The sequence below is a fragment of the Haplochromis burtoni genome, unplaced genomic scaffold, assembly GCF_018398535.1.
Source record: "Haplochromis burtoni strain Fernald_Lab_line unplaced genomic scaffold, NCSU_Asbu1 Contig_314, whole genome shotgun sequence".
In the NCBI taxonomy this organism is placed as follows: domain Eukaryota; kingdom Metazoa; phylum Chordata; class Actinopteri; order Cichliformes; family Cichlidae; genus Haplochromis; species Haplochromis burtoni.
The window spans coordinates 178,817-250,905 of record NW_024582675.1 but is presented as its reverse complement, the minus strand read 5'-3'; the positions used below and the strand labels follow the sequence as shown (position 1 = coordinate 250,905).

Genomic DNA, 72,089 nt, shown 5'->3' with positions numbered 1-72,089 from the left:
TTTCTTTCTTTTCACAAATTTTCCTCTATTGTATGTGCCAAACACATGCAGCACAGTGCAAAAGTCTTCAACCACCCCTAGTTTCTTTATGTTTTCTTTACAATGAGCCAGACTGTCTTGTATTTTTTAATGGTCCTGAGCAATATGTTTTCTAAAAGTCGTTCATAGTTTATCTTTGGACATTGCATGTTTTTTCATGTTATTTTCAGTCCAGTTCTTGTACCTGCCCATTCTTAGAGGAATATTCTTTCTTTTTTCTTGACTGGCTGAAAACCAGTGGCAACAAGCCTTATGGGGTGATTGAAATTATTATCAGCATGCATGGAGGAGATCATGAGAGATGTACAAGAATGAGTGTCTAAAGCCATCTGTAAATACAACATGGTTTGGGGCTGTATTTTAACCAGTCATGTTGGACATCTTGTCAAAGTTGATGGAAATATGAGTGCAGAAAGGTAACTTCAGGTTTTGCTCCAACATGCAGTATCATCTGGAAAGAATCTCATCAGCTTCATTTTTTAGCATGACAGTGATCCCAAACACATTGCCAGTGCAGTAAAAGCACACAATGAAACACCATCAGTCATGGATTGGCCTCCCCAGAACCTGGATCGCAGCATTACTGAAGCAGTGTGAAATTATGTTGACAGAGAACAGAACAAAAGTCAGCCAAGATCCAAAGAAGAGCTTTGAATGTCCTTCAAGAATCCCGAATAACTATTCCTGAAACTGCTCAAGAGAGTTCAGGTTGTGTTCAAGAATAAAAGTGGTCATACCAAATAGTGACTTTCAAACTTGTTGGAACTATACAAATTCAGTTTTTGCCTTATGTACTGTATTTTCATGCATGCTTGCATGTTTGAATAATTCACCGCACCTACGTTCCCCTTTTCCAAGCAAAATATAAAGGAATGAGGGGTGACCCAGGACTTTTGCACAATATTGCAAGAAATAAGACTATGATCATACTCGTTAGTGATAAAGTAGCTAATTATTTTACCATTACGAAGATTACTTTATTGATCCTTTGAGAGTACGTAACTCTTAATCCAGCCACATGCACTTCAAAATGAATCCATGTCAGACCAGATCTCTCCATGTGGACTTGTCATCCAGTTTTTCTTCTGTCCAGCTTTTGTGTACTGTCGAGTAAGGGTTTCAATCACGGCAAGAGTGTGGCATTTAGTTTTCCTTCTGAATTATATTCTGGCAGGTTCGCCAAATCAGGTTTCCTGAATGTTTTTGTCCTGCTTGTGAGTGACAGGTGACATTGTTATTTCTCAAAGGCAACATGTCGGTCAATGTAAGCGAGCTGGCATGGCTGATACACAGTGGATTTCCACCCAGCTGTCATCGTGTGATTGGAATGTAAACATTAAGGATGTTCTGCTGCTCGGATCTGACAAACACCATTACAGTGAAGCTATTGATCATAGTGGACTTGAAAAGACACAGGTTGTCATAACAATCAGAAAATGGATGGTGGATTTTTTTTTTTTTATAGCTTTAGATAGTTTGACATTCATGAAAAGGGTTTGGGAAAGGGTCCAGCATCGTGTTAATATACAGTGTCCTTCAAATTGTGCACTTGCTGATTTGCATGACTCTTCAAATGTTTAAAAAAACAGACGCACACAGACAGACACAGAGACATTTGTTGCAACATGAAAAGTACTCTCTAGCTGCTTTGAGAGAGTGAGCCAGCATCAGACGTATTGTGCCCAGCAGACGCAGTTTTTCTGTTTGTTTCAAACACAGTGTCCCCAGTGCCGTCTTTGCTATCTCAGCTATGGGTATCAGGGGAGACATTCTGCTCAGGGCTTGGATTCTTATGGGTTTCCTAAGTGAAAAGACAGGCCACGCCAGGATTACTCCTCCGCTTTACCACAATGGCTTTTCCAGTGACTGGACACTTACACAGTGTTTGGGGGAGGAGGGGCACCTGGGGCTGTATCTCTACTGTCAGCACTTTTTTTTTGGACAATGCCTCCACAAAAGCTCAAGTTCAACGATCTGTCTGCTTCCTAGATCTCTCGAATCTGGCAGAGAGCAATGAGACATATTTCACGTAGCTCGCTCTCAGCTGGGACCACAGTATAATGCTTCACTGCTTCACTGGTTGCATGTGTCTGGAGTCTCGGGGCAGTGCTTTGCCTTATATACCAAATCAGCAAAAAATAATCACCCTTATCATTTTACCTACATCAACACTCAGCCAGTGAAATATTATCAAGTAAAACACACAGGTGCTGAATATGACTGATCAAATCCGACGAGTCCAGTTTCATAACCTGTGAGGAAGACATACGGCTGGCATCAGACTCTTTGGCAAATGATCACCCCTCCTCCATTTCTTGCTTGATATTCAGTTTTATATAGCTCACTCTCTTGGTGTCTCATTAACACGTACTCCTATCCATCACTTCTCCCCTTTTCACCTTTACCATTTCTCATCTTCTCCCTCCCTCCGCTTTGCTCTTTTTTTTAATCATCGCTCTTCTTTGCCAGTACCATTGCATCTGCTATGTTGCTGTCTGGCTCCTCCCAATCCTGCTGTGTGTGTATTATACGGCGTCTCCTAGTTTAAGCGTGAAAAAAGAAAAAATGCTTATTTCACATTTAAGCCAAAGAGTATATATTACCACAGGACCCCACAGGCACGGCAGAATAGTGATAAATTGGTATTTAGTTGAACGAGGTCCTGTTATGAACATCTATTTGGAGTTGTTAATGAAGTCTGGGGACAAAGACTTTGCTCTGGAAATTTTCATGCATCAGTTGAAGTGATTCCCGAGACAAATAATGGACTTTTTCAACTTCATTTGGCGATAATAATGTGATTTATTCCCGCTTTCTTTAATCAGCACTCTCTAACTTCCTGTCATGAGAGTCATGAGAATACCAGAGAATTACTGTAGACAAATCCGAGGAACGTACAACTCTCCCCATCTTGTATTTCCTTGGAACGCTATAAGAAAGAAGAAGCGAAGAAAGAGGGAGTGAAAAACAGTTTGGCAGCTGTGATTGTGAACTTTTCCCCAGTTCCACCTGGCTGCAGCGGAGCGCTTTTCAGCCACGACAGGCCCCCGGGATCTGGCGCTCAGTGGAGCGGACCATGCATATGGGCTGTGATCCCATTTATATGTGTGTCTGGAGAGACAGCTGTCCAGCTCATCTTCCCCTGTTGCGGGCCTGCCTCATTTATAATTAACCCAGATGACCAGGTGGCTATGTCCTTCTGTCCCTGCCAAGGCATGCTTCATTCTGACCTCTGAACTTCTATCAGACATTCTTTGGATCATGTTTATCGCCCATATACTGTTTGAAACAGAGCACTGTGCATACATAGAGTGAGATTTTTAGTTTGCTTTAACTGAGGTATTTGACTGTTATCTTAATTCATTATCCTGGGCTTAAAACATTTAGTTAAGCCACATCACTTGTGGGTTTTGGATTTAAAGGCATTTAAAGATGAGAATTAAGGGGAAGATAAAGGGAAGTGATTGTGGTTAACAGAAAGACTGCAACAAGGAATGGTAAAAAGTTTTACTAAGTCACACTGGGCTCTGAACCTTCCTGAAGTCCTTGGCTTACTCAAGGCCAGGTCAAGGCAATAGGAAGTTTTATCGCCACCTGCTACTCTCATTCCTAGTGTCTCTTGCTGAGTACCAGGCTAGTCATTTACAAGCAGAGAGCACTGTAGTTGCACTACCGTTTGGCTGTTGTGTTGTTGGCTTCCATTTCATGCTAGCATTAAAGAGTTTCCCAGATGTGTCCAGGAAATTTAGCTGCTTTTGGGAAATCTCCACAAACCTCCATGTAACCAATTATCCACCAAATGTTGCCCTTGTAGCCGAAGAAGCTGCCCATCAGTGTTCGGTCCAGAATAGATTAAAGCTCACACTTTTTTCTGTGCCCTTCTTTCGTCGCCCTCATAATAGTGCGAAAGGGGCTGAGGGCAGGACAGAGACCCAAGGTTAGCGAACAAGGCGTATCCAGTTTCTGTTGTGTAACAGCTATACCTCCAAGTTTCCTGTGCACATGTTCTGTGTAATGCTCATGTCCTGGTGATTGGGTGGGCCATTAGAGGACATGAGGCAAGTGAAACTCTACCTGATTCATACTTCCTCCCGCTGCTGCCGCTGCAAGTTGGAGCTGGACTTCAAAGTTGTCCTACAAGTGCGAGCAGATGAAGAGTTGATTGCCGTTCAAACACTACCTCTTTGTTTGGCCGGGGAAATGAAAGCTGGCTTCGACATTTCTCATTTTGCCTTGTGTTATTTTCAAGCTGAACTCTGCCCGCCCCCCCTTGAAAACACACGGGGCATGATGCGGCAGAATGTGACCCTTTGTCCTGTCACCCCTCTTTATCACTGGTCACACCTCTCTAAAGGGCAGGCCCATGGCACACTAATCTCCCCATACCCACTTTACTGCCCCACCCTGACCCCACCTTGCCTACCCGTGTTTGCTTTGGCACTCTCCAGAACATCCGTCACAGCACCTGCCACTGTGGCCTGCAGCCTGCCTTCACACCCCACCCCTCACCGCCTCAAGCATGCTAAAGGGTGAGTCACATGTACCCAGCACCTTCTAAACGGGTGACAATACCGCTGTCTGGATTAAGCACCAATGTAATCAAATGGCTGCTTCAAGTGGAGGGTAGTGCTGGAGAAGTAGTTTACAACAGGTGTGCCTTTTGTTGTTGTTGTTGTTGTTTTTATTTTCTTAGCTGTCTCCTGTGGGCTCTGTCCCAACAAAGCAGCACTGGGGAGGGGAGGCTGGTTATAGTAAAGCTACTTTCAGCTGCTCCGTTGTTCTCAAAGGGTTGCCACAGCGGGTAGCTCTGCTTATTTGATTTGGCAGATTCTTCTTATGCCAAATAGCCTTCCTGACAGAACCCAAAAGGGATTTGTGTCTTCTCCCAGGATCGAACCAAGGATCTCTTGTTTGTTTGGAGGCTTACAGTCAATGCTGAAATAAATAAGAGTGGGAATGTAACAGAATGAAATGGATCTAAATCTGAACATAATTGAATTCTAGTACATCATCAAGCTAACCTGTAGGGCGGTCTTTTTTTTTCTTGCTCATGTAGAAGTAGGCCTTTTGGGCCGTCTGCTGCTTTATCCTTGGATAAAGCAGTAGAAGTAGGCCTTTTGGGCCGTCTGCTGCTTTATCCTTGGATAGAAAATAACCTAAACCAAGGGTTGAACTCAGCACACAGAGCAGTCAAAATCACTGGCACCCTTTGACACCTGCATTAAGGCCTCTTTGCCTGGGCACCCATATGTAGAGCACAGGGAAGTGACTAAGCAATGGCCACAACTAGGCCAGACTGTAAGGGAGAGAAGCTGCTTTTGTCCTTGGGGGTCTGTAATGGACTGATAGCATCTTGCTGACTTCCCTACTTCCCCACCTGCTTCTATTCTCCCCATTCTAGTCTTTGGCTGTTGGCTGTTAAAGGGCCCATTTAGGGTTGCTGATACTCTCAACTTTTGCCTATCAGCAACTGATGGGCAGGGAGAGGTTCAGATTGTGTGTTGTAATAGATGAGGTACCAGTGGGTAATGGATAGAAAACAGTGCATTCTTGTTCATCTTGAACAGTGGCTTTAGCTGGTATTACGCATTCTGTAACATTATATGGTCCTGTTCAGAAATAAAGCTTTAAGGGGGCAACAATTGAAATGTCACCATGAAGGTGATATCCTACAGCTCGGCCAAACTGACAACAGCATCTTCTTGAGTTCATCAGAGGTGAATTTACAGCGTCCTTGTAGGTTTCATAGCATCATCTATTCAGACATGTCCCAAATGTACAATGGGATGACAGAAGCCTGTATATTAGACCGCACACAGGGCTGATTTGGTCTCTGTAGCAGTGCCACAGCCAACATCATACTGTGATCCTTCCACTTTGTGAGAAGACCTCCGTTGTTAAACCCAGAATGAAAGAGAACATTTTTCCTTCCCTTGCCGGGTCATCTGACAGTCCAATCTACCAGGCCTCCAGTAACATAATATCCCCTCTTCTGATATGGGTCTCTCCACCACTCGCTTTCACATCACTTGCTTTTCTCCCTGCCTCCTTTCTTCTCTTTTGGTCCATGTTGTTGTGGCAGGGATCTACAGAGAGTGCTGATGGTTGGCAGGGCAGGTGTCTGATTTTCATTAGAATTGCAAATAACAGTGAGTGGATGCCCGATCAGATAAGAAGGAGAGGTGAGAGGAGGAGAGGAAAGGAGAGCAGAGCAGAGGAGAGGAGAGTGTTTGAGCCTTGCTTTGCTTCCTTTTATTCCTGTGGGTACAGCCAAGGCTTATCTACCTCATCACCACACCCAGGGGATGGGACCCCCCCCCTTCACCTCCCTCGTCCTTCCTCTTTCAATCCCCTCTCTCCCAGCAGTCCCATTCTCACTATATGATGGGTAAGAATAGTTTAGAAAGGTCGAGCAGGGTTCAGTTTCATCATATAAATTAAATGTTCATAATTACATTTTTCATGTTATATTTTAAGTGCTTACCCAGAAGTGTTTAGTAATGGTCTTCTTTTTCTTCCTGTGGCTTCATAGCTCCATCTCACATATATTTAACACCTCATCATCAGTGCTCTTTGCTGTATTTCAGACGCCACACTTCATTATATCTGATATTCATTTAGCAAAAATAGATGAATGAATTTGAAAACTTTTGTGAGCAACTGGTCGAATAACACACGGGTGCTTATCATACGCACACATACACACAAACATCACACACGTTGCCTAACACTAACATATACCTAAACTTACCCCAACCTCAAATCTATCATCACCTTAAAATGTAATGATTTGCCCCATGGAGACTTTCTTTTAGTACCCATAATGCCTATGTGTCAACACACACACACACACACACACACACACACACACACACACACACACACACACACAGACTGAGACCAGCTGTGCCCAAAGCTATCAAAGCCAGCAGCTGGACTTTACAATTCTCCCCTCTCAGTGAAATATCACACCACATTTCTGGAACCAAAACCCAAATTAACAAAAGCATGTCTGAGCACCAAGTGGTGTGAAAATGTTCATCCAGTAAAAAAAAATTATTTTATTTATTTATTTTTTATATCTGATTTTTGTGCATAATAGTCTTTGACATAGAAAACACCTTGCCATCCCCACACTGAGCAACCTACAAGCTCCCTGAGGTGAAGTGTTGAAAATCATCAATTCCACTGGGCCTGTTGCCGTGGTAAAGGCTTGCAGTGACAAGGCCGGCTGGCTGGCTGCTGCACTCCAAAACGTGCACCTGGGTGTGTTTGGGAAATGCAAAGGACAGGCCGGAACGAAGGAGCAGCTATGTCAATAGCGCCAAAATGGGAAAAACAAACACAAGTGTGTTTCAGTTATTTTTCCTGCTGAATAGTTTTCCCTCTGGATATACCCCCCACCCCCACCCACCCACCCCCCACCCCCATTTCAGGACGCAGCCTGTGTATCCAGATAAAAATATTTTCCTGCACTTTAAAAATGGGAAATTATGCAAATAGCTTTTTCTTACATTTTTTCAAATTTTTTTCAGCTGGGTTGCAGTGGCTGACAGCGGCTACGTAGGAGTTTAAAAGAAGATGGGTACCTCATGAGGCCGAGCACTGCACGCCTGCGTGGGCGAGCTGCCCCTGTGTTAAACTCTGCTCTGTCCTGGATCAAGTTTACAGTTCTGCTTGGTTTAATAATGTGGATTCCCCCCACAGATAGACGTGAACGGCCCTGGGAGCACCTGGCCTCGCTCTTACTCCCAGCGGGCTCTGTGTTCTCACGATACAGTGCCGCTCCGCACCACCTGTTGGTCAGCCCTCGAGCAGCAGATGTTTCAGCTACATTCCATCCCCAAAAAGCATGACTATTGATTTGGAGGAAATCCCTGCCAGAATCCATCATGTGGTTCGCTTTGAGTTATGAAAGCACCCTGCTCCAATTTGTCCTGCTCTTAAATGGCGGGAAGCAGGCATATTCTTCTTGAAGCACTGGAAGCTGTTTCCTATTTGCTATAAGGCTTGAAGGAGACAGGCAGGTCAACACAGGCACCCCGATGGACGTGCATTTAAACGCACATGCTTTTTACCTTTTTCTTTTTTTGGCTTTGCTTCACAATCTGTTTTTGCCTCTTTCATATCAAGAAACCAATTTACTGCTTTCTGCTATCCGCGTAGGACATCAATCATATCCTTTTGTCTCTTACCATCAACATGCCACCACTCTGTGAAAAGGTTATGTTTTTCTTGCGACTGTGGTGATACTAAACAGGGTTCAGCATGACACTGCAGATATGGATTGTAGTGTTTACTTGTTGACAGACAGTGTCATATAGGAGCAAATCCGACAGCCTCAACAAGTGGAGCAAATTGGCACACAGTTATGTCTCACAAGAAGGGGCGGGATGTTGGCGGAGCAGGGGGACCAGGAAGAAGTTCAATGACAGAATGAGTGAAGAGAGCAAAGAGGGCATTTGGCAGAAATTGTGATGAAGTGAAGGACGAGTAGGGAAAGTGAGTGAGTGGCAGAAACAAGCCAAAGAAATGTGTGAGCAGTTAGAGAGATAAAGGAGAGAAAAGCTTGATACTTTTAAGAGACAAAAAAATAGTGAGACTCACACACACACATAACCAACCCACCCCCTGGTCTTAAACTCCCTCTTTTTGCCATTACTGGCAATGGCCTTAACAGGGCCCTCTCAGAGAAGAGCCCATGCAGCTGCAAGCTCTAACGTCCTAACACACAAGTACAGGCTTTGGTTGCCTTGGCAATATGCTGCTTTCTTCCAAGCCGTGCCACTCACCGCTGTAATGTTCAATAATGCGAACAAAACCAGAGAAAGGACAAAAACAATGGACCTTAGGCCGTTGCCTTTCTTTGTCCTTCCTTTCCCCAAAAAATGACGCACTCCCCTCCCCACCACGATGACTACAAACGTCCCGGTTACAAAAACACGGCTGAACGTTCTGTGCATTTGGGATCCACAGACTCAGGGGTACAGAGCGTCCTCGCAGAGGCCAAGGGCTAATCAGACTTTTTTCCTATTATTAGCGACACAGGAGAAAGACCTGGCATGGGCGTGTGACATGTCCCTTGGACCGGTGCACTCTGTGTGGATGTTTCTGGGTAAGCTTGTGTGCGTGTGTGTGTGTGTGTCCCCTGGATACAAACCCCATCTGTTTGGTAGCTGGACACAGTCTGGGAAAGTGTGTGCAGGCGAAGAATTCACACACAGCACAAAGGTCCAATTATAAGCCCCCACTCGGAGAAGCGGGTGGGGGACGAACGAGGGGATAATAGGGGCTTGTCCATCTCAGGAGGGGGTATGATGGTTTCCTTGCCTCTCACCTCGCAATTCCTCTCCACTCCTTGTCCCACCACAAACAAGTGTCAACAAAGAGTGTGGAGGAAATTCCTGTGGAGAAAAACAGGTCCACTATTTTAGCATTTTGTGCATTAGGTGCTATGAGGTGGCCCTGTGAGTTAAAAAAAAGTATGTAGCAGGTATTCAAAAAGATTAAATCAGAAATCCTATACACACAGCACATTATGCTACCACTTTCATGTTTCATGTTCATCTGCATAATGTGTCGCCTGTCTGACGTGGGTTTAATCTCTGGAGTGTTGGGCTTCTGGCGTCCGTACAGCTTCACCTCCAGTCTGTCTCTACTGTACTAACACTGATTAGATTAGCCTGTACTGGGAGAAAGTGATAGCTAACTACACTACGATCACCTTTTAAGTCCCAACGATGGCTCAGCCGGTGCCAGAGCAACTTTGATTCCTTATCGTCAACTTAAGTAACACACGTTTGACAAGCTTCTGTTTGATTTTTTTTTTTTGGATCAGAATGCAACCGTTTTATCTCAACAAAATGTCGGGCGACTCCCCGCTTTCCTGTGACAGCCACAGTACGGCGGGAGTCATGAGTCTAGACAGTCTTTGATCTTACATGTCTCGCTTGAAGTGGTGGTACGACGCGTAAAGTCCCTTAATGGGCTATCAGTGGAAAACTGTGAGCACGAGTGCAAATTACTGCACTTGTGGTTGGAACAGAGTAAACAGCCAGAGGAACACGACCAAGCTCAGGATTATGAAGGCCAAAATTGTGGATATGTCACAATAGCTTAGTTAGAGTTAAAGAATACCTACCGTTTACAGAGAAGGAAGAAATCTTACATTGTTAACAGTTTGTGAAAAGGTATGAAAAAAGCTTTTGTGGTGAGCAGGTGGCCCATACTGTCGAAACACCTAATGAACAAACAAAGGATCGGCTAGATCATTTTTAACTGAATAAAAATCCCTTTTAAAGCACTTGTGTGTGTGTGTTTTGTGTCTCGGGAGGAGCTACGTTTAACATCTCAGTACCGTGCGTGCTGCTCTTAGAAATATGCATTCATGCATCCTAAGTTATGTGGGGCATGGAGTAGCATATGTCGATGCATGGTGCATGCACGCATATGTAAACGTGGAATTAGCAAATATACAGTACAGTGAATGTGTGCGTGCATGTGCGTTTGTGTGCGTGACACTCAAGGATCAGCAGCTGGTAAACCGCTCTCACACACCAGGTGCAACCTGTAGCTCTAGGCAGTGTCAGCACATAGTGTGGCAATCTGACACTCAAAAGCACAAACACACATAGATACACACAAACATTTTCCATGCATATAATATTGTAAGCACACACACACACACACATGCTAACATTCTGTTCACGGATGCATGAAAGCAGGTTTAACTATGAACTAAAAAATTCACTGCTTGTGTCACAGTGTTCATTTTGATCTGATAGGCTGAGAGCACGGGGAGAAAGAGAGAGGGAGAGAGATTGTATATGAGTTTTGTGTCATGTCGTCCCTGCAGTGTTCATGACTAATGCGATCGGGACACACAAGTGGTAAAGGGAGGCAATAAAAGGCATTTGGTTGCCATCTGCCTATGTGGCCTCAGTGTCAAAGAGTTGGCTGTCAGGCTCATGCCATAGACACACAACCAGGATAACCATTAGTCCATAAACAGGCGCCCCTTCTATAGACAAATGGTTTGGGATTTCTATGGTCATGTCTCTGGCGGGATAATGGCCGTGAAGCTTTGACATGTGAAATGCAGGCTAAATTTAACCAGAAAAGAACAAAGATCTTTACAGAGAGGGGTTTGTTTATGTGTCGAGGAATAACTGGGCTACTTACAGAGGATCATGTGGGATAATGTGATGCGGTTTTTAGCATGACGACAAGTCATGTGGAGTCTTGTGTTTGAGGTATATTTTTCAGAGCTTTTTTTTTTTTTTTTTTACCAACTACTCAGTCGCTAATGCATGTATGAAGTATCCAGTTATTGGTTCAAAAATATTTTCTTTTAGATTAAGTCTCTCTTATTTCTCAGATCTTTTGCAATAGCTAGCTTAAACCATAAATTGCGCTGCTATCCCACGTGGGCCCCACAAGGCGCAGCTTGCAGCCATTCCAGTCATAACTGAAGTCAGCATTTGGATACATTTCACCTTTGATCTGATATTCATGCTGTTTGTTTTGGGAGCTGCGCGCTTTAAACCCTGTACTGTTTACAGGTTTTGGTATAGTGCACTTTTCAGATTTACCAGAAGTGTATTGTGTGTCCTTTACCTCTATTTGACCGTCTATTATTTGCTTCTGGACAAGGCATCGGCTTCTCTCAATTACTGGCTAACAGTAAGCACTTTATTGGAGCTTGATAATCTGCAAAATTAATCTTTTTCTTATGAGGAAAACAGAGTGGGCGATAGGAGAGGCACTGACAGACATGCTGAGGACACTGACACTGCCAGCTCCCACAACCAGCCTTCTCAAAGGCAGACTTCCCAATCGTCTCCGGCTTCACATAAGCCAGTCGTGGGGATTTAGAGGTTATTACTTTGTGTTCCCTTCTTTGTCTGAGGGGTCGTCTTTCCGAGTTGAGTTGAAATCAGGGCGGGAGCACAAGAGAAATGCATTGTAACTGTAATGCAGTACTGATGCTAAACACACAATCCTGAATGCTCATCAGTGGCGATGGGTGTAATCTTTGATGACACATACGGGAGTGTTTGTGTGTGTGTTTGTGCAGGTTTGCCTCAGTATAAAAGGCGAAGGATGAGAGGGAGAATGGTGAAGGAGCTTATGGAGCACTCCCGGTTGTGAGGCCCATAGTGTCTGAGCACCGAAGGTCATGGGTGACACCTGTTTCCCGTCTCATCTCCCAACATCAAGTTGGGACTCTGGGAGTGATGGTGGGGAGTCTCAGCCTCCACCACAGCGAAGCACAAAACCTCCTGTGTTTCTTTCCTGTCTCGTGAAAGAAGAAGAAGTATATTTAAAAAAAGCTAAAGCAGACATTCAATGTGGGAATATTAAATCTGAGGTGAAAGTCAGATGTAAGAAGCCAAAAGAAAAAAGGAATCAATCTGCTTTAAAGCCATGTTTGAATGTCAAGCTTTGAAAGCTGTGCACAAACTTGAACCTTTGAGCTAAAGAGTTACGATAAATGGACTGGTTCTGGTTCACTGCAGGTACTTTATACAGCATGTCTCTTTGACGCATTTACACACACATGCAAGCACTTCTTTGTATGTTGAACCTAACAGAGTAATAATGAGAAGTCAGTTTTCTGTAACTTTGTGTTGAACCCCGAAGCAACTCGGGGTTCAGTGTGTTGCTCAAGGACACTTTGACACACGGACAGAAGCAGCCAGGGATCAAGCCACCAATCTTCTGCTCAGTAGACCTGCTCTACCTCCTGAGCCATAGCCATCCCAGTTACTCCTAAATTATATCATACTTCTAAGACAAGTGTGTTGTACTGAGTAGTAAGCCTATTGTGTTCATGGTTCCACATGCAAATATTACAGAGAGAGTTTGCCCTCTTGTGGAGAAAGACAGCACTTCATTCTGCATCTGATAATATCTGATACCTAACAGAGTAATAATAAAAAGTCAGTTTTCTGTAACTTTATAGTTCACATACAGTGAACAGAGAACACAGTCAAAGAGTTCTATAGATTCATACAGTGCAGATCGAGCCAAAACCCTTTAAACAGGCCTGTGTATGGGAAGAACTTTCAAGTCTCTTCATTTGCCGTCTGTTTCCCAGTTGCAGCTGAAGCATGAAACCGCTCCATGTTTAGGCCCAGTCTGGCCTGAGCACTCAACTGTACAGCTGTATCCTGATCGAGAAGGTTCAAACGCAGCTGGTTCTCCTTCGCTCCACCTCCTCTTCCACCATTTCTCTCCTGTACCCCCGCCTCCCCGCATCAGCACTTAGAACTCAGGCTTTCTTGCACTGGGCTGCCCAACTGTCAAACAATGGATTCTGCAGCCAGATGTATGCAGCGCTTGCTGAAAAGAATAACTGAATTAACGCTTTCATGACTTACAAAACACTGCAGCTTTAAGTATGGTGTGGTGGTTAGCACTGTTGGCTCAAAGCAAGTAGGCCATGGGTTTGATTCCACTGGATGTCTTGTGCCTTTCATTGTGGAGTTGGCATGTTCCCACTGGTCACGCTGGCTTGCTCTTGCAGTCCAAAGACAGTAATGTTAGGTTTATTGCTGTTTCTCTGTTGGTTGATGTGTAAATGTCAGCTTGAATAGTTGTCTGTCTCTCGGTGCTAGCCCTGGGATAGGCTCCAGCCAACTGTGACCCTGAATTGGACATGTGGAAATACACTGGAAAAATATCTAATTCTTAGTCCCTGACTGATTGTTTATGGACAGGAAATACTGTTATGTATGGAACTACAATTTGACCTTCTGGTCATAACATCCAGCTTTCTAACAGACAGATGGCATCCATGTGCCAGCTCAGTGTGTTTTCATCTGCGCTCCGATCTGCCCAGGCTGCTCTTAAAAGGGCATTATAGGGACTGAATGTATATCTGATTGTGACCCTTGTCTGCCCTTTGTTTGTGGATGTCAGTAAAAAAGGAACATTTTGGAGGCGACGCTGCACTTTTAACTCATTCTGGGGGACTATATCCTGGAGCGTACTCAGCAAAAGCAAACACTGTTATAAAGGTGATAAAATGGAATCACGCGCACACAGTTAATATTTTCAAACCTACAGCAATAATTTTTTTTCTAAACTTGAGGCGGTAATGACTGTAACGACAGTCTCTTCACTTCGCCACTTATTGCATCCAGGTGTTGTCGTGGGAGCACAGGGTAGATAAGAACTGACAGCTGTCTGGGTCCGGTGGAATTATTCAGCCAATCTGGCGACCCCGCCTCCTGGACAGATGGAGAGGTTGGCAAGGTAGTGATCACATTTAGCAACGTCACACATCACTCTGGATTTGTCATCAGCCAAACTAATCCTCATCATTTTATTTCCTCCGCCCGTGCAGGTGGATTGGCAGCATTTCTAGACAATAGGATCCAAGAGAAATGAAGACTTAGACACAGGATTCAACTGAAGGCCATCTGGTTAGTGTAAAGATCAGCAACTGATGCATTGCACTGCAAAAAAAACTGCTCATAATATAACGTCTTAGGCATTAGAATTAGCTAGTGGTCCAAGTGAGTTTTCTCTCACTTTGATGATCCAAAAACACTGCACAGGACGTTCTCTGGAAAAGCCTTACCCCGGACTGTTTGGAGGATTACTTCAAAGCAGAAGCGGCACTCACTAAATTTGGCTCATCAGAGGAACTTATCGATTTGGCCACCAAAGGCCTCATTTGTCTCCCACGTGGTGAAGTCTCAAATGACAGAGTGCTTGCATTTTACCCCTTGCGAGTGGCAGCCAACCTTAGACAGAGAGACAGAGGATTAATCAGGCCTTGCTCTCTCTGCCACCACCACTAGCTCGCCCTCGCCTCCCTGGATGCTCCAGCAGAATGGGCATCTGTTGCCAGCACTGGAAATGAGCCTTGAAAGTGTAATTAATGAGTGCAACAGTGAGATAATTATAGAGAACAAAATTATTGATCAGGCCAGCAAACTCCTGAGTCTTAAAAATGTCTGACCTGGAAAGTCTTACCTCATACTGGTGTCAGAAAATATGGTGACTGAGGTAATGTTATACAGTAGATTCTATCTGGTCTTTTTTTTATCCCCCCCTGTTGGATTATTAAAATGTACAAAAATATGTCATTTTGAGAAAATGTCTTGAACTCTGACTGATTTAAGTTCACTAGGGATGGACATCTATCCTAAGCACAATGATTGTTCTTTCATTAAAGGGGGAAGTACCCCTATCACATCAAGAAAAGAGGAAAACCGATGCTGAGCACAGAACAGAAAAAACAGACATGAAAACAGTACGAACAGGAGGAGCTAAATGGAAGGTGGGTTGCAAAGCAGCGTGCACAGGCAGCAGCAGCAATTTAAGCACAGTTTAAGTAGTGTGCCTTATATCAGATTGGACCAATATGTGCTGTTATTTTGGTCAGCTGTTATCAGCTCACATTATGGGCAGGTTTCATCAAAATGCAGTGATTATGGGATAGACAATGAAAAAGACGATGCACTGATCAGGGCTTGCGCCTAAACATAGATTCAACACAAGCAGGTAACTGTAAGACAACATTAAATAAGTTACTGTATCATTTTTGAGCATCAGTCTAAGCTGATGTTAATGCTAATGTTAGTTCTTAAGGTTCTTAATTTTGCTTTAATGGGGAAAAGACATTAATCCACCAGGAATAATAATTTAAAGTTAATGAGAGATTACTAAATATTCAAAAAGTAGTATTTTGCTGTATTAACCTGTATTGCGTATGTGAATATTAGTTAGATAGACTTTAGGTAACATTTTCAAGATTTTCATACTTCTTCTATTCACATTGAACCACTGCGCTTATATTTAAGTGATATTTCTTTCTACATTGTGTAATATAGACTTTCCTCCCTGCTTCATTTAGTGTATATTTCATATAGGTTATCTTGTTTTTATTGCTGCATCTGTTTATTTTGTTCCTTTTCATTTTTGCTGCTGTGATAATGTGAATTTCCCAACTGTAGGACTAATAAAAGCTATATCATCTTACACACTATGTCAGTGTATGTGACGACAAACAGAAAGTCTCCTTCAGTGGAAAAAAATCCACGTTTAATTTCAGTCAAAGCCAAAGTAAAACAGATTTTCTCAAGTCAAGCTTACATATTTAAAAGTAATATAAGCATATCCCGCTGTGTTTTTTTCTGGACAGCGCTTCATTGCAGATGTGCAGGGGTGGAGTAATATGAGGAAAAACCTGTAAGAGAGTAAATCAAACGCATTTCTCAGGATGTTCCCTTAAAAAGTCAAAGTTGATATGAGTAACTGTCATAAATTAACCAAACAAAACACTGCCTTCAGCGTATTATAAAAGTCTTTGGCATGCATCACGACTGCGCTTTAAAGTGAGAGCAAAAATGTAACTGAAATATTGATTACAGGACCGAGAGGAAAGATGATGATATTGCCTGAAATGAGATCAAATGATTGTCTGACATAGTGCAGCAGACCTGTTAAACAGCGTGTGCTGAACAAGGGATGAGGAATGTATGTCAACTTCTCTCTCCTTTCCTTTCCTTTCCTTTCCTTTCCTTTCCTTTCCTTTCCTTTCCTTTCCTTTCCTTTCCTTTCCTTTCCTTTCCTTTCCTTTCCTCCTTCAACTGTGCTGTGCAGCTAATGAGGCTGCAAGCCGATGGCCAGATGAAAGATGGAAAGTGGGAGTGACACATTTATTTTTGGTCTTGTGGAATAACAGCGAGCATGAAAAATGACGTGCCAGCTTGAATAATTAAAGAGCTTCAGAGCTCCACTGATCAACCTGTCCACAGATCAATAGACAACATTCAGACGGAGCGTGCCATATGCTCTAAAGTAGCCCGCGCCGCCACACACCTGAGAGAGGACGCCAGTGTTATTTCTGGCGAGGATCTGTGCAGTACGAAATGCTTTAAAGACACGCAGGTTATTGCTTTCAACAAGGCGAGAGCGACTGACTTGCAGAGCATAATCTTGTTTGACCAGCTGAGGTTATGAATTTTTTTGATCTAAACACAACATCAAGTATAATAAGAACAATTCTATAATGCCCTGCCTATCCTGTTCACTCAGCGGCTGATACGAAATAACCTCTTAATGTCTTTGCTCTTTTCTCAGGGCTCAATTTTTCATTCTATTTCTGTGCATTGAACATCAAATGCTTTGCAGGGCCCTTGTGTGGGATTAGAGGGCTTGTTCCTTCCTAATAGGCCCTTGACCTTCGCGGCTCCCTGACAGGGCTCTGGCATTACCCCTTTTTGCGGTAACGTCCGCTGCCAGGGCTCCCATGATGCAAATTTTATGTCACAACATCAAACAGCACGCTGATCAAAGGTCAGCCCTCCTTTGTGTAGGTGTTTGATATCAAAATTTCTATTTCATCTCCAGCTGTCAGGGGCTGTTAGAGCTGAAGAGCAAAGGATGGAGGGAGGGGAAAGTAGACCAGAAGGTAGCCAAAGCTGAAAAAAAAGCTCCCCCAAAGAAAACCTGGCAAACTAAGCTTGAAAAATAGGCGACCGAGACCCGCTGGAACTTCTGATTGGTAGATGTGCATTTACAGACACGCACTTGAACTCCTGCATAGTTTTAACATTTTTTTTTAACATTCTTCTCTGCAGATTTTTAGGCACAGGCGGGGTAATCAAATGCTACATCTGATAAAGTCGTATCCTTTTTTTCCCCTGGTAGTTCCACTGCTTTGATTGTGTTTCCATTTCCTCACGCGCTCCTCACAAGCCCTTTAAAATTGTCGAGGAAAGGGAAGAGGGAAGAGGGAAGGTGGAATCGATGCATCATTCCGATTAATTAAGGGCACGATTTGCGGAGGCGTCTCAGAAATAAAGCGATCTGAATGTGGAATTAGGATTCACGGGAGAACAGTTGGGCCGCGCGGCATCCAGATCTGTGACATTATGCATGAAATTATGGTTAGGAAAGAAGCTATCTCTGCCAGTGGTGATGACGGTGTCTTTGTACATGGATGTGCTTTATACATTTGCATGCTAATAAAAAGAAGGGGAAAAAAGTCGCACATCACGCAATCTGGCCATCTTCATTTGTGGTCTCTCACACTGGCAGGCCACTAAATAACCCGAACCCTTCAGTGAATTAGTCGGGATAAATGAAATCACATCCACACAAGCCATTGGTGGGACTTTTAGGACAGGACCAATGTGCAGCATCACCTCAACCCATGAAAATAAAACACCTCGAAGTAAATGGGATGAATAAATCTCACACTGAACGTGGAGTATTCCCATCTGAGGCCACCGTAGCAGAACTGCACACAGAGGGATAGGAGTTTGGTGTAGATGAACCCCTTTGTTGTTGTTGTCTGTTCATTATTTTGGCTTATCTAGCTTCCTCGTGCTGTTGTAACAGTGATGTTTAAGGTTTTTGTGCTATAGAATACAGACAGGTAAGATAAAAACAGTGTCGTTTGTGCAGGAGAAATATTAAAAGGTTAGTTGGACGCTTTGAGGTTTTCATAGACATCAGAAAAAACCCACCTTATAACAGCTTACATGCAACTCTTTTATTTCCTGTGTGTGCTGCATTACTGTTTCTCAGTGATAGATGGCAATGTTGCTCTTCCACAAAAAATAGGCAGCATTTGGATATTATCTTGGAAACGTTTGTACTCAGTAGCTGTTCAATTTAAACCTTCTAAAAAGCCTTTTTAGGGGAACAATGTTATACAGACACACAAATTCAGGAGTCACTCGATGTTGTGAAGATAGGAATCGCGTGATAGGAGGGGAAAAAAAGAGACGCACTGACATAATAAATGTTTTAATTTTACACTTGAGCAGCGTGTGTGAAGCATTGCATTGTTGTTCACTTCTTTTTGTGCGGATTTACTTTTTTCTGTAAAATTTCAAAAGTTTTCCGACTTAAAAAAAGTTTCACCCCTCATTTCTTCCCACGGCTGCTTTTATCTATAATCTGCTTCAATGTTAATTTGTGTTTTATGATTAATATTTATACCTTGTTGCATTAATGCATGAATCTCTGCGCATGGATTATTACCAAGTGGTTGAGGTACGGTAAGGATTAAAGCCCGGGCTTCAGCTAAACTCTTAGAGCGGCTGAAATTCATGCTGGAAATCAAAGATTTTGCAATCAGTGATTTAAAAAAACTGAATAAAAAGTGACTTTTGAAAAAAAAAAAAGATTAAATATGCGAGACCACCTCAAACAGATTGAGAAGATGCAGAAGATGAATCAGTAGCTGCAGAAATAGATTAGCTGCACGGGGGGTAATTACTCTAACCTTGATACAAATGAAGGAGTGTGTGTGTGTGTGTGTGTGTGTGTGTGTGTGTGTGGGGGGGGGGGGGGGGGGGGGGTTATCCTCCAAACCATGAATGAATTGGCTTTGTTTTTAATGGAGAGGCTCCTTGTAGCCATGTGCAGGTACATTAATTGCCTGACAAGTCTAACCCTCGCCTTGTTCGTGGAAAGGCACGAGGGGCATAAAAGAAGCATAGCCGCCTTTCTTTCATTTTTTCTTTCAGGTTTTTTTTCTTCCAAGCCTCCCCACCTGCAGAGAGACAAGGCGATAGAGAGAGAAGGAAGAGGGTGGAACAGAATTAAAATGAAACTGGAAAAGTTGGGAGATGATCGGCAGAGAAAATGGGAGAAATGGGCTGCCAGAAACATGGTTAGTTCCAAAATGAAACAAACAAAAACATAACACGAGAAAAAAGGGCAGGTGAACAATGGGATGAAGAAGTAAAAAACAAACAAACAACAACAACCAAAAAACCCAGACACGCTGCTTCCAGAGGCTGTTCAGGTGCTCCTTCTCTGCCAATCCACTAAGCAGAGCTTCATCTGGAGTCCAACACTAACTACAGCATGCCTTTCAGACATGTTTCCAACAGGGGAGAAAGAATGCAAAACATTTTCCCCGTCTGCACTGACTGTCGAGATTCCCCCCGTCATCATCCACCCTTAATCCATACAGCAGGATGAATAGGGAATGAGTGGAGTTCGCTATCAGCCACAACCTGTGGAGTGCAATCCACACCAGAGGTAATAAACTATGACATTTCCAGTCTTATTATGGCTGAGCTTCAGCTCCACCACTCCTTGCTCTGTGCTCTATCTCGGCACCTCAGGTCAGTAACTTTGACTCGCTAACCACTGTCATTAGTATTCTAGAAAGCTCCATGGCAGACATCCAGTTTCTGTGCAGGGAAAACAAAGGCTGGCGGTGTAGTTGTACTACAGGATCCAGCTTCTTCCAAACTGCTGAAATATGACCATGGCAGGGCTGCATGGACTTATTGGGATTTTTTTTTAGCAAGACAGGAAGTAGTTTGTTGAACAGTACATTGATTATTTTTTTATACAGTAGCTATATTAGCTCTAAGGTAATGTAAGGTAAAGTTAAGGTAGGTCTACAGTGCAGATGCTAATAAAATAACTTGTGGTATGTCACTAATCACATCTTGCAAGTTGTAATGTGAACATTTAAAATGCCACTTACAAACTGATGTACTGATGACAACAGTCTCGCTCTGTCCCTCCCTGCCCTGCACCCACCTCCTGCTTCTATGCAGTACCACAGTCCCTCTTCTGCCTTCTTATCATATCCTTTTTCTAGAAACATGAAGAAACAGTGAAGCTCTTTCTGACCTTCTCCATCAGCACAAAACAAGTGTGCTCTCTTTTTTTTGCATGATGCCTTAATAATGCTCACTCTTTCCCATATCTGCATGGTGTGGTTCCTCAACTGTTTCCTCTGTAGTTTCTACATGTGAGGAAATAACCCTTGTTATTGAAAGTTTCACTCTTCATCTATCTTTTGTCCATCACTGTTGTCAGCTTTAAGTAGTGCTCTCCACTTGTTAGCTCCTTTTAATCTCTATCCCTAACCTAAACTAACCTCTTTCTTTCTTCATATCCTGATTATTCCACCTCCTCCTTCAAATCAGGTGTCAAAAACACACTTCGAGCCAGCCAGGAGTCGAACCTAGAATCTTCTGATCCGTAGTCAGACACGTTATCCATTGCGCCACTGGCCCTGTCGATAAACAGGCATGCATTTAAATCAGAAACAACCTAGATTGAGACTGGTTAAAGCAAGAGTTTGTACAAGAGTTTGCTTTTAGCCTTTGACTGGCTTTTCCTTCCTTAGATAGAGATTGAAATGTTACAGTATCCCTTGCAAAACGCTATCCTTTGACTAAACAACTTCTTTTTTGCATCTGAGGCCTTTATTTGTTTGTGCAAGCATCTTTTCTATGAAGTTAAGCAAAGAATAATCTTATTCTGTAAGTAAAAGGATCTGAATGTGTATTAAGCTCCTGATATGAACATAAAATCAAATTGAAAGAAACACAACTCTCAGAGGCAAGAAGCTGCTAAAAGCGCTAGAAGCCTGGACTAATGCTCACAAAGTATCATGCTTGACACGTGTTCATAAACGACTGAGAGGGATTTGGCTAAATTCAAAAACAACACAGGCATAAAACAGTCACTACAGAGGCTCCGTTGTAAGTTCTGTTAGCAGAAAAGAAAAATGGGTTCGAACTTAGCCAGAGATTTGGAGTTGTTGTACGTTCTCCGATTTGAGTGCAGAACCCCTCTGGGAGCTCTGGTTCCTCCCACCATCAATAACACCGTAGGTTAATAATCCTGTTCCGATCAAGGCACTCACTTATATATAGATTTATATAAACTCACTCTATACATGGAGAGAGTTTCCTTAATGGATCAATAAAGCTTTCATTCTCTTCCTTATTATTTGTACATTTACAGACCCCCAAACATCATGTTCTTATATACAGACATAAGAGTGTGAAGTTTTTTTTAATTATCTTTTTATAGCCCCAAATAAAAGAAACTCATCACTGCGAGTTCTATGAGATGACACGAGTTAGTCATTAAAATATTGCCATACGGTTGCTGGTGTTAGCAATAGTTTAATAAAAATAACCACGTGCTGGCAGATATCTTTGGTTTTATGTTGTAGATAAAACACAGAGGGGAAGGGAAATAAATGAGCGCACAGATGGTAAACAAACTGCTACAGGTAATATACAGTGCACGGGCATAACTGTGATTTATTCCAAAGCATAAAAACACGTGTTCTTTTTAAATACTGTACGTCCTAAAAAGAACACTAGCTAACGCCGCCAGACGTATTCATCAAAAAAGAGCTTTTGGAAATAGCTCCTAGTTAAACAACCTTGCCCCTGCAGTTTAAATGGCACTGTTATGCCTTGCCCACTAATTCAGTGACTTGGCCTGCAGTCATGGGATTAAAAGAGATAAGCACTGGTGTGAATATTCCATTGCTTAGAATGGAGGCCTCCCATTTATCACCCAGTGAGACCAGTGAATAATACATGGGCTTGTCCAGCCCGTGCACAGTAAAACAAGGGCACTTGTGGTAAAAAAGTATTGCCCTTGTCTAACCAGTTAGGCCTCCCCGAGGCTCATTCCGACAGGTCTATTTGGAACAGTCTTGTTTGACCTCTCCCTATGTCTTCCCTTGGAGCCATGCGTGTAGCCGATCAATCACTTGATAATACACACACTGCTCTGTTCATTTCTATGCATGTACACACATACGCTTTTTTTCCCTTCTTGTCATTGGCCTTCCCAACCAGTGTGACCAGCACATTAAGGCAGTATTGGATCCACTTCCTATCAAATGTGATACGTGCAGCTCTGAAACACCAATGTCTGGTATGCATGCAAGGCAATATCAATAAAGCCCCACATCACTGCTTCAGCATGCATGGTCTTCCTCAGCGGTGTGGCATTGATCACACTAGAATGACTCTGATTGCAGTGCGCTCCTCAGTGAGGAGACGGGAGTCATGAATCCAAATGTTTCAGCAGGTGTCTGCATGTAACATTGGCGCCCAGCTGTGGTGTTTTTCCGCATGGTTTGGGCCGACATACGCATAGGTCTGAGTATTCACTGATCTTCAACTATGTGTGTGTGTGTGTGTGTGTAGGGGGGGTGTCAATGGAGAAGCCCCTTAACCATTGGGGACTACGCAACAACACAGCCACCATTAACGATCTGCTTTCATATTGTGTGGAAAACCTTCTCATAGACTGGTGCACCAGGTACTGGTGAGATGATTAAGTGCTAAAGCTGCATTTTCTCCTCTGAGCAGGCAGCCTCGAGGCCAGAGAGGCTGCATGATTGCCTCTGTGTGCTACATTACATTGACATGATGGAGAATACTCTCCTGGGGCCTGAAATAATGTAAAAGGAAAGTGGGAGAGAGGGGGGGGGAAAGCCCATCCCAGCCTTTTCTGCCAGGACCTAAGAATTTTCTCCATGCAAGTCGGATTTGCTGATAGATCCACCCATGCCACTGCCTTACTGCTGATGACAGACAGAGTATTCACACATGGGCGCATGGCAGTACACACCAGGGAGCCCCGCCTAATCTGTTACCGCTCATAGACCCTCCTACAGGGTGACTAGAGCCTCCAGGACACTCAGGCTCTGCCTAATTCATAGACCGAGTGCAACCATGCTGTGGATGCACAGTCTGTGAAGATGATCACAGGAGGGCGATTTAGAAGGAGAAAAAAAAAGAGGCTAGTCAAATTGGACGAAATGTGTGGAGTGCGTGTTTTTTCCCTTAACTAATTAGCAGGAGGCTAAAAAAAGCCAAATTTTAAAAAACCAAATCCATCAGCCGGACAAGTGGAACAAATGAGTCGACCTCACAGCGGGAGGCAGCATAGCCTTATTTGTTTGCTTTTCCAACTTGAAGGGCAGACAATGCACGGTCACCCAGGAGCAGCCCATTGAAACCGTCCCCAAAGTTGGAGCAGCGCAAACCTCGGCTGCCTACTAGGCCCCGTGGCTTTTGGCAACTAGATCAGAATGCTTTTGATCCGGCGTTATTAGCTCCGTTACATTTCCGCCGCAGCAGCAACACACGCACACAAAAAAAGACCTATCCTTCTAGAGCTCGTCTCTGCTAAACTGAGGATTTTCTTTCCATCTTATAGCTATGAAAGCATGAATGGTTAATATCACCACAGGATAAGGCTGCCCACTGTGTTTGCAACAGACTGGATAATATTCAGGCAGCTTCCAAAAGACTTTGATATTTGTACAATCTGATCTCTCCTCAAATGAACTCAATTTTGAGGAATTCAGTGTCTATGTTGTTTTGAATTATATAAAATACTTCTCTTGGACCTTTAAACTCTGTGCTGCAAATAAAGTAGACCAAACAATCTTCAGCCAAACAAGAGAAAAGTCTGACATTTTGGGGAATAAGCATATTTGCTTTATTGTTGACAGTTGAAAAAGACTGATACCAGACTGATTTCTGTCTGCAAAACAAGGTATTAGAAGAAAGTACAGAGACTGGGAACAAAATGAAACAAGTTATCTCTCATAGCTATATACCGTACAGAAGCTTAAGTGTAAAAAATCTAATAACACTAAGAATAATAACAACAATAATACTTTCTTAGTCCAGGACCAAGTGGACACACAGCCTCATTCAACTTGAGGATTCACAGATTTTAATGCTTAAGGGAAATACATTGTCTGATGCATAACCTGCTCAAAACTGGTATATGGCACTTAAGTTGATTTGACCAAGGACTGCATATAGTAAATAGATCCACCAGCCAGTTTAATACACTACTTGTTCAAATGCTCATTAGAATAACTATCTAATCAGGAAATCACATGGTAGAAACTCAGTGCATTTAGGCATGTAGACATGATCTAAATGACCTGCTGAAGTTCAAACTAAAGTGAGTTTAAACATAGCAGTGGTTGATGGTGCCAGATGGGTCTTAGTATTTCATAAAACTGCTGATCTGGTGGGATGTGGGATTCCCCCACACAACCATCTCTGGTGTTTACAGAAAATGTTCCAACAAAGAGAAACGATCCACCGGCAGTTCTCTGGGTGAAAGTGCCTACTTGATGCCAGAGGTCAGAGGAGAATGACCAAAATGACTGCTTTGAGTAAAACAACAATAACTTAAATAACCACTCATTACAACCAACAAACAACATGAAAGCATGGATCCATCCATCAACAGTTCAGGCCAGTGGTGGTGTACATTTTTGGCACATTTTGAGCCCCTTGGTACCATCATTCAAACACCACAGCCTACCCAAGTATTGTTGCTGTCTATCTCCATCTCTTTATGATCACAATGTACCCATCTTCTGATGGCTGCTTCCAGCGGGCACCATGCCATCAACCTCAAATCATCTCAAACTAGTTTCTTAAAGATGATAATTAGTTCGTTGCACTCAAATGGCCTCCAGAGTCACAGATCTTAATCCAATAGAAAACCTTTCTGGGAGATTCACAGCATGAATGTGCAGCCAAAAAATCTTCAATAACCGTGTGCCATTATCATTTAACTATGGACCAAAGTCTCTGAGGATTATTTCCAGCACCTTGTTGAATCCATGCAATGAGGAATTAAGGAAGTTCTGAATGCAAAACTGGGTCCAATCCAGTACTAGCTAAATGTAATTAACAAAGTGGTTGGTGAGTGTAAAGACACAGTGATTGCTCCTAAACCTTGAGCTGAGCATTTTGTATTTTCTAACTGTTATGAAGGCGCTATGGACTTAACTGAACAAACGAGGCTCATGCAACTTCTCAATTGCACGGTAGTCCTACTGCACACCCTGCTGGGTACCATAATTAAGAAAATGTAGTGAAAAACATTTAAAATTAGCGTCTGATCAGGGCATTAGGAAAATATTTACTGCTGACCATTAAATTGAATGCTGCATTGGCTTCATTTTGTCAGATAAAGAGGCTACGTATATCGTTTATATACAGTCTATGTTTGGGACGCTAAAGTGTTACCAACAGTCATCTTCTACTGCATTACTGTGCTATAATAAAAGGTCTGAAACGAAACCTAGAAAACATCTAAGCTAGAAGTTACACCGCTAAACAACAACCATTAACAAAGATCTCTGTCAGCACTTTGAGTTGCTATAGTGGGATTGTTTGGAAATTAAGGTGCTTTTGGGGAAACTCAGACCATCTGCTCATCAGCTACTCAGGTGGGGATTGCTGAGAAAGAAAGTCTGAGAAAAAGAGGAAGAAAGGGACTTTATAAAGATGGAGACGGACCTCCAACTCTGTATTTACAGCAGCCTCCCATTGTGCTCCTATTTGTCTCCTCCTGAGTGGCGTGGTGGGGGAGCCCATGGCCCTTCACAACATCTGCAGGCATTTTCCACTGCAGGCCTCCAGAGGGATATAATAACCCATTACCTCCATTTCTGACAAAAACACACATTTAAACTGCAATTACACCCCCTGCCTCATCTTCCTCATGCATTCCATCTTGTCTCCTTTTTGTTTGTTCTGCAATTTAATCCTCCCCAAATTGTTGACAAATTCTATAGACACTCGCTAACATGATTAACTGCTGATATAATAAACTCAGATATGTGCATTTACCTCACTTAGAACCAGCAGATAGTTGATAAGCATGAGACAGAAAAAACAGTTGTAACCCTGTGCATTCCCTTGAAACACCTCCTTTACTGTCATTTGCTGGGCACAACCTGTGCCGTGTTGTAAATGCACACTATAATAATATAGTGTGCATTGTTAAGAGTGCTGTTACCAGAAAATGCTGCACAAGATGGGGAGAAAGTCGAAATAGTAGCGGGTGAACAGTTTCAATGTATCCAAAAAGGACATCTATGGGCGGGCGGTGGAGGTAATCAGAAACGAGAGCTATCATCAAATAACTGCAAACCCAGGAAGCCTTTTTCCTCTGATTCAACAGTAGCCGGGCCCAATTTCACAAGCTGCACTGTGGCTGAATGGAAAGAAATTGGAAAAAAAATGTGAAATCGATTGCTAAGATTGCAGTTGTACTTTTATTTGTCTCCTCTTCTGTCATTTTACAGTGTTACGCAGCATTAGGGTGCATTTCCAGCCTGCACAGCACTGATGACGGCACTGGAACAAAGTCCTACCTACCAATCATAAGCTGTATGAAAAGAATGCTCGGAGGTTAATCCATGCAGGAGTACTGTTAACTAGTGTTTAATAATGTCGGTTTTGACTGTATGGTTTCTGTGTAGAACTATTTTTATCAAAAAAATTATACACATCAAAGGTCTGATATCAAAATCACATCCACAGTGGATGTGAATAATGATTCAGGTCAGCAGTTTTGGTTTGTAATGAAACAACTGTAAGATTCATGTGTTTCCCCTTCTTTTAAATTCCCTGAATATTTGATTTGTACTGCATGGCAAATATAGAGCAATCTTACCTACACGCCACCCATGGAAATTCTCAAAGTTAAGCTAAGAGACGGCAGCTCACCTTCTCATTGCTCAATTTCAGGGATGATCGAAAATGTGTGACTGTACAAACACTCTGCATTGCCTAGAAAATGCTAAACTCTCTGGAAAACAAATTCAGTTTTAATGCTAAACGTTACAACTGAAAGAGAAACACGCTACACTCAAACTTTACTTGGTACATCTGTTCAACTGCTCTTTAACACAAATGTCTAATAGCAACAGTTCAGTGCATTTAGGTATGTAGACAAAATCAAGATGACATGCTGGAATTCAGCCGAGCATCAGAATGGGAAAGAACGGTGATTTAAGTGGCTTTGAACAGGGTTTACAAGAGAAAATATTCAGTGAGCATTGAGCATCCGCTGTCTGTGTGAAACTGCCCAGTTGGTCAGAGATCAGAACAAACAACCTTAATTCAAATACTTTTTACAACCATGCAATCCAGAATGCACAATATGCTGAACCTTCAATCAGATCGGCTACAGCAGCAGAAGACCGCACCAGGTGCTGCCCTTGTCAGCTGTGGCTGGAATTTGCATGTGGCCACAAAAACCAGACCATGAAGGAGAGGAGAAACAAGGCCTGGTCTAAGTGTTGTTGCTGACCACATCCATTCCATTATGGCCACAATGTACAATCTTCTGGTGGCTGCTTCTACCAGGATAACACACCATGTCACAACGGTAAAGTCATCTGAAACTGGTTTCTTCAGCATCGCCATCAGTTCACTGGACTCAAATTCCAATAGAGGATCGATCAATGCGATGTAGTGGAACAAAAGATTCAAAACATGCGTGTGTGGCAGACTACTCGACTGTAACTGTGTGATGCTATCATGTCATCATGGGCTAAAATCTCTGAGAATGTTTAGAGGAACCTGATTGAATGAATGCCATGATGGTTTAAAGCAGTTCTGAAGGCAAAAAGGGATCAAACCCAGTGATGTCATCATTAACGTGTCAAGTCTTCTTCTTCTAAGAGGGCCTTTAGCATCCGTGCCATGTTTTACAGTTAGTTTCCAAAATAATTTCTGTTAGTCAACAACATTAATTATCATTTAATTGCAGGTTAACTGCAGGTTCATAAATTACCAGTTTGTCATTTATTAACAGAATCATGAAAATATGAAAAAAATTGTAAATAAAATAAAATAAAATAAGTTGGCAAGGCCAACAGTGATAGGAGTACTAACACAGTACTTCCATATAAGCCGACACTTCATATAAGCTGAAGTGTCAGCTTATATGGAAATGCTGAGTGAAGCTATAGTATCACTTAAAGTTGCTTAAATGATAGCAAAACGTTTCGAAGAGAGGTTTTTGGGGTCTTTTTATTCAAAGGTTAAAACCAGAGAATGGAAGGATTTGAAATGTCACTTCCCACAGACTGAAGGTTAATTATTTGCTTTAATTAACTGATACAATTTCTGTTGAACTTTCAGCAATAATCATAAAAGAGAAATTTTCTTATAAATTTACTAGTAAAGGTTACTTTCAACTCCTCCCTTGCCACAACCGGTCGTTCTGATGTTTGATTTGTCAGCATTTTGCACTGGCACAACCCCAAATAGGATTTGTATCTCTGACTGGAATCAAACCAGTGACTGTTCGCTTGTGTTAACCACTACGCTATTGGGGGCGTAAATCCATTCATAAAAGCAGTAGTGATTAAAAGACAGTATGTCAATTATGGGGATTACATGGCAATCACAGTTTTCAGTACAGAGTAATTACTCTATTTCTTTTGAGGTTGCAGGTGCTGTCACATGAATGCCAAATGACCCACTGCAGCAAAGTCCCATCTCAGCTCAGACAGACAGCAAATTATCAACTGCCACGGCCACCCAGGGCTTTGCCTCATTATTGCTGACAGCATGAGAAGAGCATGAAAGATGTAATCAACATAATAATAGAGAGTGCAATGAAATAGTCAAGTTTGACTTTATTTGCAGGAGAAAAATGGTTGTTTCCCCAAGAACATATTTATTTTGGTTTATGTTAACACAGCACCCTTAGCCATAAATCAGTAAGTAATGCCACAGTATCGATCTGAACCCTTTAACACAATGTCGGAATTAAAAGGCTTAAAAATTGGCCAACATTATAAATTAATAGTGACTTAAATCTCAGCGTGAGGCTGAACGTTTGTTTTATTTTCTGCCATCAAGCCTCATTTATCTGATTAAAAAATGAGGTGGAAAGTGGGTGGGGGGTGGTGGTGGTGGTGTGTGTGTGTGTCTGTGTGTGTGTGTGGGGTGAATACAAACAGAGAAGGATAGGATTGTGGCAACAAATATGCCCATCCTTCTCATAGAAAATCACTATTTTAAAGTGATTTAATAATAGAAACATGCCAATTAGACAACAAAAGTGTAGATAAACACATATTAAATAAAATTCAAGTGTATATATATATATATTAGGGGTGCAACGATATTCGTATCGATATTGAACCGTTCGATACAGTGCTTTCGGTTCGGTACGCATATGTATCGAACAATACAACATTTGTAATTTATTTTATCAATTTTCCTTCTGACGATGCTGTCTGTGTTGAGCGCTCAGTGAATCTGTGTTCGACTACTCCGCCTAGGCTGCACTGTCGAGCGCAGATCCACTGAGCGCTCAACACAGACAGCATAGTCAGAAGGAAGAGCGCAGGGCAAGCTAGCAAGACAGAAGTTAAGCTCTCCTTGCAACATGGACCTCCCCCACTCTCATTCAGATCTGGCGTTTGGAATTATTTTGGTTTTCATGTGAAGGTAAGCGAGTCATGGACTAAAGTAAAACAGTATGTTGGATGTGCCATGCAATGCTCAATTACATGGGTGGGAACTAGTGTGTTAGCGCAGTTAGCTCGTTAACGTGTTGGCCGTCTAGCCCCATGCACGGGGCGATCGGCGGTAGCTCGTTAACGGAGATTTGCCGTGTTGTGGCGTTAAGGTCATTTCAACGAGATTAACCTGAAAGCACTAGTGGGAACACAACGAATATGACTGCACATTTACGCCGACATCATCCTAGTGCAAAGACAAAAACAACAAGCATGCTACTAACTTTAGCCGAGTCATTTAGACAGCTGTTAGCACATGATTCTCCTTATGCTGCTGAGAATATAGCCCAGAAGAAGCGGATAGTATAGCTTTTATTTTGGAAAGAGACATTTCTCTGTAATAAACTCTCTTTTCCAAAGATGAGTGATTCCTCAATCAGATACAGGGCTCGCAAATCGCTAGCCCGACGTCCTGGGGTAGCGATTTATATTTCAGTATATAATATATATATATATATATATATATATATTATGATAATATTTTTAGAGAGGTGCACGATCCTCAACAGATACAGGCTCGATTCGCTAGCCCGACGTCCTGGGGCTAGCGATTTTTTTCAGTCGGGCTACCAAAATCTATCTCTGCCCTGCCCGTCGGGCTATTGTAGGAAGGAAAAATATATGTCAATGCTTTTGCATTCTTTCAGAAATGTAGCTGGGTAATTATGTCATTGGCATCGGTGAGCCACTGTCAATATGTGACATATTGAAGTCGCGTTTGAATTTGCGCTTGTTTTTTTGCTTTCACTTTGCAATCGTGCGAACTGTGTATAGAGAGCGACAGCACTGATCTGTGAGTGATGATAATTTGTGCACCAATTCCTCTGACATCGTCTTATTAATCGTTAGCTTACTATGCAAACATGACAAGTGAAATCTCCGCAGCAAGCTTAAACATGTGAGAGGTTGATCGCGCAGAGAATCGCTGAGCTTATGTGAGTGCGTGTGTAAAAGCAGATATATTTTAGTTCTGCTGAGCCAAATAAGACAGGTCAGGGTGAAGAAGTGACAGCCAAAGAAAAGCTTACCACAAAACGGAGAAGTTATGACAAATCAGACTATAAGGCAAAAAGAAAGTGCAGCTTTATGGTTTCATGGACAAAAGAATTTCTGTGGCTGCAATATGACGAGCTAAATAACCAGGGCTGCACATAAGTGGTCCGCAGGTGCGCATTCGCTGTCAAAATAAAAAACGACGCACAAGGGTTAGGGTTAAATTTAAAAACTGTACTTTTGAGTTAAAATATATATTTATAATTTTAATAAATGACAAATTAAAAAGTGCATGAACATTTTTTTGTATCGAAAAAATATCGAACCGTGACACCAAAGTATCGAACCGAACCGAATGAATTTTGTGTATCGTTGCACCCCTAATATATATATATATATATATATATACTCGTATCATATGATTATTATAATGATAGATTTTGGTAGCCCGACTGGAAAAATCGCTAGCCCCAGGACGTCGGGCTAGCGATATTGCGAGCCCTGTATCTGATTGAGGAATCACTCATCTTTGGAAAAGAGAGTTTATTACAGAGAAATGTCTCTTTCCAAAATAAAAGCTATACTATCCGCTTCTTCTGGGCTATATTCTCAGCAGCATAAGGAGAATCATGTGCTAACAGCTGTCTAAATGACTCGGCTAAAGTTAGTAGCATGCTTGTTGTTTTTGTCTTTGCACTAGGATGATGTCGGCGTAAATGTGCAGTCATATTCGTTGTGTTCCCACTAGTGCTTTCAGGTTAATCTCGTTGAAATGACCTTAACGCCACAACACGGCAAATCTCCGTTAACGAGCTACCGCCGATCGCCCCGTGCATGGGGCTAGACGGCCAACACGTTAACGAGCTAACTGCGCTAACACACTAGTTCCCACCCATGTAATTGAGCATTGCATGGCACATCCAACATACTGTTTTACTTTAGTCCATGACTCGCTTACCTTCAGCATACGACAGAACCAAAATAATTCCAAACGCCAGATCTGAATGAGAGTGGGGGAGGTCCATGTTGCAAGGAGAGCTTAACTTCTGTCTCGCTAGCTTGCCCTGCGCTCTTCCTTCTGACTATGCTGTCTGTGTTGAGCGCTCAGTGGATCTGCGCTCGACAGTGCAGCCTAGGCGGAGTAGTCGAACACAGATTCACTGAGCGCTCAACACAGACAGCATCGTCAGAAGGAAAGTTGATAAAATAAATTACAAATGTTGTATTGTTCGATACATATGCGTACCGAACCAAAAGCACTGTATCGAACGGTTCAATATCGATACGAATATCGTTGCACCCCTAATATATATATATATATATATATATATTAACTTGCTATGACACGAAGACATTTTTCATCTACTGTCATTGCTAATCAAACCATCACCTGGTTTTTCAAGGATAAGCGTAAACATGCCAGACTGAATTAAAACTCAATTTACCCCACTTTAAAAACATCAACCACAGTAAACATAGTTTGCCAAGCCATTCAATCAACACAGTCCTGTTGCTCTAACACGTTTGTCCTGCAGAAATGAAGCGCTGCGATAAGGCTCGTTTGATGTGTTAAACTGCGAAATGTGAATTTCAATAAGGAGATATTATTTGGATGAAAGCAGAACAAATGTATTACAGGTATACGAACGAGGAGAACTGAACTATTTTGATAGCGATAGGTGAAGGGCTCCCCTGGAGTCTAGCCACTGATGCTGGTGAAGAAGAGAAAGCAGATGTCTGACGGAGACTGTGATTGTGATCCTCTCTACAACCTGAATGAGGTGGAGATGGGAAGGAGGGGCGAACTGAAAAAAAAGGGACACAGACAGAACAGGCTGATAGACGACTGGACAAGAGTAGTAAGAAAGTGAAAAGGGCCTTCTTTCCCTCAATGTTAGGCTCAATGACCACATCTAAAAGAAGACAATGTACAGAATCTGACAATGACAATGTATTTTTCAATGTGTCAAAGTGCTTGAAATGTATGTCTTGAACTCAAGTGGCATTCAGATGTGAATGTGTACTGCATGCAGACTAGGAAATGGTAAGATAACCTATCCATGAATCTGTATGTAGTTTTCTTCCAGCCTTTCACAGCCTTTCAGCACTCAAAGTTATAGGAGTGAAGATGAGATGGAGAGTGAGAACAAAGTACATGTGACCATGTGTGAGCAGGAAATGTCAAAGGGTAAAAATGGGTCAGCGAGTGGGGGTGCGATGAGAGCAGGCTGCTGAGGTATGGGTTTGTGTGTCTGGCCTTAGAGCAATGAGAGGTGGACCCACTGAAGGACCTTCTGCTCTCAGAAAGCAAATGAAAAGAAAGTAAAATGAGCAAAGATGTAGCTTTTAGTTAGTGGTTGAGTGTTGGGAGAGTCCTGCCTGCACCTCAGGGTGTAGGGGAGCAGCCTTCATTAGCTGGTTGGATGTGTACAGGGCAGTGGTGGTGTTTTTTGGAGGAGATGAAGCTCATGAACCACAACCTAACAATTACCTGCTCCCAAGGTGTGATGTAGTAACTGACCGACAGCACAACATTTCCACTGTTTCACATACAGTTAGCTTTCCTGCAAGTTCTTCAGCACCTGGCAACCATGAAGGACATGCTCAAAAAAATAGCTGGAGAACATTTTCAGGACAGATAAAGATCTTGAAGAAGTTCCTAGAGCATCATTTACAAGGTGTTGGGACTCTGCAGTTACTGACTGAGTGCGGTGTATGTGGCAATAACCTGAAGCCATTTCATCATCATGCTTTTGTGACATCGTGAGCACCTGTTTCTCTGACCCGGCAGCCATGTTTCTTGGCTATTTAAATACATGTGAAATACTGAGTACTGAGCTCTAAACTGTGCTTAGAACACGTACACACAGTAACAAGAATGGTCGGCATCATTTCACTGAGGCCAAGAGACAGCACATAAGGCAAAGGCAGGTTAACCATAAATAGAAGTCATTATTTTAGAAGGTTTCACACATGGAAGCATATGGTCTTGGCGTGAACCAGGGATTTCACAGAGGATACAATCAGTCTTTGGCTCAATCCAGGCCAGCAGCAGGAGCACCTTTCCAAAATTGGTAAAATAAGATAATTTAACATGAATGTTAACTTACGTACAGAGGTAGCAAAAGTACAAATATTTGTCACTTCAGTAAAGTATAGACACTGAAATGTACTCGAATGTAAAAGTAAAAAGTAGCTCTTTGAGGATGTTTCTACCAGATGTTTTTCGCTGAAAAGCAGACTAAACCTTGTGTCAGAAAGACAGTTTGTGTGTGTGTTTTTTTATATTTGTTTACCTGTTTGAAATCTGCATTTGAAATCAATGAAAGATTATTCGTATCACAAAGTAGAATTTGCAATCAATTTTTGACTTTTAAATATCCTTTACGTATCCAGGTAAGAGGACAAAGAGGGCAGCAGAAACTGCAACAAATATAACATCACAGCTCTATAAACATATTTTAAGTGGCCACAAAGGACTGGATTAGATTGATTAGGTATCAAACACAGAGTAGGTGCTATGCGGCAGATCATAAGGGAACTTGCAAAACAGGATATTTCTTTATTTTATAGTTACCATATCACAAATCCTGATAACTGGTGATAGATACACCAGAAATTGTCTTCTGTGTGTTATTGTTCCCACTGTTCAGATTCAAATCAACTTGAAGGTGTGCAGTGACATGAAATAATAACTGCCCACAAATGTCTTTAACCTACAGTAATAAACAAGTAATGAAAATGTAAGGAGTAGAAAGGAGATATTTGTGTAAAAACGAAGGAAGTAAAAAGCTGGTCAGAAACAAACCTTATGTTAAGTACAGATACTGCTCTGTACAGTAACAAAGTATTTGTACTTTTAACTGTAATTGTAAGGTACAGCTAAAAGGTGTATTGTAAGGTAAGATAATGTATTTTACATAGGGTTGCATGTGAGGTGCAAGGGATTATCTACTAACAAAGTCGTGTGGCCCCCATCACTGACATGCAATTTAACAGCAGATTTACTATTTATTAAGACAATAAAGGTAATGCAACACTGGATTGTAGGGTGTTTCATTGGTGTTTAGACTTTTCCCCCAAGATATTGAAGTACTAGAAACAGATCATATGTCTAGAATTAGGCATGCAGTCACAATGAATGTTGATTAACCTTCAAAATATACGCTGTCACGCTGATTTGAACATTTGCCTCCTATGGCATATGTTACTACAAGATTTGCATTGGAACATAACATAAATGTGTCCATCCTGCTGGCTAAATGCAAGGATGCCACAATCCACAAAACATCTTGGTTATGGCTCTTAACATGTGTCACCACATGGTTGTCAAGAATGTGGAGTCTTTTGCCTACACTTGTTATGGTAAAATGCATTATTATCTTTGCTATTTAAAAATATATTTTCCAGCAATATTAATCTATGTCGATATAATATAATTGATGCGTACAATATTTTTATATGGCATGCAATGTTTTTTCTTATTATATTACACTGAAAAAATACTCATCTATTTTTTCAGCGTTCATGTTGCACTATTTATATGAAGTCTAAATAGCTTTCATTTCAGCGCTATAAATCAATAACAGCACTCTTCTGCAAACCAAAAAAGCATGTTGTACATTGTAGAATAAGACGCTACTGTAATGTGTTTATCCCCATGTGCAGTTAGCCTTTTGCCTGCAGGTGAACTTATGTCTACCTCCACTGTTCCCACCAATATATGAAAACAACCTCTGCTTTGGATGCACCTCTTTAGATACTGCTGATTTGACTTCTTTTGGTTGGCTCTAACCGAGTGCCCTGTGTGTAATTTATCCATGCAGTATTAACTTTTTCCTATTTCAGAAAAAAGGAAAATGATTGGCTCTGAGATCCGTTCTCCTCTTGCGATTGGCTGTTCCTTGTTTCCGGGGCTCCGCTCTGCACTCATTTGACGTTTCTGTCGGTCTGCTCTGAGACAGACTGGAGAGAATGGCTGCCAGTGGAGGTTAGCAAAATCTTCATTGTTTTGTGTACTTAAATATTGCTTTTTAAAGTTAGAATATGTAAGTTTATGTGTTCACCAGGCGTAGCTTTACAGATTAAACGAAGGGGTCTTGACATGTTGCAGTTTCATTAAATAAGGTCAGGTTCTAAACGACTCCTCAAAACTGTTGGCTGTCGTTAGCCCGGCTATGTAGCTAACGTTAGCTGTGTGGCTAACTTTCGGCCGGTTAGCTCGCTGCCACAGCTGACTGTGTAAACACTTGTTTATGACAAGAGACAAAGGTTAGACAAGTTGTAGTAATGGCTATAGTCATCAAATGAATCGACTAGACATTGCGCTACACACTCTTATGCTTCTATAAGATGAAGACGTCAACACTTAAAACACTTCAGATTTTTGTCGCCATTTATATCTCGCAATGTTGTGTCAAAGAAAGCTTTGCTAGCATTAGCTTGGTGTCTAGCTGTCTGCTAAAAGTTAAGCTTGCTCCTCAACTAGCTAAGCCAACCGCGAGCATTACTGTATTTTATGAAACACAAGCATTCAGGCGAAGTTGTGTACAGCGTCGCTCTTCATTAGTGTCTATTCTTCAAGTTTGTTTTCAGTCTTATTAGCTAACCAGACCGTTACTGCAGGCACAGGGCAGCGATGAGAGATGTTAGCAAGCTAGCTACCACCTGGTGTGATAGTAGTTTTCTATTTACCCACCGAGAGTCTTTGTCCTGTCAGCATTGCACAACCCGAGACATTTGTTGTAAGTTTGTATACCGTATAAGTCAAAGTGAAGCTTTACAGCAGTCATAAAGTTGGTGTGCCACTTTTATAACTTGATATAACACATGTGATAAGAAAGACGTTCACTTTGTGTACGCTTATAAGGGCAGCACTGCTGTACTCACGAGTTTCTAGGCTCATGTATTGTCCTGCTGCTTTCATTCAGTATAAGAGAAAGGGAACAATCTCTCGGTACAAGTTTAGAAACAAGCAAATATAGCGCAGGAAATAGTTATATTTATACAGCTGTATCAGTCATTATATCTGGACCTTTAATCCAGGTGACATACACCCTTAAAATTTGGTCATCAGGTTTTCACACACTCCACACTTTATTTATGTTATTACACTATAAAAAGAATGTGTGGCTCCATAGTATAGTGGTTTAGAGATTTACCTAACAAAAACTATCCCTCAGTTTTGCTGTTTTTTGTATTTTCATTTATGGAACAACTGCAATGTTTAAGCTTTATTCAGTTGACATTTTTTTTTAAATAATATGTAATTAATGTTTGTATAAAGATGTATTGGTTCATATTTATGCTAATATGAATGTGGGTCAAGTATATGCATGTATATGAGGGTACCACAATGATGATCCTGCTAAATTGGCAGTGTTGAACATTGGGTACGCGTAAGCATGTGCATACTTCTTTGTACTCCAGTTTGGGCTTTGATTAATTTTTATTTCATGTAATGCACATTTCTTTGTCATTTGAGTTTATTTCCTTATATATTTGAATGTCTTTAAAATCCAAAATAAAACTGTATATCATATCATGTATATCATAGCACAAGTAAAAGATCCTCAGTTTAATCCCAGAAGGAGGCATAAATCCCCTTGGGGGCCGGAAGGGCATCCAGCTTAGAAACATGCGAAGCTACCCGCTGTGGTGGCCCCTTGTGACAAGGGAGCAGCTGGAAATTGCTTTATAATATAAAATAACTAGAAGGTTTTGTATTTCTTTTCAAGATTTTTATGTTAGAAAAGTAACAATATTTACCTACAATGTCTAAAATAATCTCCAAGTAAGTGTTGCTTAAAAGTTTGTGAAACATAGGGATTGAGTAAGATCACAAAAACTCTTGTATTTACACTCTAGTCATCTACACTAAGGAAATTCAGATATTTTGAAATCTCTTAGGCAGTGGGTTAGAGGCTGTGTGCTTTATAGAGTAGTTATGATATTAGAAATTCAAACTCAATAGCACTGTCTAAAAAAATCCCATCTTCAATGCCAGTGGAGAAAGAAAATGAAATGAAAAAACTGACAACAATACAAACTGTAACATCAATGATAACACTGTTTCTATATTATTGGACTTAGTGCAAAAAACCCACAATAAAATATGACAGATATTTTAAGATTGTCTGAAATTGTGCTTTGCTTCTTTTGACTTGGCACTATATTTTTGTTGCTGATCAAGTAGAGTTAGTCTGCTAGGTTCTAACTGCTGCTGTTGCTGTGTAGCTGCAGAAACAATTCAAACACTTCACACTGCCTATATACACTTTATATAGACACCTTTAACTAACACTGCCTATTATAACATTACACATGAGCAGGACTGATTACATTTGCTGCTTACCTGCTACATTAATGTTATCTTTTTATTATTAGTCATATTGGCTAGCCATTACCTTAATGATAACTTAACGCACAGCTAGTGCCTTTCTTATGTAAATGCTAATAGTTAGTGGTGATGTGTGTGGCTACAAGGTTAATATTCATGATAAATGTTTAATACTTTGATGTTGCTGATGGGAACTTAAATTACCTCTTAACATTTATCTTAAGAGATGTTCAGTGTTGTGAAGATTAAACTACTGTTCATGTTAGGGATGTCCCGATCATGTTTTTTTGCCATCGAGTCAGAGTCCGAGTCGTTTGATTTTGAGTGTCTACCTATACCGAGTCCCGATCCGATACTTCTATAATACATAAAAAAAAAGAATAAAGAAGAGCGAACAAACAGATCCTGGATGTTCCTCATTTTTTAAATTTAATTCACCTTATTTTAACATTTAACAGCTCTGTTAACAAACACAGCACTTTTGTGAGGTAGCTTGAACAATCAAGTAATAAATAAAATAAATTCTTCACTTATGGACTTTAGTGCAACAGTAAATATTAAAAAAAAGTTTAATATAAAAACAAATAGCACCTCAACTTAAAATATCCGGCAGGCATGTAAACAAATAAAAAAATAAAAGATCCACAGTGTTTGCAAAGCCAGTAATGTGCTTTTAGGAACTGCACTCCTAACTCTTACTGTCATCACAGTAGTAAGTTTCGCAGAAAAAAAAGTATGTTTCTCTTAATGAAAACTAATATCTCTACCTTGTCAGGTTTGAGCCTGTTTCTGTTCTCATCAAGGACGTTTGCAACGGCACTAAAAAGGCTCTCACTGTCCACAGAGCTAAAGGGGGCATGAGATACTGGGTTGCAACTGGGTCGATACTGGGAAGCTGATTAGCATGTTCTTTCCAGTACTGAAGTGGGTCGCTTTTCCAAGTTTACATATCTCACAATGGCAATGTTGTTGTCATCAACTTTATAATACCTCCAGACCACAGACATACTCGCGTTTTTCATGTGTTCAGCCGCTAGTGAGGGAAGCATGGCTGCTTGTCTGCAGCTGGTTTGTAAAATTGTGTGTCAGCTGGATGGGCTGAAGACGGTACTGTTGGTATTGATGCTCTTCCAAATGACTATATAGCGGTTAAGTATTAAAAATGCACATTGTATAAACTGAATAGGCAAATGGTACAGAGCTCTACACTGGCAGCTAAACAAAAACTTCAGAAGAATTGGTAGCTCCAGATCAGAAGCTGTGGCTGCTATTGTCAGGTATGTTAACATCATATTTAAGTCCTTTCTTCTGTAATAATCTATTAATTTTTAATTTAAAAAATGTTTCTACATAAATGAGTGTTTAAACCAGAGCACTGTTGACTATGTACGCTGTATTACTGTTTAAAGAATTTAGTAATTATCATTATTATGTGATTATGTGTGGTTTTGCAACCTGTTTACAACTCTCCTGATCTTGTGTCCCCAGGTAACCTCAGGTACCTGTCATTAGACATCCTCTGGACCTGACCTGACCTGACCTATGTCTTATGCTAACTCAGTCAAAGGGATCTGGGTTTTTTTCTTTTCTGATTCATTCTCAAAATTGACACTTTGCATTCGTCAAAACAACTAAAGATACTGAGATTAAAGTGCTTTAAATACTCATACCTCGTGCACTGTCTTTATTCTTCTCTTACAGTACATTTTGTTGGCATACTGCATGTGATATTCGTTTGTAGTAAACTAGAGCTTACATATCTAGAGTGTCTGTGAGGCAGTTTTTTTTCTGCAGCATTTTCTTAATTTTTGGGGCTCTTTGGTATATACATGAAGCATTTTGTGTTTTCATGTCAGTTATACATGTGTTTAGAGTTGACTGAAAAAATTAAAGTGAGATGATAATAATATTTTTTTCTGTTTCTGCTCTTGTTCAGAGGTAGGGAAGCTGTTACAAGTACAAAATGGGACGCTTCCAATCACCAACTACAATGGGGTAGATGCTGTTCATGCTTGTAACATCCTGCAGCAGCTCAAAGCCTTGTACGATGAAGCACAGCTCACAGACATCGTTGTAGAAGTGGACCATGGCAAGACTTTCTCATGCCACAGAAATGTTCTTGCTGCAATCAGCCCATATTTTAGGTAGGAAATTCAGCACTGCATATGTGCCTATGTCCTTCATTTGTACGTGTTTGTTTACAAATATTTATTAGTTGCTTTCTTTCTTGGTTTCACTGTCATTTTGACTAGAGGTTGTTGTTGTCTAGAAAATACGATTTTCTGATAAACTTTCTCAGTTTTTAAGATGAGAATTTATAATAATCATAAAATAATTTGTGTTTTTTCAAATGTTCCTCTAGGTCCATGTTCACCAGTGGCCTTACAGAGAGCAGTCAGCGTGAGGTTCGAATTGTTGGCGTGGAATCTGAATCCATGCACCTTGTCCTAGATTATGCCTACACATCCAGGGTCTCGCTCTCTGAGTCTAATGTCCAGGCCCTATTCACTGCAGCCAGCATTTTCCAGATCCCTGCCCTGCAGGACCAGTGTGCCCAGTTCATGATCAGCCGACTTGACCCTCAGAACTGTATAGGAGTCTTTATGTTTGCTGATGCATATGGGCACCAGGAACTGAGGGAACGCTCACAGGATTATATCCGCAAGAAGGTCAGTTGAACATAAGCCTAAATTGGTTATTAACCGTTACTTTTGGACTGTGATGTTATGAATGCCTTCAGCTATTTTATACCACAGTTTTTAGACATGTTGTGGTATCTACTTTTGTAGTTCTGCTTTCTTTATGACCAGGACATTTGGCTGCCAAAAAACTAAGGATGTACTGAGTGTTAAATTTCTTGGTTGGTACTAATATGTAATGATAATTTGGTAGACGACTGATATAATTTTTTAATTTCTTTTTTGTGTTTATGGCTTTTTCTACTTTTATGTATTCCTTGTTTAGTGGCCAGGGGAATTGATAAATAATTTAGAGTACTGTTTTATAGTCTTTCAGGTCTTCATCAAGAGCTTAAAGACTTAATGTGACACAGTTCCTGCTTTTGGCAAATGTCTTATTTTTGTTGGAACAGTGGCAGTCAACAACATTGACATCGAACTTTGTAATGTCTGAACTGAAACTCTAAAACTTCTTTTGTTTTAGTTCTTGTGTGTATCACGGGAGCAAGAGTTCCTCCAGATGACCAAGGAGCAGTTGGTCAGCATTTTGAATAATGATGACCTCAATGTGGAAAAGGAAGAGCATGTCTATGAGAGCATTGTCCGCTGGCTAGAGCATGATCTGTCTGGCCGTGAAACTCATCTAGCTGAGGTTTTTTCCCAGTGTATCCGTCTGCCCTTGCTGGATGAGGCCTTTCTCAATCGGATACCTCCCCCCTTTGCTTGCGCCCTCTCCCTTTCAACAGACTCTGCTGAGGCCAAAGCTCGCCTCACTGGCACAAATGGTTGTCCACAGCGCCTGGGTATGACTGCTTCTGAGATGGTCATCTGCTTTGATGCTGCTCATAAACACTCAGGTAAGAAGCAGACGGTGCCTTGTCTGGACACGGCGACAGGAAGGGTGTTCAAACTCTGCAAACCACCTAATGATCTCCGGGAGGTTGGCATCTTGGTGTCCCCAGAAAATGACATCTACATTGCTGGTGGGTACCGTCCGAGTAACAGCGAGGTGTCCATAGACCATCGAGCAGAGAGTGACTTCTGGCAGTACGAGCATGCAGGCAACCGATGGCTTCCACGTGCACCTCTTCTGAGAGCCCGAATTGGATGCAGGCTTGTGCACTGCTGCGGGAAGCTGTATGCACTGGGAGGCCGTGTTTATGAAGGTGATGGGCGAAATGCATTAAAATCAGTAGAGTGCTATGATGCCAGAGACAACTGTTGGACTGCAGTCAGTCCAATGCCAGTGGCCATGGAGTTTCACAGTGCTGTAGAGTACAAAGACCGTATCTACGTCCTCCAAGGTGAGTCTTTCTGTGCTCAGGGGAACTTATGCAATTATGTTTTTTTTGTTTGTTTGTTTTTATCTGTACAAAATATGTAAATAAAGTGATATTAATACAACAGACATACTGCATATGAAAACAATTTAAATGCATCTGATCATAACTCTGTCTCTTTGTTTCGCACAGGTGAATATTTCTTCTGCTATGATCCCCGTAAGGACTACTGGAGTCATCTGGCGCCAATGAGTGTCCCTCGGAGTCAGGGTCTGGCTGCCTTGTATAAAAACTGCATCTACTACATAGCTGGGATCTGCAGAAACCACCAGCGTACTTTTAATGTGGAGGTCTACGACATTGAGAAGAACACATGGAGCCGCAAGAAAGATCTACCCTTTGACCAAGCCACAAGCCCGTATATCAAGGCCATGCTGCTGCAAGGCAAGCTACACCTGTTTGTACGAGCTACACAAGTCATGGTGGAGGAGCATGTGTTTCGCACTAGCAGGAAGAACTCCCTTTACCAGTATGACGATGAGGCAGACGTATGGACCAAAGTCTATGAGACACCCGATCGCCTCTGGGATTTGGGCCGCCATTTTGAATGTGTGGTGGCCAAACTTTATCCACAGTGTCTCCAGAAAGTGCTTTGAGGTATTTGAATTTTGTGGACCCCGTCTCTGAGGCAGAGGGGGGATAGTGTGGTCCAGCCTGCCTTGTGCCTGGTGTTACCTTGGGTTTGCACCACATGCACCATTTTTGGTTAAGTCTTAAGTTGTTCAACTTCTGGTTTAAAATGATCAAAATGGGGGTGCTTTTAAAGATTGCAGTATTTTTTTTCTTTTTTCAAGAAAGCACCAACTACCCACACTGAGGCTTGTTTAACAAAACCGTACAATGACTCATAAGTGCAATTATACTATTTTTTTTTTTTTTTTTTGCTTGTTGTCGAGCCATGTTGTTCTATTTTTGTGTTAGGTGCATAAATACACCAGTCAGCCACAACGTTAAAACCCCTGAGTTGCAGGGTGGGGCCTCTGTGGATTGGGTTGTATTAGTGCTATCTGTAAATGGTTTTACTGTTGTGGCTGATTAATGTGTGTATGAATTTTTACAAATGATAAGCATGGAACTGAGGGTGTTGCCTCTGGAGATATGGATGCTATGTGTCAGCATAAAGTGAAACTCTATATAGATATAGAAATATACAAATAGTCATATAAACTATATATTCATACGGGTAAGATGAGTACCTTAGGTCATTAGTAGATTGCTGGCTCTGAGGTTTGTGTGGATTTTTTTCCTGTTCTGCGTTTATGCCTCTCTTCAGTTTATTTCATATGCAAGTTTTAATTTGAAGTGTGCTTGTGATTGACATTAGTGTTTTTAAAGGTTGAAAGTTAAATGGTAACTTTTTATTGCCCACTCTTCCTCCACAGGTGTCAGTGTGTCAAACATACACTATGTGCGGCTTCCAGACTTTTTTTTTTTCCTGGTTTGAGTTGGCATCCATTAAGTGAAATGTTAGAATATTCACTCTCCACATTGGAGAAACAAGGACGGAGTCAAATTTGTTGCAACACTAAGTGGCTCATTCAGACCAACAGGTTTACCTCAGAAACTTCAGAGATTTTTGATTAGGAGCAAAGGGACATTTCAGGCCGTTGTGTTGATATAAACAAGTGTTTGCTCTGAGTTTGAGCTCTGAGTTTGTTCTTTGACACCGGGTGATTAAACGCTTGAAAAAAAGGGTTCCAATAGCCTTCCTCGTAATGCCAAAAGAGCATTTGAGGTCTTACTATAGTTGTCGTGGAAGTTGGAAACGGATTTTGTGGTAGCAATAAATCTTGGAACTGTGATTAGGCTATATTACATTGTATTACCTTATTAAAAGTGCATTAATTGTTTTGTGTGCTCGTCTCTGCTAGCGAAGATCAGTAGTACCCATAACGATTGTTTGGCTGTTGGCTGAAGTGATGTGGATTTTTCGTGGAGATCTTTTGTGATGCCAATGTGCCTGCAGCTAGAAAAAAAGGGGCATCAGAATCAAAAACTGTTCCTCCTGATGAAGAATATCTGAAAAGTCTTACTCAGCGTTGCACTGAATAACTCGCCACTTCAGCGGTCCTTAACTGCAAACTTTACGAGGCACCCTCGTAAAGCTATGAATCCGTCTTTACACGTCATCACAGAGGATACAAACTTTTGGTGCTGGTGCTTTTTTCTGTTTTTTTTTTTTTTTTGACAATCTTGTACAGAAGAACGCCACCACTGGAGGGCGTTTGCTGTCAAAGTGTGACATTTTTAGTGCTGTCAGTTTCCTCACGCAGGTTCCTGTTTCATCATTGCACTACACATTTCTTGTGTATTTTATCTAAGCAAGGAGTGCCCTCCTATTAAGTGAAAACATTTTAGCAACCATATAGTAATCATCTTAAGAGATTTACATTGGCATTTAATACAGGAAAAGTCGCATTCATTAAGGACTTGAGGATATAATTAACTTCTCCGAGAGAAGATTCACTGTTGACTGACTTTAACCTGATTTCTAGTCAACCCAGCTTGAACAATGTTTCCCACGAAAAAGGGTCAGAGTGGGTCTGGGCTTCACTCGACTGTCCACAGACAGCCATTTGCGAACCAGGAACGGAGAACTCTCAGGATTTCTACTGATACCCAGTACTGTATTTAAGTTGTTTTTGTTATGTGTAATATACTGTACTATAGATTTGCTGTACTTGCACAGTTTTTTAAAGTTATCTTCAGTTTCTTTTATAACTTGAAAAATAGATGTGATTTCTTTTTGTTGTCTCTAGTGGCTGTTTTGTTTTTTCTTTACATAATTATCTGTTTAGTTATAATAGAGTAATCCTGTTCTGTTGAGGGGGAAAAAAAAATTACCCGCACGAGTGATATATTTTGATTTGCCCCCCTCCACCCCGTAGTACAGTAGTATCTTTGGAACATCTCACTGAAACTAAGCATTACAGTTGAAGTAACTGCATTGTTACAACATATTTCAAACACCAGTCATGTAATACACAAAGCTATAAAACCTGCTTTCTCCTAAGAGTTGGCTGCCCTGTGCGGCCAAACACAGCTCGTTCTGGTCATCTTCATGCATCACCTATGGGTGCTATTCCATTGTGTCTTTTTAATCCATTTATTTTTCTGTTGGTTTTTTTTTGGTTTTTTTGGGTTTCAGGTTATAGTGGTTGTTGAGCTCAACTGTGAAATTCACCTTGCACATAATTTGAAAATAAAACTATTAAAAGTGAAATGTTTTATTTTTATTCTGTTTATTTTTAACTTTCAAGTGACTGAGGCCTTTGGACCTCAATTGTATATTGTTGTGTTCCACTGTGATATTTTTGATCCTAAAAATGTTTCCTACCTTGAACTTCTCTGATACTTATACTGTAGCTGCTGTGTCACAATAGTGGAAAGCTATGCCAGGTCATTTACATTCACTGGACACTTAGTGAGCAGTTGAACAGATGTAACTTATCTGCTCAGCTAATCACATGGCAGTAGTTTAACACTTTGAGACTTGCAAACATCGTCCAGAAGACCTGGTGGACTCTAAACTGAGCATAAGAATGGGGAAGAAGGGTGGTTTTAATGGCTTAGCGTGTGCAATGGTTGGTGCCAGATAGGCTTGTTTCAGTGTTTCTAACTACTGAAATACTGGGATTTTCCTGCATGACCATCTATAGGGTTTACAGAAAATGGCCTAACAAAGAGAAGGTGTCCACTATTGGACGATGCCTTGATGCCAGAGGTCAGAGGAGAATGCCTAGTGTTCTTTGAGTTGATAGGATTATAAAAAAGTAGCTTAAATGATCAGTTTTTAGACCCAAGGTATGCAGAAGAGCATCTCTGAATTCACAACATGTCAAACCTTGAGGCAGATAGGTTAGAAAAGCAGAAGACCGCTCCTGTCAGCTAAGAACAGGAAGATTATGCTGTGTGCTGTGACATTTGGTAGGGTTAGAGTTTGCTGTCCATGGTCTATGCATGGATCCTTTTTGCCCCATATCAACAGTTCAGGCAGCTGTTTGTAGTGTAATGGTGTCAGGGTTATTTATTTATTTATTTTTGGCACATCCTGAGCCCCTTATTGCAACTGAGCATAATTTAAACACCAACAGCCTCCATGAGTATTATTGCCAACCATATCCATCCCTTTATGGCTATAATGTACCCATCTTCAGATGGCTGCTCCCAGCAGGATAATATGCCACGCCACAAAGTTCAGATCATCTTGAACTGGTTTTTTCTTGACTGTACTCAAATGACCTCCACAGTTAGCAGATCTCAGTTCAGTAAAGCACATTTGAGATCAGAAATATTTCCAGCACCTTGTTGAATCTGTGCAATAAAGTTTTAAAGCACTTCTGAAGGCAAGAGTGGGTCCAATCCAGTACTAGAAAGCTATACCTAATAAAGTGTCCAGTCTGTGTGTATTTCACCGGGTAGAAGAGGCGGATCTTGAGTAGTTAGATTATGACCTCAATTTATAATGGGATGGGTCAGATTAACTCATTTTGGCTTGGAAAACGCCTGAAAACCATCATTAAGTATATGAAAACATTTTATGTCTGCCAAAGGTAAAGGACACACAGCCGTAACAGCTTTCTTCCTGTTGTAATAGCTTAGTAGTTGTAGAATTTAGTTTTTCCTTCGGCTGTCATACTGAATGCCGCCGCAAACAGCAGTGTGGCTGAAAAACGCAGAGGAGTTTGTGAATTTAGTGAATCGGATCACCTCGGGCCCATGTGTGCGACATGTGACCAGCAGTCAAATAAAGCAGTAGGCTGGTGAAACTTTGGTCAGGAACTTCGTAAAGAGAGGCTGCGCAGACGCTCAGTGAACGGTAAGATGCAGTCAGGCTTTCTGCAGTATATCCACACACGCTGGTTAACCGGTTTCTTTGTCCACGTGGTGGTGAGTAGCATTCCTGCCCCACTCTGCGCGGAACGGTTTAACGAGACGGAGTGATCGGAAAAGTTAGCTTGGCTTGTAAAAAACTCTAATGTGGAATTACAGTGTCAGACCTTTGGGTCTTGTTGTATTTTAATACGTCTAGGGAAGAAATCACACATTTCCCATTATGATGACCACCACCAACAGCAGCAGCAGTATATTACACAAGAGCTTGCTTTGTTGCGTAGTTTTGCGGGTTATTTCCCCCGCTTCTGTTTACAAACATGGCCGGTGTGGTCTAGCATGTTGCAGAATCTGAAAACAGCCCAAACTTTAAGTTCGGTGTGAGTCCATGGCCCTATTTCAGGAAGCCGGTTTAGTGCAAACTCTGAGTAAGTATACCCTGAGTTAACGAAAACTCTGGGTTTTCGGTTTCACAAAGCGAGTTTAAATTAATTCTGAGTGAGTCACTATGACGACACACTCCGTGAAGCTAACCTGCCCCCTAGCAAGTTTACTTCAACTAACCCTGACTTTCTCCGCCTCTTTGTCGGAAACCTGTAGGAAGTGTCAGCAGGTGTCAGACATGGCGTGCTCCTTCCTTGAAGAGCCAGTAGATGTTGAAGCCCAAATTCTCCGCAGAGCTCTCCGCCGGGAGAGAGTGATTAGAGCGCGTTTGGACATTTTATCATTTCCTGATGATTTTCTGTGTGAACGTTACCGTTTTTCAGCACAATCTATAATTTATTTGAATAACATCCTCAGGCCTAATATTGCTCATGTGACACATCGCGGACATCCTCTCAGTTCTGTACATATTATTTGTATTGCACTTCGGTTTTTTGCAAACGGGAGCTTTCTGTATAATATTGGTGACGCTGAGCACGTTTCCAAGGCTACCGTCTGTCGGGCAGTCAGGAATGTTACAGTTGCACTGAAACGTCTCCTGTACTCGTTTGTGGTGTTCCCCGGTCATAGACCCACAAGATTTATCAAAGAGGGATGCCACAAAATTGCAGGTATCAGGATGAACAAAACTTAATTCATGATGTGGTGATACTTGAACTACTACTTAAATTTTACATTTATTTTCAGGGTTCCCAGGCGTGATTGGCTGTATAGATGGCACTCACATTCCAATCATTGCTCCTTCAGTAAATGAAGTGGTGGTGGTGGAGGACCCCCACCTGTTTTTCGGGCCTCCGCTTTTTTCTGTTGGCTATAACGGGTCACATTTGAGCATACAGAGTAAGCAAATATGTACTTGTAATGTGCTCAGATAATTTCAATAAGTGCTTACAGAAAGAAAATTAATGTAGCCTCTAACTGCAATTGATTTACATCGGACAAACAGACCAAGCACTATGGCTCATGATACAATTACACCTCTACCTGTTTGGACTATATTTTTATATTTCATTTTTACTTGCTGCCAGGCACGTTTGGGGCCTGTTGGGTTGCACCTGCGCTCACATCACTCACAAAATAAAATGTATAAAATAAAAAATAAAATATAATAAATAACGTGTTAAATGGGTGGAAATCCCTAGATCAATGTTTAAATTAACACTCACGCATTGACTCTGTCGGCTATGTTTTGCCATGCATGCTCCCTTTCTTTTGCAGCTGAGGCTGTGTTACTTTTTTTCTGCAAAATTTGCATGTTATCGGCATATGCTGCCATCAGAATTTCGGCCTCAAGCGCTGTAAAATACATTGACCGCGCCTTCTTTCCCTCCGTCTCCATGGTGACTCGCTTAATCTGTGCTCCACTAATCAGGGCTTTATGTATCCTCGTGCGCGCGCTTAACTTGGGGTTAAAGCAACTCCGCGTTGACTGAACTAATTGTTATCAGCCTTTCTGAAACCGAATATTCCGAGTTGGACAGTTCGGGGTTACTCAACCCTGAGTATCGTTTTTCACTCTGAGTTTTCTAAACCGGCTTCCTGAAATAGGGCCCATGTCTCAACTACCTGTCAGCAAGTTTAGAATGATGTTGAGACTTTTATTTTGAAATCCGACTCCTCGTTTTTAATTAATATGCGCTTGTGTGTTTTACTTAGATTGTACTGCTTTGTTCATGCATGCAGCGACTGTAACACTGTGTCCCCCTATACTGTACACTCTGAACAGGAACATGCCTCCTGCTCCAGCAGATGTTTTGGGCTCCAAGCCCCTGGATGGCGGTTGGGGCTGGATGGTGGTGATTGGGGCCCATATTTCCATTGGGTTTGCCTACTCCACACCCAAAGCCCTTTCCATTTTCTTTAAAGACATTCAAGAAGACTTGCAGGCTGGCTACAGTGAAATAGCATGGATTTCCTCTATTATGCTAGCTGCCATGTATGCAGGAGGTGAGTTGACTCTGTGTGTGCTTTATTGGTTAAACTGTTTCTAAGCTTTCCTATCCACATAGTTAGCATTACTGTATGCTTTATTTTTGTAGGGACTTTACCTTACAATATAGAGCGCCTTAAGGCAACTGTTGTTGTGATTTGGCGCTGTATAAATAAAACTGAATTGAATTTGAATAGTCTTCTGCAGTCTGTTTTTGTCAGCTGCGATGCTACATCAATAAACCACTTGGTTAGCATAAATATGATAATCTCAAACCCAGAGCTGCTTGGAATGCAGTGTAGTGTGGCCTCATACCTTTAGGCCATCACACCTTTTGTAGTCAGCACCTCTAAATCAGTACTCTTATCACTACTAGAGAACACATTTGTATTGGCTGGTAAATAATAGCCTGCAGGTTAACCAGACTGAGGTTTTTTTTGGTCTCTTGTTCTTTTGTGTTTTATTTAGTTGTCCTAGGGCTCTGACATACCACGTACACCCCATACTAGCACCGATCATGGTCTGTTGATCAGACTTTCTCTACACCTTCTGTAAGAAGTTGCATCAAGCATTACTAAAGCACAGCTTCAAACCAGCCGACAGCAGACAGATCAGTATTTTGAGAAGTCTGCTCTGTGCATTTGTACTTGGCGATAAGCATCATAAACACAAAAATCCCAGTTTCACAAAGATCGTTTGTGTGGTGTCTGTGTCCGCTGCAAAGGCATGACTGTTGTGTATGGTTGTAATTTAGATTTAGAGAAATACAGTAACGAGTATAACTGGCTTCACATGAGCGACTGCACCCGCTGCCTAATAAAGTGAACGTTGCTACCATGTAAGTCACCTGACCTAAATTTAAGTCTCTTCACTGAGGTCCAAAGAGAATTTATGGAAGTAAGCACCACTGCATGTGACATCTACATTTGGGTTTGTAGAAGTGAAGTCAGATGTCACAAATCAGACCCTACTTAGATATATTATATACTGTCTTCAAAATACTAACGTTGAGAATAAATAAAGGTAACAAAAACTGTATTCTCTACGATTTTGTGAAGACATAAATATTTTATTCACTGCTGAAAGAAAAAAGTAGAATCTTGAGTTTTTATTTAGTGTGATTTTCTTCTTGTCTTTTTTTTTTTTTTTAACCTGAGTTTGTTTGTTAGTATCTGCTTTCAAGGTTGCAGGACAGCACGCTGTGTTACTCACCTGCACTCAACTCAGAGCGGCCTAACTAGTGAAATATTCCCCTCCAATGTGGCTCAGGCACAGGACTTTATCATATTGTCCTTGGCAAGGATTCAACAATGTCACCTAGCGGAGGAGAAGGAAAGAGGGGAATATATCAGAGGAAGGTTCAGCACAGTGGGGTCTGACACCAGGCCCCCATGGGAAAGACATGACAGCCTTTTCAGGAAACCTCTGACTCAACGAGTCACAATGATAAACTTATAATGGAAATGGATACGGTGGTAGAACAAGAGATGCCCTATTGTGACACGGCTACAGCGAAAACGATGATCTATCTTTGACCCTGCTCTGAACCTGTGTAACTGTATAAACAGCTGGGTGGATATTTGATTTCCCATACAGTGTTGTGCAGAAGTCTTGAGTCACCCTTCATTCCTTTATATTTTGCTAGAAAAATGGGACACAGGTGCAGCAATTTATTAAAACATGTCAAATCATACATGGAAATAGAGTATATATGGTAAAAAGAATAAATATTGTATCATTCTAACAAGCATGAATGTCAGTATTTGGTATGACCCCCTCTGTTCTTCACACAGCCTGATCTGTCTTAGGCACGCTTTCTTGATTTCTTTAAGTAGTCTTCAGGAATAGTTCTCCAGGCTTCTTGAAGCTGTTGTTTGGATCTTGGCTGCCTTTTGTTGTTTTCTGTCGAGAGTTTGTATTTTTATTTTTTTAAATTCAGGTATGTTTTTACTGCATTGGAGGTGTGTTTTTGGATCATGATCTGAAAAATGAAGTTTTTGCCAATCAGACACTTTCCAGACGGCTTTGTGTGGTGGATCAAAATCTGTTAATGCTTTTCTGCATTTATTATTCCATCAGTTTTGACAAGATGCCCAACACAACTGGCTGATGTACAGCCCCAAACAATAACAGAGCCTCCACTGGTTGTAGACACTCATTGATCTGAACCAAAAGTTTCACATTTGGATTAATCACTCCATAAGACCTGTTGCCACTGATTTTAAGTCCAGTTCTTGTGTAACTGGGAATACCTCAGCCTTTTCTCCCTTCGGCCTCCCTTAAGAATGCTTTTTCCCTATTTCCCAAGGACACAACTTCTACTTGTCCAGTTTTCCTAGATTTCTTTTTGGACAAACTGCACCATGTTGAGATATGCAAGGTCTTCAGCTAATGGCTCTTTAAGGATCACATTGCTAGTGCAAAAATGAAAGAAATTGGAACAAAAAGATTTAATCTATCACTGCTACCACCACTGAACTACACAGCTAAAAACAATTAAAGGAACAGCTTTTAATCAGAGTATAGCATCAGTTCAGTTAAACTGCTGGGATATTGATTAGGTAAGTAGCAGAGGGGGCTGTTAATCAGTTTCACCCACTTTGGTGTTAATGAAATTAACAACAGCTGCACTAGAGGGGCAACAATGAGACAACTGCTAAAACAGGATACTGCTAAAACTCAGTGATGCCCGGGTCCAGATCTGGGAGGAGATTATCCGCTGTCTCATTAGGAGCACACCCCAACGTTGTCACACATGCATACAGGGTAATGGGGAACATACAACTGAGCATAATTGCTGCATTGTTTTTTCCACTTTGATTTTTGGGGGGCAGGTTGATCACTTTTATTGCCTTCAAATGATGTGTGAACTTTTCATTCCTAACACAGTCCACATCAGAATACGTATCTTTTTTTCCCCCATTGAGATCTGATGAGTTTTCAAAGCGTTCCTTTAATTTTTTTTGTTTCGAGAAGCCTGTGTAGTTTCACGGAGTTTGTCTTTTAGCAATAAGAATATAGAGGTTTTCATTATTCTGGAGAATGACTTGTGGTTCAATGTCACTCTTTCAGGCAAGGTTATGAATGAAGGAAAGAGTGACAGCATATAAAAGGCTTTTTAATTGCTGATTGATCACTGGGTGTAGTGTTTTACATTATCAGGGGAATGTTTAATGAGTTGCCAGGTTGCTTTGCTGTGGAGGTCTTCTGTCACCCTCTGTGATGTCCTTTTGCCCTTGGTTTAGATCAGGGATGCTCAACAGCTAATGTGCAAATAATAATGCTTTTCAGATAAAATGAACAGACATTAAAAAAAACATGAAACTCATATTTTAAGTTATTTATTTTGTTTAATGAGCTATTCATTACAAAATTGTGTGGCAGAATTTAGCCCTATGATCACATGATAAATTTCACTGGTTTAGACCCATCAGTTTACCTTGAAGTAGTAGGTACCCGGATTACTAAAACTTTGGCGACATTAAGAAGTAACATAATACAAGAATGTACTGCTCGTTCTCAGTGCTCATCTGTTTTTGCAGGACCGGTGAGCAGCATGTTGGTCAATCGTTTTGGGAGCCGACCAATTGTCATCATGGGTGGACTGATGTGTGGAGTGTCTATGGTAACCGCATCTTTTGGGAGCTCCATCGCTTATCTCTACTTCTGCATTGGCGTCATTGGAGGTACAGTACTTTTATTCCTAAGCAGTATGTGTTACTGCTGCTTGAACAGGTTTTACTTTTTGTGGTCTCACTTTGGGAATTCATAATTGATCACAGACTAAAACCAAGATATCATGACATACTTGTTTACCATTCAGTTTGCATTCCCATCAATCCTGGTCCCAGTGGGATTGGGATGTTGGCAGTCTGCATCTTTTCACATCCCTTTTAGAATCTCTTGGTTCAGATCTGCTCCCCATAACTAGACTGCCATGCCTTTCCTGAAGGCCCTGGGCATCTGCCCCGGCTCCTAGGGTGCAGTTAGAGCACCGAGGGGACCAGGACCAGGACAGTAATTAAGACAGAACTGTCTCTGATCCCAGAGAGCATGATCTTCCATGGCCCTCTGTACTCTTCCGTAAGCTCCAATCAGGTTCGTCACATGGGGGCTCTCTGCCATCCTAAGAGGCTCATTACCCAGCCAAGGGCCCCTGTGAAGGATTAATAGGCACAGCGAGTGGCTGGGCCATGTGTGGTGCCTGGGGCATGTGTGGGCTCTACACTGTTCCCCTGTGCCTAGTGCACTGACACACAGGCATTAGGCAGTTTTGCCTAGAAGTCATGCAGACATATGCTTACACATACACAAACACCTGCACGTTAATAAAAAAGCACCCCACACACAGCGAAATACATCTCAGAATTATTCCTCCTCGTATACTCCTTCATTCACTCTCTCACTGGTGTTTGTGATGCTGAGAAGCTGGTGAGGTATGCTGTCCTTGTCACTGGAATAATGAATGCTTCTGATTGGTTGGAGCACCTGCCTGGCACCGTTCAAGCACAACACAAGATCACATGAACAGTTTCACGGTTTGTCTCTCTGCACACACCTCAGCTTTAACAATCTGTGTTGCTAAGATTGACTGCATTGGTTATACACACAGTGGACTTTTATTAAATACACCAACTCTTTGAATTTTGGGCTGAAGGAAGAACAACACTCGGTGTGTAAATGCTCAATCAACAATCTCTTTAATCAATGCAATTCTCTTTATTCCATACAACACTTTGAGCATTACAAATGTGCGGACGGGAGATGTGCACAGGAGGGTGTCCGGCAAATCTCGACGTGTCTGACCGTTTCTCACATTCTCAAAGCTTCGGCCCCCCTCCAAACTAAACATTCAGATTCTTTCTTTTTCTCAGTGAGCGTAAGTTATGACCTTGGCTTCCTGTGCAGTATGTTCTGTTCTTTCTAATCAGAAAAATAAGGCCATGATTCTCTGGAAAGAGTGTTTCTTATAAATCAGCAGTATAATGCATCACAAAACAGTTTAATATCCCACACCTGTTTTTCTCAGAATAAACAATCAGTTACAATCAAACAATCAATCTGCTGGTCCCTCTCTAGTCTAAACAACAGTGTTTCAGTAACTTTCTAGAAGATGGTCCCTGTTATCTACTTTCTCCCAGGCAAGCGTGAGCGAGAGTCTACAGCATTCTACCCCCCAAGGACATGTAATCTAATGCCTTTATTTTCAGGGCCGTGTCCACTTAATACTACACTATATGGTTATATGGCATTTTAGTTAATATAAAGCATAGAATTGAGGCACTTCAAATAATTTAATCTCAACACTTTCTAGGATATTTTGATGGTAGTACATATTTATAATTGAACTAAGAGCGTCATTTAAATAGTTTCTATAGTGCTTTTCACACATAAAATGATGACAAGATATATAGTTTGGATCTTGTCCATTTAGTCCGTATGTAATACAAGAAATTTTAAACAAATTCTAAAGTCAACTGGGAGCCAAATTAAAAATGATAAAGCAGGGTTAATGTGAGCTCATTTACTAGAATGTGTTAGTGTGGTTGCAGCATTTTGCATTGCTTGGAGGCGTTAAAGATGTTTTATCTAAGCCTGTAAATAAGGCAATACAATAATCCAGGTGTGACAGCACAAATGCATGGAAAATTCCTCTGTTACTATTTTTGGTACGTCATGATTTGGGGTTCCGTGATCATTTAAAACACACTGTTATGCATTAAAACGGGTACCAGGAACGTAGAAACTGTTTTGCATGTGGTGGCCACAGACCACAGGTTTGCCATAGCATCTCCAGACTCTTTCAGATCTGTCAGATGAGCTCTCAGCGAACCTGCCAGTTCTGATGTTCTCTGGCGAATGCCATTGGAGCTGCACGGTGCTGGTTATGAACACTTCATGGAATCTGTTTATGACACTTTGGTCAGAAACATGCACATGAGCTGCCAGCTGGAGGTCATTTTGCTGGGTCCTGTTCCTTCCCATACAAAGGAGCCGACACCACTCCTGCTGGGTTGGCACCCCTTTACAGCTCTGTCTCCTTGTGTAATGGCCTCCACACTCTTGAGACTGTGCTGGGAGACACAGCAAACCATTTTGAGAAGGTGATGTGCCATCCTGGAGGAGCTGGATTACAAATAAATGGTGCCATGTGGCTTTTTGGAGGTTGCCTTTCCAATGAAGACAACCTGTTGTCACTTTCACTTGCACCAAAACAAGTCTGGCAACAGCTTTAACATATGTTATTATACTGTGATGATTAAGTGTTCCTCTTAAGTTTTAGGGGACAGTGTCATAATTCAGTGACTTGTAGATGTCACATTTATTGGGATTACAGTCAGTCTTTTTAATTTAAAGTCAAAATAATGTGAAATTCCTCATTAGGAAAGAAAAAATTGCTAAATTACACTTTTTATGTCCCCCTAAAAGCCTAATATAGTAAATCCCCGTTTAAATGCATTAAAAAAACAACCAAACAACAAAAACTTTATGCATCGTAAGAATACCCTGACATTAGAGGGAGAAATTCTAAACACCGTAGCTATCTAACTGTAACTCTTCATCTTCTTCAAAATAAGGTCCAATTAGATTAAAAATTTCTGCATAGAAAGGCAAGTGAGTAAATGTATTACCCAGGCTCTCCAATTTATTTCTACTTGAATGGAGAAATTATTTCTGAAATAATTCCAGAGTCCTGTAATGAGATTTTAGATGGCAAAAGTGAAATGAGATGGAACCTTAATGAGCAGCCGGCAGATTTAGTCTTAATTTAATTAAGTACCCTTTGGAGCTCAGGTTCAGTAGGGTTTTTCTTCCTGAGGGTTTTTGGAATGTGACTGAGATGTTTTCAATCTTTCTACATGCAGGTTGTGGACTCGCCTTTAACCTGAATGCATCTCTCACCATCATCAGTAAATATTTTCTGGCCAGGCGTCCTTTAGCCAATGGACTTGCTATGGCTGGCAGTCCAGTGTTCCTTTGTTTCCTGGCTCCTCTTAACCAATATCTACTGGGCACATATGGCTGGAGAGGAAGCCTCCTTATCCTGGGGGGTCTGATGCTCAACTGTTGTGTTGCTGGAGCCCTCATGCGACCTGTTTGTAAGACACTCGCTTGTGCACCGCAGCAAAACGTGGATCGGCCAAATAAGTGCAAGACTAAGATAAAAGGAAGCTGTGTGAAGAACACAAAGAAGTTTGTGGATCTGTCCTTTTTCAGGGACAGGGGCTTTGTCATTTACCTAATAGGAAATGTCATGTTCATCTTTGGAGCGTATGCACCCATTGTGTTCCTGTCTACCTATGCTGTTAGCCAAGGTGTTGAGAAGTACTCTGCGGCCTACCTGCTCTCCATTATGGGCTTTGTTGACATGTTTGTTCGACCCGGCACTGGCCTGGTAGCCAACAGCAAGTGGATCAGGCCTAGAATTCAGTACTTCTTCAGCTTTGCCATGGTTTTTAATGGAACGTGCCATTTGCTGTGCCCTCTGATGAGGAGCTATACCCTCCTGGTGGTCTACGCAGTATTTTTTGGTGTGGGGTTTGGGATGGTTTTCGCCCTGATATTTGAATGCCTCATGGATCTGATGGGAAATCAGCGCTTTCCCAGCGCCGTTGGACTTGTCACGATCGTGGAGTGCTTCCCCATGCTGCTGGGACCACCTGCTGCAGGTAACACATCCTTCATTCATACATAATCCTTTTTCTGTCTTTCTCTTACACAAGTACACATGTTTACTCTTAGATCACTTAAGATTGCTTTACGCTGCTTCTTTCTACAACTGAGGCAAAGAGCAAGGTAATATATACTTACAAACATGCAGAAACACTTGGGGAAAAGAGAAATTTCCACCATTACAGAGGAAATAACCGCTTTCAAGCGAGAGCAGCCTTGCAAACAATATTTGTTTGTTTATCTCTTTCATTCACAGGCTGTGCATTATGTTGCAGTAAAGCTTGGTAACAGTATCATTCCTGTAAGACAGAGCCGCATTATCACGGAGTATGGATGTTTTGTATTGTATGAGACGCCCACACAAAGATGCAGTTCGTCATGGTGATTTCCTGCTGGAAAGAAGCCATCTATGCTCATGGGCACAGGCTTTCATGACATAATGGAGCATCTGGGGCAAATCCAGGCTTCATTTAAAGATAAGAAAAAAAAAGCTGCATTTTATTTACAGTCTGACTTTAACCACAGCTGGAAGAACATTTGCAATAGCAACAGGTTGGGTATAAAGAGCATCTTAGTGAGGCACTCAGAAATACAGATGGGCAGTTTATCAGTAAGAAGCAAACTGTGTCTATATTGTGGAACAATTTCAGATTAATGTTTCTCAACATCAGATTGTGAAGACTTTGAATATCTTATCATTTACAGTACATACTATCATCAACAGATTCAGAGAATCTCTGTGCACATGAGACGAGTGTATAATGCCCATGATGCTCAGGCTGTCAATTAAAAGCGGGCACGATTCTATTGTGACAGCTTTTCACTGCAGTGCCAGAAATATCTATAAACGCAGCCCACTGTAACATCCACAGATATTTCATTGTTGAGGCTTTACGAGGTAAAGTTAGGGTGGTATTGTCTGTATTGTGGTATTATTGATTTTCATTGCAGTTATAAAATCATGTTGCAAAACTGATGGGGAAAAAACAATGCCAAACTTTAAGACTGATTCACTTATGCATGAATCTACATCATAGTGTATAAACGTCACATTAGGAAGCACGCAGTAAGGTTGGGCGATTGGACCCACCGCTCTTGTAAAAGCTTTTGATCGTTTTTACAAGAGCAATTTATTTATTTGCCCACAAGTAAGTTTGCTAATAATGTTGGTTGAAGCTAACAAAAGCAGTCAATGGAAAAAATAATAGCGCTGTTTTAGCAGCACCGTATTCCAGCTGCGAACAAACCCCCCCTCCTCAGAGTCACCCAAATGCAGCGATTCATTTACTTAAACTCATAATAGAAAGAAAGAACGGCAGTAGCCTATGTTCAGAAAAAACAAAAACATTTTTATTTAAATTAAAAAAAACAAACAAACACAACGGTGGGGAGGGAAACAAAGAGAAACTGGATTATTTTTTCCACTATAACCGTGTTTACAGGTCGGTCCAGTGTTTGTCTGTCTTACACACTCAACCAAACAACCAATACAAAATTAAACAAAAAGTAAGTTAAAAATCAAAATATCTCTTCGAGCGAACATAAAAAAAACCCCAAACCCTCAGACGTAAAGTCTTTTGTGAGATTCAGTGCATCTCAAATAAATAAATGATTCAATAATCCAAAATCCTGAAACAAACAAGAAAAGAAGGTAAAGTATTCCCTCCAAATGAAACTTACAAATAAATTCTAAATGCTTAAATCAGTCGGTGCGTGATTACATTCCCCCGCCCATCAAAAAGTCACCTGCTCGAATATATCGCCCGTCGTCATTTATTGGATTGACGAATGTCGGCTGGAAAATTTTTACATATCCCCCAACCTTAGCACACAGTACTACACTGACCACCTGTTCAGCATTTTGGCTCATTGTCCCTGTAAAACAAAAAGAAAAAAGCTACTAACATTACTATGAGATATAATGTAATAGCCATTTTAGCCTAGAGTTGATTTTGCAATATCAGTCAAAGTATTTCCTCCTTTTGTCAAAAAAAAAGATGCTTTTTTTAAATCATTTATTCCCCGACTCTTACTGCTTTTCTTAACAAGTCGAGGCGGACCTATTTTGTCCGATAAATTAGTTACCATCTCCTACATGTAACTTTTTTCTTAACTTGTGGCCATCTTTCTTCATGCATGTAAGGATAGACTACAATACTTGTGGGTGTACGCTCCCTAGTGTTTTCAGAAATTTGGTTTTGAAAGGTATTTATCATTTTTGGTGATGTCTGTTAATAACACATACTGCATTGCAGTGAGCAAGCCATCCTCTCTGTTGTTGCTCAACTTGTTCACCAGTGTTCATACAGGCCTAATGTCCTACATAAACAAGGTGAGGATGTACAGTAGTTTAGCTGAACATGACTTAATCAGCTGTGAATATCATCCTGCTGACAAACGCGTCCTTTGCCTCCAACCTGACTTTTAATGAGGTGAAAAGTTACAGGCCCCCCAGTTAGTCTAGAGCGACCGTGTTCCGAGGCGCTCATTTAATAGGGTAAATAAGTGCCTCCCTGCACGTCTAACAATCTCCTCCAGAGGGCTCAATCGTTATGTCTCCCCTATTCTGCTTGTTACTGCTCCCCCAAACCTTCGGGTCAATCCAATTAGGAGGAAGTGAGGTAAGCGGGTGTAATTACCCTTTTGCTTTGGGTGTTTAATGACGCTCAGTTCAAACTCTCGTCATTAAAGTCCTGTACCTGGGCCATAATTAAGCTGTGAATACATTAAAAAAGAGGTGACTATGCCAGATGGACTTAATTACTGCTTAGCCAATCAAGGGTTGTCTTAATGAGGGTGATGGTCATTGGAGTACAGGCACCAGATGAGTGCTATCAATCAGATAATACAGCCGGCATTGAGATGGTTGAAATTGATCCAAATGCAAAGTGACCCCCTCCTAGTATAGTACAGTACATTGCATTCAGTCACACAAACATTATTTTAACACAATCTTCCACTGCAAAGATGGCAGGTGGTATAGTTAAGGAGATCTGCTAAGGGAATCAGTTTAATTTCCTTATAGTTTAACATCGTCTTTAATTGGTTTCAGAAGGAGACGGTAGCATGTTTGTACTAAATGTGCTTCCTAATATGTTTGACAAACATCAATTTTATAAAACTGGCCTGATGAATAAACACAGTCATCTTTACTAACTAGATGTTTAATAGTGGAAAGAGAAGGGAAGACTCTAGGAGCAAGAGAAAATAAACAGAAACTAATCCTGCTCAAAATACTTCAGCTTCTGAGGCGAGCTGCCATGATTCCATACGGCTTTAAGGGGGATTGTAATGCAGTGAGGTGGACAGTCCTAGATGCCGACACTGAGAGAGATAGCGACATTCGCCTATCAATCCGTGTCTGGAGGGGAAAACGGGGGTCGGGGCGACTTGTGGACTTAGGGCTCAGAAAAGCCGCAGGCTGAAATCTGATCTAAACCACATTTGTCACTTTTCTGCAGACTTGAGCTGGATATTTATGGTTCTGAGAATATGCCTCTCTTCTGATTCGTTTTGGTAGCAGCCATCCAAATTGCCTTCCCGGCAATTCAGGAGAGCCAAGAAGGGTGTAATGGCCCCGTCATTTCCGAGATGGCTCTTCTCAAATTGGCCTATGCTCACTCTCGCTCTCTTGCACGCACTCATAAGCAATATCTGAGTCTGATCTTCCTCTTCACCTTCAAACTTGCCGTCTAGACGCTATACTCTCACTGTGCTGTGTTTTCTTTGATTAGTTTTAAATATTCTTTCTGGCCTCCTCCACACAGGGTTACTGGTAGACATCTTTGGCGACTACAAGTACCTTTTCCTCATGTGTGGCTCAGTCATCACGACTGGCGGGCTTTTTCTCTTCGTCATGAACATCTACAACTACCACATGCTGGAGAAAGAAAAGAGAGCTAAAGACCGAGAGCGTAACCAAACTAACATAGAGAACCAGGAGCAGATGAGCATCTCAGCGGCAGAGATGGAGCAGCCTGAAGCTGAGGAGACGGAGATGAGCGCAGCCCAGCAGGACCCAGAGAGCGCCGAAACAAAATGAAATGTGATTGCTTTATTTAGCGTGAATGCAGCGGGGTGATAGTTGTAGCTGTACAGGTTGATCTTAGCACAGATTGCTTTCTGCTTGCTCGCACTCATTTTTAACAGACTGATTTATTCGTTCAGTCAGTCGGCAATTACTTTGACTTTTGATGAACTGTAAAGTCTTTCAACCAGCAGACAACACAGAGACTACAGCCATGCTAACAGGTTGTATAGCAACTTGAGCTAATTGCTAATATCGGCGCGCAAAGCTGCTTAACATTGTTAAACGTGGAGATTTCTCACTGGTATAGATTTGACTATATTCACCATGTTAGCTTAGTGTGTTTCCTTTTTTTTACCGTAATTACTTTTGCTAATTAGCACAAGGTAGAGCTAAAGCTGATGGAAGTTTTGCTGTACAAGCCATACATGAACAACTTTGACCTGATTATGGCTCTTGATGAAGAATTGAAGATGGTTAACCAATTTTTTTTGAAAGTTTAAAAGTTTTTTTCCTGTGCATGTGAGTTTGTGCAGCCTGTAAGTAAATATCAGTATTGGGTCAAGTTTTTTTTAAATGAGAAATGCATCTTGTTGGAGTACCTGTTGTGTTACCAAAAACGAAACCATTTTTGCAATTCATTCTTGATCCTGCCAGTTATTTTGTTCTGAAGGCACAACTCTTATTATACATTAACCTTTTGATTTGTCTTGATCTACCTCATTGCAAACCGATATGAGTGCCTTTTACTCTGTAAACAACAAAAAGCTGTTTGTTTTTCCACAGAGTAGGATGGGGAACTAAAACTAGAAGTTATTATTTCTGAGTTGACTCACTGGCACCTCTTTATCAGTGGACCTCGCCAGCAGCTGTGTTGTGAAGCTGTTGTGCTTTTTCACATTTCAAGCAGCGCTGTTTGTAGCTGAGAGACATTGTTTTCTCAGACACAGTCTGTGATTTCTTGTATTGTTGTTCTTTTTTCTGCACAATTGAAAAGTGATGCGAATATTTACTGTAAAAAATGTAAATTCTGGAATTTACAGTTTGTTGATCAGGTGATGTTGTCAAAATGATATGATGCTACCCTGTGCATCAAGTTTGGTTGAACTCTTGATGGTTCAGGAGGGGTTTGTGGACAGACAGAGATTTCTGTTTTTATAGTAAGTTACAGCAAATCTCATGTTTTTATTATTTTCCTCAGTATGCTTCGAGGTTACATGACACTTTCTAGAAAATGAGTAAATTATCCCACAGCACTAAGGCCACACAGAGGAAGAAAAACTGTGACAGTGATTCTTAAAATGAAATGAAATTGTATTTTCTGTCTTTTTATATAATGCGCTAGTAATGCAGATGTGTCTGGGATTTTCTTTTTTGTTTACTGGGTTAAAAAAAAGTTACATTTGAGTAGTAATGGATGGAAAAGATGCCATGAATTGCAAATGTGTTATGTTACCCGTGACAACAAAGAAATAAAAGAGCACTGTCACAAAGTACAAAGCTAAGACCTTTAGCTATATGTCAAACTTTAGCTGCTCTAAACAGCTAATTTCTCTCCTGTTTAAATATCAGTCATCTCTTTAACATTCATGGGGAAATTATGACCAGCATGTTTTACTAATTTACAGTCATCTGTCCACTCTGTCAGCTCTCTAGAGGTATGACATTTGTACAACTGCACCTGCCTGGACTCTGGAGCAATGTTGAATTGTGTACTTTCCTTTAAACCTGTGATGTTTTTCCATCGTTGTTTTCACTGTACTGAAAACACTGATATTTTGTTGTAGTATTGCACATGCAGTGATTACATTTTATAACTTCTACTTTCTGTATGTGAAATACTGTGTCTGCTGGTCCATATTTTTCCATTTTTTTTGGTTGGTCTTTGTAAAGTCTGTAAAGTTTAAACATACACTAACAAAGCCCGTTGTTGTAGTCTTAAACTGACTTTAATTCTGTAATCAACAGCACATGATAACACCTTTTTAACCTTTTTAACCGTTTGTCAGTATTTATTCATTTCAAGCTGAATCACAAACTAACGAGTGCCCCAAAATGATGCCATAATTTTGTGTTGACATTTAGCAGTCACATTTATTTTATGGAGAAAATGTTAATCGATTTAATGCTATGTATTTGCTTTTCTTTATCTGAGTAACAATTTTAAGGTTTACTTTTCGAAACTGTTCTGATTCTTTTGAAATTTACACACCAGATCTGACATATTTTTAAGATGTGCGAATTGTACCAATAATGGTAGATGACACTATGTGGTTTATATATGTAGATGATTATTTAGGTCTTCAAATGAGAAAGAAGGATGAATAGCCCTGTTTAATTTCCCTCCTCACTTTTTGCACTATCCAGCGTGCTTTTTTTGCATTTCACTTTCATCCGGTGATGCTCAAGAAATGCCATCAAATCAAGATGTAACGTGCAGCTTTTTCAATGTTGGCGCCTGTGTCCAATTTTTCACGACAATTAGAAAACTGGGGAACAAGTTTGGAAATGTCAGCCGCTTAAGGGTGTGAGCGCCTAATGAACCAAAGCCCGGCTGTTCCAGGCTAGTGCTCCTGTGTGCGGCCTCACACGCATCAGCAAATCAGTGGGCCAATAAATTAGAAGTGCACAGGCGAGTACAGATACACACGTGTTTGCTATCTCCTGTCCCTTTGCTGAGTATTATACAAGGTCTTTGGACATGACAAGGTGGAAAGGTACCCGAGAGACGAGGCTGCGGTTGCAGCGGCCAGGAATCCGTTTGTCATTATTATATTCACTCTCACCTCGTGCTCCCCTCTGGCCTCCTGACCCTCCTCTACAGGCTGCCCTTCTCATAATGTTTGTTCCTGTGGAGTTCCATAAATGTTGTCCTCCATGCCCAATGGTAAAAAAAACACAAGACTTCTGGATCTCCAGAGGGTCTTGGAGGTGGTCCAATGACTAGGCAATGCTGGGTGAAAAGTGCTGTGGAGCAAAAAATAAACAGCCGTGAATAAAATGGCTTGAGGGTAGTTTACACTTCTGCATTGCTGTTTAGTAATTTCACAGTTAATGCAATGTTATGTGATCATGATCTCAATAAACACGGGCTACGTCCTTACTAAAGGGTTCTTTTGGTGTTCTTTCTCCTTGCATCATGGGTTTTAGTGTCTTGCCCAGTAGATCTCTGTCTGCTGAGGTTACAGCAAAATGTAATATAATTGCAAAATAGCTGGAAACACTAAGTAGCATCTGTGGCTGTAAATGTAAACAGGAAGAGTAGTGCTAGTGTTAGAGTGCTTCTTCCTTATCTGTTTATGACGACTACAATTAGAATGCATCTGCTTGTTCTAAGTGTAACTGGCAGCTCTCAGTTACAGTAACTGTCAGTCGGTGTTAAAGAGGTAGCGAGCTCAGGAGTGTGTGAATCTAAGTGGGTATCACTCTTCATAAAGCATCCTACGTACGCCACGAAACGTTCTTAGACTGGCGTGTGAATGCTGACGGTCAGCCGTTCTCTTGACCTTTGGATCTGTGCAAATCAGATCCTAGTTGTTTACAATAGGGGGGGGGCTGACCTGATGAATCTAGTGGTCTTACACAAGCGAAAAGTTGGAGACGAGCAGGAAAGAAAGAATGTACTCCCGAAGGGCTCAAAGAGCACTGGCATCTATCAACAGAAGAAATTGAATGGGATGTTTCGGAGCAGCAGAGATTAGATAGACCCGGGGTTGTTGAGCAAGCAGAGGCACCCGATGTAATGGTTTCCTCGCTGCAGTGAGATCAAACTTATAGAAGGCAGCGAAGGAGGACAAGTGTGCACACACATAAATACACAGACACACTGCGAAGCCTACAGTGGCCTTTAGGGTTAAAGAAGAGATGTGGCGCATGGTTATTTGCTCAGGGACTGCACTGTATGGGATGAGAGAAGATGACACTGGAGAGGTGCTATTTTCACATTAGCCACATTTTCATTAGCGCATGCAGACGCTAGGTTTCTTGTGATTGATTTCAAAAGTTAATCAAATCAGAGAGCTTATAGATCAAGTTTAATCGAGTACAACTGGAAATACAGTGCTGTGCAAAAGTCTTGAGCCACAGTTGAAAGTTCTCCAGGTCTCTAAAGGTTTTCTTTGGATATTAGCTTCTTTTCCCACTTATTTTCAGTCCAGTTCCTGCATCTGACTATTTTTAGAGTAATGTTTTTTTTAACCACTTTACACTAAATCATTCAAAGATAAAAAAAAAAAAAAGGCACCTAACACAAGGGTTGAGGCAGTGTTGTGCTGACACATACCAAAGAACGCATTTTAAATTGCATCTTTAGGCACTTTGTTACGAGCAGTTTGCAACAAGAGGACATCATCTCTTGAATTAAATCTACAAAAACTGTCAAGGATAACATTCCCAGATTTTCAAAACTAGTATTTTTGCACCAACAATGTGATTCCCAAAGAGCTGTTAGCTGAAACATTATATTGGCATTGTGGACAAACTGAGCATGTGGAGGACAAAAGAAAAAATAGCAGGCCTACAGCAGATGAACAGCATCTGAAAATGATGTCAGCAAGAAATAAATACCAGAAAAAAATACCAGACACAGGAACTGAGAGATGCATCTGATCCTTGTGTTGATCCATCGACTGTCTGCTTAAGCCTCTTTGGAAATGGTTTTATTAGAAGGGGAAACGGGGAAAAAAGGCTGAGGTATACATCAGAAAATCAGTGGTCTGTTGGAGCGATGAAGCCAAATGTGAAAATTTGGTTCAAATTGCAGGAGGTCATTAGAGAGGTACAACTGTCAATGTTTTGGCTGTACTTCAGTCAGTGCTGTTGGATACATGAGCAAATATGAACAGAGAAAAGTAGAGTCAGATTTTATTCACGTTTCAACTGGAAAGTGTCTGATTGACAACTTCAGCTGCACAATATTGTATTATAACATACCGACGACAAACCTGGGTTTTCTTTCCTATGGTTCATATTCAGTATAAAAAAAATTAAGCGTACCTATTGGGTCCTGAAAGTACCACAGTTATTCATTAATTCATTCAGCTGATCCAAACAACGGTCTGATGGGGGCAATTTTCCCCTACGGCACATTTTGCTCTCTTCTATGTGACAGAGAACAGACATTCCCATTGTCTAGTTGTCACAAAAAAAATTGGGGGAAAGATGCAAAAGACAAATAGGGAAATGCAAGTCACAGGATAACTGGTTCAAAATAAAGAATGAACACGCCAGAAAAGGGTGAGAGAAGGTAAAAGAAGGGGCGTTTGCTACTTGGGGAAGTAAAGCAAACCCCTTTCCATCCATCATCCCTGTCTCTGTCCCGTCGACTGAGCAGGGGAGGTAATGAAAGTAATTTAATGTGTATCTATAATTAATATGCTCTCTTTGGGCGGTGTGGTTGGGCCGAACGGGTGATAGAGTGTGTTTATTATGCGTGTGAGGGAGCTGGAGTGACGGGGCACTGGGCCACTGACATGGTAATTCACTAGCCATCACTCCTGCAGCGCCGAGGTCAGATCGGTGCAGCTATATGTGGCACCACTGGCTCAAGCGTTCCCATAGGTCCATGTAGAAAGTGGGTTTTTGTTCTTTTCATCTCGTGTCTATTCCGTCTCTCTGAGAGCCTCCTGAAGAAAGGGGAGAAAGAAGGCAAAGCACGTAGCAGCGCCCCGGGCCAGTGTTCTCCCTCTATGTGTCCCTTTTTCCATCCCTTTCTTACCCTCCATGTATTTCACTCACTTGCCTTCCAGTCCACAACTTCCCTCCTCTCCCTGCTCCCTGCTCGGTTAGTAAACCCCCTGTCTTCACGTCTTCATAGCTCCACCACTACTTCTTTATATCCCCTAAAATTTGCTCCCTTTCTAAGAAAACTCAGTGAATGCACTTCAGGAATTAATTCTTTGCTTGTCTTTTTTTTAAAAGGCAGACTGCTTTGCACAAACACAGTTCAAACTCGGCTGCCCTCAGTGCTGTCTCCTTTTGAAAGTGCCTGCTCTTTGAATACCACCCGTTTGAAGAGAATGCCCTCTGCATTTCTTTTACAGTCACTCAGGCATGCTCTCAGAATCTTTTTATTACACACATTAAACTTTTTGCAACCACGCCTGCATACATACTCAGATTCGTACACTTATTACACCAAATTAAACACGCGTGCACACCTAGCGCATAGAATTCCATCCGTGTAATCTCTACAGACACTCTCTTTACTTTCAACTCCAAGTCCCTCATTTGATTTCTCTGCTTCTCTCTCAGACCGCACTTATATGCATGTCCTTACCTCGGCTACTGGCTATTCTCCAGTAAAGGTCTAATTCAGGTTAAACTGCTTACATGCAGCTTTTAAACCGTACAGCTGAATATTCCTGTTGCAAAGCAGTCATATGGCTGATTCTATTAAAAACAATCACTAAACTTTAGCTAGAACCATATCAAGGCATGCAGATATAATTTGGTTTACTGCTAGAAAACAGTAAGATGAAAGTAAGAAATTTATATCTTCACTAACATTGAATAAACAGTAATTCTCAAGTGCGGTATAACAAAATAGCTATGGATTGAGTGTACTGTGCACAAAGGTTGACCGCAATGAACAGCATCAGGTAAAAGTTTGAGATCTGATCACACAAAATACAAAGCTGTAAGCTATTCATGTTTGAAATCATTTATAACCACAGTAGAATATGGTTAGAGTCTGCTGTCTAACATTCAAGCTCAGTCAGTAATGAGCAAAAATCCCTGCAGAGCCCACAGGTGGGCACTTCGGCAGTGGAGTGGCTGTAAGAGCAGGGAGTGTTGCAGAGCAGGGCAGCACCTCAAAGGGAGAGGGTGGAAGTTTTTTTGACTTCATTTCAACATTTTTCATTCTTTATGTTGAAAATTAAGGTTAATTACGTATAACTAAGGTTAGGGTTAAATAACAGGCTGTATCACAGGCTGTTATTTAACCCTAACCTTAGTTAGGGTTAAATAACAAATATAATAATAACAAATATCATCTTTGCTGATGGATTGCAAAGATGGGATAGAACCCTATTTGGATGTCCACTGAACTCACCAAATGTTTTTTTTAACCCAATAAATGGTTAAATAGACCACCAAAGTCTGAGGATGTGTTTGGCATCTAATGCGAGGAGACTGAGGCATGTTATGTGCATGTGGAGCAGTGAAAATGGAGTGAAATGCCTTAACTAGCTTGCAGTCTTCAGACTCCAGATCATTCACCTCAGTTATTAGTTTGGTATAACTGTGTGGATATTCTGTACTTTACCTACTGCTATTCTCAGGCATCTGTTTAATATACAGTAGTTTAAGTCTATTCATTTGTATTTGGTGCCAGCTCACAACAACAGTCACCTTAAGGCACTTAGTAAGGTAATATAAAGTGCACACTACAAAGAAACTCACAACCCCTATAAGCAAGCACTTGGCGACTTTGGGAAGGAAAAACTCCCTTTTAAGAGGAAGAAACCTCCAGAAGAACGAGGCTCAGGGAGGGGCGGCCATCTGCCATGACTAGTTGGGGGTGAGAGGAAAGAGGAAAGAGACAGAATAAAAGAAACATTATGGGAGAACCAGGGTTTAATAATTACTATTTATTAAATACAGTAGTCGTGTATAAAAACACAGCTAATAAAGTGATGAGTGAAGAAGAAATGCTCAGTGCATCATGGGAATTACCCCAGCAGCCTGAGTCTATTGCAGTATAACTAAGGGAAGGTTCAGGGTCACCTGTTCCAGCCCTAATTATAAGCTTTATCAAACTGTTTTAGGCCTAATCTTAAAAGTATGTTTGTCTCCCAAATCCAAAGTGAGAGCTGGTTCCACAGGAGAGGGGCCTGAGAGCTGAAGGCTCTGCCTCCCAGTCATACTTTAGGAACTACAAGTAATCCAGCAGTCTGACAGTGAAGTGCTCTGTTAGGATTATATGGTACTATGAGGTCTTTAATACATGATGGGCGCTGATTAATCAAGATGTGAGGAGAAGGATTATCAATTCAGTTCTGGATTTAGCACAGAGCCAAAGAATAGAAGGTAATGTGGGACAAAAAATGATCTCAGTCAGTACTCTCGCTGCATCAGTTGAAGGCTTGATTGTGCTCCTTTGCTGTGAATGTCCAAAAACAAACCAGATCAGATGTTGTAATAAACAAGAGGCTTTTAGATTATTCTGTGTTTACGTTACAGGTAAAAAAAAAAAAAAAGAAAAGAAAAAAAAAGCATGGTGTGGAAATTAGTGGGCCTGAGGCTTCGTGCCACAGACGATTTAGAAAGCATTGACTCTAAAAAAAATAAAATAACATTTTATCATTTAAGATTTGGATTAAAATTGCCACTAAAAGCAATACAACATGAGGGGTTTTCTGGCTGCTATCATTGCTTTTTGAATAAATTAACTCTTTTCAGTGAGAAACTGTAAATGACTAATTTTAAGGGAAGAGAGGCTCAGCAACACGTCCGCAGACTAATTCCTCTCCGTCCCTCTGGCAACCTCAGGCAAGCAAATCGTGAAACCCTTTAGGGGATTGTGCACATAACTGCATTTGCATCCAGTATCTGCTACTTTTATAGCGCAACCATTTTGCTGGGCCCATTGTTTCCACATGGACACATTTTAACACAGCAACTGCACACTGAAGTTGTATCTTATAACCCTATTCAATGATTAAATGGTTTGGCATCTGTCCCGATTTCTTTAATCAGTTTATGGTTGCATAAAAAGCTTATTATAGATGAATCCTCGTGGCGGTCATGTCTGCATAAACGAATTATGAATGAGTGACTCAAAATATGAGTATTTGCGCTACAGAGATTTGCCACTAACACACACACACACACACAAAAAGTAGTTTCTCTGTTCGGTATAAGTAATGGCCTCAGCCTGGTGAGCCCTCTATAAACAGACATGCTGTCTGACACAAGATGCCGTGAGTGATAAGAGCACATCTGTCACGCAGTTTACTCTGCTGTGCGTTCGGAAAAGTGAACTTTTAGCATGTAAACGTTTCCCTTTGTTCTGCCTCCCCTGCCGACTGTCCTTTCCCCCTTCTCCATGCTGCATGTGTTTAAGACTTTGTCAACAGATGTGAGGAGGGTCACTGGGTGTGTGGACTTTGCCAGCCGAGTGCCCGCATGTCTGATTTTAATGGGCAGCATATGGAGGCGGTGAGTGATGAGTGGGACTCAACCGGTGACAGGTGCTGAGTCGTCTGTTGCGCTGACCCTTGCACCACAATGGACCAAATCAGAGGACACCTTCATTCAGCGGGCTTGACCCTAGCAGACACACAAGACGCACACTAGCACACACAGACACACACCTGCGGATCTCTCCAACTATTACATTCATTTGCTGGCTGAATAGCATTAATAAAAGCTTTTGGGGATCCCTCAGTCCTTAGTGCGCATGTGGTATCCTCATGCTTGACTTTCATTGGTTATTACATGGTTCAAAACATTAAACATTCGGCTCCTTGTTTGATTCTGTTAGTTCTCATTTGTTTTGTCTGTCTCCTGTATGAAGCATGACTTGTCTCATTGTTTGTTTCCCTTTTTTGTCTTTGCATCAGGTCTGTGTTCCTGTTTCCATGTTTAGTTACTTCCTGTCTTATTTTGGTAGTCTCTTGTCTTGTCTGTTTTATGTTTAATTTTGCTTCCCCTGCCTCAGTAGTTAGATTCTGTTCAGCTGTGTTTCCCAGGTCTCCTCTTGGTTATTTCAACCCTCAGTTTGCTTGTGTTTTTTTTTTCCTGCCCTCCTTTTTGCTGCGTTCACGGTGTGTTCTGTATGACATTAGCAGTTTCCCAGATAGTAAGCTAGCAATAAAACATATCACTGTAACACAGACAGAGAGGGGCAGGCATGCAGTCAGATTTTGAGATTTGACCAAAACAAAGATGACCAGAGGGGAAAATCAGACAAGTCACAACAAGTTCTTACAGTACATCTAATGACTAAAGATGCAATGTTGTCAGGAATAAGCCTGAATGGCCAAATGAGACTGTGCAAATGAGTCCCTGGTTATCCAATTCAGGTAGACGTTGGTAGTCACATTTCCCCTCGGGCCTTGATGTTTGTGTTTCTATTTTTTTCCCCATGCATTATAATATGTAGTGTCACCAGCACTAATTCACAAGAGCTCTGCTAAAGCTGCTGCTTTTTAATGTTATCAAAAAGATTTATAAAGTTTATCCTGAATTTTGTCCTCTTTTTTTAATATTTGAGCTGCATTCTTCGAGTCACCGTCTGTGAGATAAACATAATCTTGTGTACAGAGTAAGCTGCCTAAGAACATGCGCCGTTAAAAAGCTATTAAATAGCTTCACATTGTGCAAGCTGACAAAAACTGAAACACACCGCTGTTTACACATTATGCAATTTACATGAACAGATCATGGACAAATTGTTCTCAAATTGCCACCTTAAAAGTATTCACAGAGCTGCGGAAGCAAGTCTGCCAATATCTCTGCTCTGTGTAAGCTTATTTTGTTTAGTAATTGAGGGTTGTTGTTTTTTTTGTTGAGGTAATGACCTTGCAGCTTCCTGCCCTTCCTCTCCTTCCCCCTCTTTCCTGTGATTCAGAGATGGAGGAGATGCAGTTTGACGCAGGGCCCAGAAGATGCAGCTCGATTCTATGGCAACTGGCGCCTGCAATAAGGTCGCATAGGAGGTGTTTAATT

At 41.3% G+C, this 72,089-nt stretch overlaps 2 protein-coding genes and 1 non-coding gene across 4 annotated transcripts; 2 read left to right on the top strand and 1 right to left on the bottom strand.

The window, feature by feature from the left end:
• Positions 1 to 20,977: 20,977 nt before the first annotated feature.
• On the bottom strand, positions 20,978 to 21,050 carry trnar-acg. The gene has a single exon. It is a non-coding gene; the product is annotated as a tRNA-Arg (tRNA).
• A 14,985-nt stretch (positions 21,051 to 36,035) lies between these two features.
• Positions 36,036 to 45,706, top strand: kbtbd8 (kelch repeat and BTB (POZ) domain containing 8). Its single transcript, XM_005941342.2, has 5 exons — positions 36,036 to 36,140; positions 40,426 to 40,633; positions 40,852 to 41,158; positions 41,652 to 42,471; positions 42,640 to 45,706. Exons 1-5 carry the CDS (start codon positions 36,125 to 36,127, stop codon positions 43,101 to 43,103), a joined length of 1,815 nt encoding a protein of 604 aa, XP_005941404.1. The 5' UTR covers positions 36,036 to 36,124; the 3' UTR covers positions 43,104 to 45,706.
• Positions 45,707 to 45,870: 164 nt separating this feature from the next.
• Positions 45,871 to 64,518, top strand: LOC102300665 (monocarboxylate transporter 2). 2 transcript variants are annotated; one of them, XM_005941344.2, is made up of 5 exons: positions 45,871 to 47,397; positions 49,511 to 49,731; positions 53,257 to 53,400; positions 56,581 to 57,384; positions 61,156 to 64,518. In XM_005941344.2, the coding sequence occupies exons 2-5, from the start codon at positions 49,515 to 49,517 to the stop codon at positions 61,428 to 61,430; spliced, it is 1,440 nt and encodes a 479-aa protein (XP_005941406.1). In that variant the 5' UTR covers positions 45,871 to 47,397; positions 49,511 to 49,514; the 3' UTR covers positions 61,431 to 64,518. The 2 variants fall into 2 exon arrangements, with proteins under 2 accessions (XP_005941406.1, XP_005941405.1); XM_005941343.3 differs by having other exon boundaries at positions 47,035 to 47,326.
• The last annotated feature ends 7,571 nt before the right edge of the window (positions 64,519 to 72,089 follow it).

Coding starts and splice junctions, on each gene's coding strand:
- kbtbd8 (XM_005941342.2), top strand. Junction 40,634..40,851: donor GCAATCAGCCCATATTTTAG/GTAGGAAATTCA, acceptor ATGTTCCTCTAG/GTCCATGTTCACCAGTGGCC. Junction 42,472..42,639: donor CCGTATCTACGTCCTCCAAG/GTGAGTCTTTCT, acceptor TGTTTCGCACAG/GTGAATATTTCTTCTGCTAT.
- LOC102300665 (XM_005941344.2), top strand. CDS start 49,515: ATGCCTCCTGCTCCAGCAGATGTTTTGGGCTCCAAGCCCCTGGATGGC. Junction 53,401..56,580: donor CTGCATTGGCGTCATTGGAG/GTACAGTACTTT, acceptor TTCTACATGCAG/GTTGTGGACTCGCCTTTAAC. Junction 57,385..61,155: donor GCTGGGACCACCTGCTGCAG/GTAACACATCCT, acceptor TCCTCCACACAG/GGTTACTGGTAGACATCTTT.